This window comes from Eubalaena glacialis, chromosome X, assembly GCF_028564815.1.
Source record: "Eubalaena glacialis isolate mEubGla1 chromosome X, mEubGla1.1.hap2.+ XY, whole genome shotgun sequence".
Lineage (NCBI taxonomy): Eukaryota > Metazoa > Chordata > Mammalia > Artiodactyla > Balaenidae > Eubalaena > Eubalaena glacialis.
The window spans coordinates 18,711,719-18,783,807 of record NC_083736.1 but is presented as its reverse complement, the minus strand read 5'-3'; the positions used below and the strand labels follow the sequence as shown (position 1 = coordinate 18,783,807).

Below are 72,089 nucleotides of genomic sequence, written 5' to 3'. Positions count from 1 at the left end.
TCCAGTTACTCTACATTCTTGAAAGAAGTTGTTGTTGTCACTTTTTTTGTTGTTTTCTGTTTGTGCTCTCTGTGTTTTTTTTTCCTGTCTTCCTATGAGTTACTTGAACATTGTTTAGAATTCCATTTTGAATGGAATTATTTGTGTTTTTGTGGTTAATTTGTATTTATTTGATTTATTGTTTCTGAGTGTATCTCTCTGAATAACTTTTTAAATGGTTGCTCTAATGACTATATTACATGTATATAACTTATCACACTCTATTAGTTTCAGTGTTTTACCAGACTGAGTGAAGTGTAGAAATCTCACTTCCCTTTATGTTCCTTTATCCTCTCCCATTGATAATATAATCGTGTTAAATATTTCCTATACATACACTGAGAACTCCAGGCAGTATTATAATTTTTGCTTCAACTGTAAAACGTAATTTAGAAAACTCAAGAAGAAAAGGAAGGTGTATTGTATTTATCCATATTTTCATTCTTTCCATTATTCTTCTTTCCTCTCTGATGTTCCAAGATTTCCTTCTTTTATCATTTCCTTTCTGTTTATAGAATGTCCTTTAGCTATTATTTTAGCATAGGTCTGCTAGTGACAGATTCCCTTATTTTTCCTTCATCTGAGAATGTCTTTATTACCTTTTCTATTCTTTTTTTTTTTTTTGGTTGTGTTGGGTCTTTGTTGCTGCGTGCAGGCTTTCTCTAGTTGCGGCGAGCGGGGGCTACTCTTCGTTGCGGTGCGCGGGCTTCTCATTGCGGTGGCTTCTCTTGTTGCGGAGCATGGGCCCCAGGTGTGCGGGCTTCAGTAGTTGTGGCACACGGGCTCAGCAGTTGTGGCTCACGGGCTCTAGAACGCAGGCTCAGTAGCTGTGGCGCACGGGCTTAGGTGCTCTGCGGCATGTGGGATCTTCCCGGACCAGGGCTCAAACCCATGTCCCTTGCATTGGCAGGTGGATTCTTAACCACTGTGCCACCAGGGAAGCCCACCTTTTTTATTCCTGAAGGTTATTTTCACTGGATGTAGAATTCTAGCAGTTTCTTTTTTTTTCTTTAGCACTTGAGAAATTTTGTGCCACTCCCTTCCAGCCTCCCTAGTTTCTTATGAGAAATCTGCTGTCATTCGAATTGTTGTCCACTATAGGTAACGTGTCATTTCTCTCTCACTGCTTTCAAGATTTTTCCTTTGTCTTTTCAGGAGTTTGACTATGATATATCTTCGTGTGAAATTCCTTAGGTTTATCCCATTTGGGGTTTGCTCAGCTTCTTGAATCTGTTTGTGTCTCTTGCCAAATTTGGAAAAGTTTTAGCCATTATTTCTTCAAATACTTTTAAAGCCTGACCCTCTTTCTCCTCTCATTTTGGGACTCTGATGACACAGATGTTAGATTATTTGTTATAGTCCCACAGGTCTCTGAGGTTCTGTTCATTTATTTTCTTCAGTCTACTTTCTCTCTGTTGTTCAGATTGGGTAATTTTTACTGTTCTATCTTTCAGTTCACCAGTTCTCTTGTCCATCCTCTATATTCTGCTGTTGAGCTCATTCATTTAATTTTAAATTTCAGTTATTGTATATTTTCACTTGTAAAATTTCCATTTGATTCCTCGTTATATCTTCTATTACTTTGCTGAAACTTTCTAATTTTTCATTCAAGTGTGTTCATCATTGCCCATGGAAGCATTTTTATGATGGCTGCTTTAAAATACTTGTCAGATGATTCTAACATCTGTGTCATCCCAGTGATGGTGTCTGTTCACTGTCTTTTCTCATTCGAGTTGAGATTTTCCGGTTCTTGGTGTGATGAGTGATTTTTGATTGAAACTTGGACATATTAGGTATTATGTTATGAGATACTGGATCTTACTTAAAGCTTCTGTTTTAGCTGACGTCTTTTGACATCACTCCAGCAGGGAGGAGGGGTGTGTGTGCTGCCTTGTTACTGCTGGGTAGGGGTAGAAATCCAGGTTCTCCATTGGCCTCCATTGACACCTGGGCAGGGAGGGCTCTTCATTACTGCAGGGTTGAGGTGGGAGTTCAGGCTCTTTCCCTACTGGGCCTCTGCCAACTACCCTGGCTGAGAGGAATAGGGGAGCCTCTTTATTGCTCTCCACAAAGCTTCCACTGACAACATGGGTGAGAGGCCTTATTACCACAGGGTGGTGGTGAAAGTCTTGACTCTCTGCTAGACCCCCTCTGACCCCACTCCAGTGGGAAGGAGGGAGGTGCCTCCTTCCTGCCAGGTGGGAATGGAAGTCAAGCTTCCCCATGTGGTCTCCACTGACACCAGGAGCTGGGTGAGCCATCTTTAGCCCGGTTCCTTACTTGGTCTTCTCTGACAACACCCTTCTGGGGCACTTTCAGTGCCTTGTGACAGCCTGGAGAGTGTGGAAGTATGGGTTTCCCATCATTTCTTTTGCTGATGAAGATGGCAGTGGCAGTAGCAGTTTTTCTATGGTGTTTACCTGTTGAAGAATGCATTGTCGAAAACTTTTCTGTCTTTCTAGGCTGTCTCTTTCATGGTCCTTTGGCTAGAGAGGGTGGGCTTTTGGGGGGCTTTTTTTTTGTCTGTGCCCATTGGCATTTCCAGTTTACCAGCTTCTGCAGTACCTGGACTGGGATATTTGAGGCAAAACCAAAAAGCCAAAAAACCAAGAACTCACCACCATGTTTTTCTTCAGGCACTAAAGTCTCTAGCTTGTCTACCTTCTTCTGTCTACATTTCTGAGCCTTTTTTTTTTTTAAGAAATTTATTTATTTGTTTATTTTTGGCTGCACTGGGTCTTCATTGTTACGCACGGACTTTCTCTAGTTGTGGCGAGCTGGGGCTACTCTTCATTGCGGTGCGTGGGCTTCTCATTCCAGTGGTTTCTCTTGTTGAGGAGCATGGGCTCTAGGTGCGCGGGCTTCAGTAGTTGTGGCTTGTGGGCTCTACAGCGCAGGCTCAGTAGTTGTGGTGCACGGGCTTAGTTGCTCCGCGGCATGTGGGATCTTCCCGGACCAGGGCTCAAACCCGTGTCCCCTGCATTGGCAAGTGGATTCTTAACCACTGCACCACTAGGGAAGTCCCCTAAGTCTTCTTATATTTGTTTTATATATAATGTTCAGGGGTTTTTAGCTTTACTTAGAAGGTGGGGTCATGGGGTTCTGGGGTGTTACCTCAGAGGCTTCCATGGTGAGGGGAGGGGGTGGCAGAGGGGGATGTGGAGTGGGAACTCCCTCACCTATGATTTAATAGAGCAGCTTCACTTTCATTGATTTTATATATTTGGGTTCTATCTAAGATCTCAGGGACAAAAGGGTTCTGCTGCTTAAAAGAAGTTAGAAACTACCACCATAAACTATTGAAATGTCTTCAAATTCCAACATTTTGGTTTCCTAATTATGTCTCTCTCACTGTCTTTCACACCTGAAAGAAGTGCAAAAATCTTTTGTCGAAACCACGTGTCTATGTTTTTAACTTGGGCAACATGGTAGCCATAACCATATGCCATGAAAGCAAAGTGTCTAGGAAAGCCCCAGATATCTGCACACCTAACACAGATGTTCCATTTTGCTGTTTCTTTGTTTTTTTTTTAGCTAGTGGGACAGGGAGAAGGAGTCAGCCTCTGGAGTCAAAATGCCTAGATTTGAGTCTTAACTAATTCCTAGCTGTGTGATCTTATATAAGTGATAACTTCTCAGAGCCTCCGTGTCTTCATCTGAAAACAGGGGTAATAAGGTCTAACTTATGCAATAACTTGTTAAATGCTAATAGGCCATACGAAAGACACTCATTTAAAGAGCTGGCCTCTGCAATGCTGTCTGATACAGCGGCCACTAGCCACATGTGGCTATTGAGCATTTAAGTATGACTAGTGCCGTGAAGAATTGAATTTTATTTTATTTGAATTAAAATTTTAAAAATGATACTTGATTCAGTTATTGGAAAACTTTGTAGTATATTTGGAACAATTTAGATGTGAGTATTTGGAACACCTTTGAGTATGGAATAGCTGTAAATGTTATGAAATCTAAACACAGGTCAAGTATTTCTGATGAAAATTTAGTGTCTGAATTGTGATGTGCTCTAAGTGTAAAACACACTGGATTTTGAAGACTTATGAAAAAGAGAATGTAAAACTGTAATAGTTTTTTATATTTACCACATGTTGAAGTGAAAATATTTTATTGGATTAAATGAAATATATTATTAAAATTAATTTCACTCAGTTATTTTTATTTTTTTTCTTATGGCTACTAAGAAATTTAAAATTACTAAGTGGCTTGCATCATATTTCTATTGGTCATTTACATATGAAGTAGGTAAATTAACATCACATGCTTTTAACATTGGTGAGACTGAGTGACTCCTTTAGGTAGTTTTATCTGCTTAAGCTATTAAAATATATTTTTAAAAATAATTGACCATTTATGGAATATGTAGAATTTTTGCCTAAAAGTTAGCTGACTGAGGATATGAGAGCTCTTTTCATTATTGGTGGGAATGCAAACTGAGGTAATCCTTACCAGATGATCATTCATTCATTTATTCAAGAAGTAGTTTTTTGGGCTTCCCTGGTGGCGCAGTGGTTGAGAATCTGCCTGCCAATGCAGGGGACACGGGTTCGAGCCCTGGTCTGGGAAGATCCCACGTGCCGCGGAGCAACTAGGCCCGTCAGCCACAACTACTGAGCCTGCGCGTCTGGAGCCTGTGCTCCGCAACAAGAGAGGCCGCGATAGTGAGAGGCCCGCGCATCGCGATGAAGAGTGGCCCCCGCTTGCCGCAACTAGAGAAAGCCCTCGCACAGAAACGAAGACCCAACACAGCCAAAAATAAATAATAAATAAATAATAAATAAATTTTTTTTAAAAAAGTAGTTTTTAAGCTTCTACTATGTGCCAGATGCTATATTGTGTCTACAGACACAGAGGTAAGCAGATATGAGATACCTGCCCTTGTAGAAGTTACTGGCTATAGGGAACATCTGTGTTAGGTGTGCAAATATCTGGGACTTTACTGAACACTTTGCTTTCATGGCATATGGTTATGGCTACCATGTTGCCCAAAGTAAAAAGATAGACACATGCTCTTGACAAAAAATTTTTATATTTCCTTCAGACTTAAAAGACAGTGAGGGAGATATAGATTGGAAGCCAAATTGTTAGAACTACTCGGGAAGTCAGTCATTTGAAAAATAATTACAAGAATTGTCATTTAGTTATACTTGTGGTTGGTTCTACAAAGTAAAAAATGCCCTTTTAAAAAACCCTTTTAAAATAAACATACCAGGCTTCCCTGGTGGCACAGTGGTTAAGAATCCGCCTGCCAGTGCAGGGAACATGGGTTCGAGCCCTGGTCCGGCAAGATCCCACATGCCGCGGAGCAACTAAGCCCGTGCACCACAACTACTGAGCCTGCGCTCTAGAGCCTGCGAACCACAATTACGGAAGCCCGCATGCCACAGCTACTGAAGCCCGAGTGCCTAGAGCCCATACTCCGCAAGAAGAGAAGCCACTGCAATAAGAAGCCTGCGCGCTGCAACAAAGAGTAGCCCTCGCTCGCCGCAACTAGAGAAAGCCTGCACGCAGCAACAAAGACCCAATGAGCCAAAAATAAATAAATAAATAAATAAATTTTAAAATAAAATAAACATACCATTTGTGTAGAAACTCCCTTCTTAGGAATTTATCCTAGAGAAATAAATAATCATGGTTGTGCCCAAATGTATGTACAAGAATGTTCCCTGAAGTGTTAAAATAGCAAAAATATCTAGAAACAACCCAAATGGTCAACCATTTGAAACTATCTAAATTAACCATTTGATGGAATACTATGCAGCCACGAAAAATCATATTCAGAAAGATACTGAATGACTTTAAAATGTGATCACAAAACAATATGTATACTGTGATTCTGATTAAATAAAACACACAAATGCATAGAAAAGTATAGGAATGAACTTCAGTAACATGTTAATAGTGTTTGTTTCTCTACTGGGGCTATGAATGATTTTTCTTTCTTCTTTGGCCTTTGTGAAATTTCTACATTTCTTCTACAAGGAACATGTATTAGTTTATTATTCAGAAAAAAAGATAAATAACGTGAACTGATTGAATCATGCTGTATATATCATTTCATAGTTGTGTTTAATTGGGACACAAGACATGAAATGGAAAGTGGAAGTGTTAGTCCTATAGGATTTAATAGTTAATTTTAAAAAGTTAAGACATGTTTATTCTATATTCATTGCTAGTTTGAAACAATTAACATAAGGCAAAAAGAAATTTAAGATAAATGAAAAAGATAGGAACCTCAGCAACCTGAGGTTGGAACAGGAAATGACTTTTTCTTCTTGGATTTGTCATCATGAACCAGCTTTCTCTGCACAATTTACTTTCTCAGGAGCCATACTTTGTAAATTCAGATGCTTCATAAATTCACAATAAAGGCTTTTAATCAAAGCTGGGTTTTGTTCTATTTCAGAGATTAAAGGTCCCCTTCAACAAAATGGAGATTACTTGGGGTTGATACAGAAGCTCCAAAATAAGAAGCAGTCTCTGTTTTTTACCACCTGCCCGGTACCACTTGGCTCAACCTGTATTCTTCGGGACCAGGATTTTGGTTCGCCCCCATTTCACGCATTCCTTGGGTTGCTCTTTCGATTGTCCAAGCAAAAGACTTAACAGCCCGTCTAGAATAGAGATTTCACCACAACACGATCTCCTAATGCGACTGCCTGGAGGACTTTGTCTTAAGCAATGATGCTGCTTCCTTCCCTCAGATAAAAATACTTGTATTTAATCAATGACTTAAAGGAGTTGGTAACAGTTAAAGAGTGCCAGTGGGGGAAAGAGTGCCAAAGGAATCAGGGAGAGAGAACTTACAGTGAGGACCAAACCAAACCAGTGTGCCTATCTGCTGTATTATGAGGATGATAAACATTTCTAATTGCATGTCACGTGCCGTGGGGTAGAGAGATAACTATGGTCCACTGACTGAATAGTTGACATGATTTTGAGGACATGTCTAGTGAGTGGGGACAGGGATCAGTGAGGGAAGGTCATGAGGTCCTAGGCAAACAATAACACACCAATAACAATAACAACTATATTAACTGAATACCTCCTTTGAGCCAGACACTGGCTTAGGTATTTTAAATGTTATTTCATTTGCAAATTTATTCTCAAAACCCTTACAAGGTGGGTATTATTTTTCTCACTTTACCAATGAAGAAAGTGAGGTTCAGAAAGGTTATTAAATAATATTAGTACTACTGTTACTACTGCTACTACTGTGACTGCTGGTTAATTTGCGCAATTGCTATGCCCTAGGCACATGCACTGTATTTCTTTATCTCATTTAATCCTCGCAACAACTTAATGAAGCAGGCACCAGAACACACACCTAGTAACCTGAGATTCATATCCAGGTGTGTTTGACTTCTAAGTCCAACTCTTTTCATTGCACCATATAGTGTTGTTCACCACTGATTGTCTTTAGAATGGTAATCTAATGATACAAGTGAAGAATAACTGAAGAACGGAAGTTAACTTGATTTTTCTTCTAGTTCTAAATTTGCTGTGGATTTCTTTTGGGGGGGGTGCTAATATGTGATATGTGCCACTGATTTTCATCCTCCTCTTCGAGGAGATGAAATTTGGGGGATTTGCATTTGTTGAAATGTTTATTTCTATCCCGTTCATTAAAGTAAGAACACTTGGCTCACTCAGTGGTGATTCCTGGGGCTGAGCCTCAATCTATTCCCATCTTGAGTCTCCCTGCCAACCCAGTCCTCAACAAATATTGACCAGTGTCATTATTTTCCTTAAAAGTTTGTCCAAAGTCAAAGAGGAAATTAATTTCCACCCCAAATCAGGACAATAGAGATCATGAATACATGTCATGTGGTCTATTGGATTTGGCCGCAGTGAGGTAATCGGAATTCCCAGAGCTAGCCATATGTTCTCTCTTAGGCACATTTGTTCTGTTCATTTCTCGTGCAAATCCTGTAGATCAAATGCTTATAAAAATTGTCTTTTTCAAAAACTAGACCACCCTGAGGCCAGCCTCAGCATAGTTATACATTTAAAAGAAAAACCCAGTCTAACCCCAAAGCCTTAAAGAGTAATGCAGATCTAAATGGTATGACCAATGAGGGATTAATATCCAACATATATAAACAGCTCATACAACTCAACATCAAAAAAACAAACGACTCGATTAAAAAATGGGCAGAAGAGCTGAATAGACATTTTTCCAAAGAGGAAATGCAGATGGCCAACAGACGCATGAAAAGATGCTCAATATTGCTAATCATCAGGGAAATGCAAATCAAAACCACAGTGAGATATCACCTCACACCTGTCAGAATGGCCATGATCAAAAAGAACACAAATAAGAAATGTTGACAAGGATGTGGAGAAAAGGGAACCCTCTTACACTGTTGGTGGGAATGTAAATTGGTGCAGCCACTGTGGAAAACAGTATGGAGGTTTCTTAAAAAACTAGAAATAGAACTACCACATGATCTAGCAATTCCACTCCTGGGTATATATCTGAAAAAAACAAAAACACTAACTTGAAAAGATACAACCACCCCAATACTCACAGCAGCATTATTTACAATAGCCAAGATATGAAAGCAACCTAAGTGTCCATCAACAGATGAATGGATAAGAAGATGTGATATATGGAATACTACTCAGCCATAAAAACGAATGAAATTTTGTCATTTGCAACAACGTGGGTGGACTTGGAGTGTATTACGCTAAGCGAAATAAGTCAGGCAGAGAAAGACAAATACTGTATGATATCGCTTATATGCAGAATCTAAAAAAATACAGCAAACTAGTGAATACAACAAAAAAAAGCAGGCTCACAGATGTAGAGAACAAACTAGTGGTTACCAGTGTGTGGTGGGGGAGGGGCAGTATAGGGGTAGGGGAGTGGGAGGTACAAACTATTGGGTGTGAGGTAGGCTCAAGGATGTATTGTACAACAAGGGGAATATAGTCAATATTTTGTAATAACTCTAAGTGGATAGCAACCTTTAAAAATTGTATAAAAAATTAAAAAATTTAAAAATAAATAAATAAGTAAAGTAACCATTAAAAAAAAAAAAGAGTAATGCAGATCTCTATTCGTTACTCAGTTAGCTTTCCTTTTGTTTCTCCCTCCTTTCTCATTCATTTTCAGCCACTCACTCTTGCAAGTATACATTTCTACCTATTCCACTGATCTCAATGATACAAATACCAGAGCAGCACAAAGCAGGAGTTGGAGGTTCAGAAGAGTCAGGAGACAGGTGCTATATATTTATAATTGTTAAGTCCCTGTCACTGTCTTGAACAGTGTCTTTGCCCCTTCAAGGCAGTGGTTCTCAACCCACTGCACATTTGAATCACATGGGGAATTTTTATAAAGCACCAAATGCCTCCCAACCCCACCCATACCAGTTAAATAGGAATTTCTGCCTGGGTCCTGGGTACTGATTGTTTGTCTTTTAATCCCCTCAGGTGATTTAATGTGCAGCCAAAGTTTAAAACCTCTGCTTTAAGGGATCTATGGTTGGATTCTTTTGTTTCATCTCTTCCAGGATTTAACAAGTTTCCTTTTCATCTTTTCTGCCTGTTATTCTTTTATTTTTCATATTCACTTTTTAACCTTTTACTTTTCCATTCTCATTTATTTCTTCACACCTACTTTCTTTCTAATCAACCTATGGGACAAGGATTCAAGTACAAGTTGTTTCTTTGGGAGGTGATCCTAAGAAATTCCAGCTGGGGAGTGGGGAAGTAAGACAGGGCAGGGAAGTCAGCTAATAAAGGATGTGTTATCAAGGGTGCCCCCTCTGGGTCAACTACAGCTTAATCTAGGTGGGAAGGTAAAACACATATCTCAGAGTTATCCCATCCAAGGAGGAAGGAAGCTAGAGTATTTATCTACCAATTCCTGCCGGTCTTTGGTTGAGGAATGCTCCCAGACATTCTTTGCCATTTCTAGCCTGCAAGCAGAGTGGGCTATAGCAACCAGAGCAGGCCCTGAAGTGAAGGAGTATAGGTGCTGACAGTTGGAAGTCTGGCCAGTATACAGCAAAGTTAAGCTTACACCAGACTCTTGCTCTCAACAATAGGTAAACAGATTCAGGTTCAGCAGCTTTACAACTTCTTTAGTGTCTGCATCTACTCTATTCTCCCTCAGCTTTCACCTATTTTTCTCATTATCTTACTTCACACCCATGATACCTCATACTTCCTCTTTCCTCATATTTCCTCTTTCCTGCCTGGCACTCTCCTTTGACGTTTAAGGCTGTGATCTTCTCCCTCCTGGGCAAATCTGCATACACACAGTGGTTGGGGTTACTGTAAAGAATGAGGGAATGGGCATGATCCACACTGCTGCCAAACCTAAACACTGATGTGTTTCCAAAGCACATATTTAATCACATCATTTTATCAACTCTTTGTCCTCAAGATCTAGCCTTTCTTCCCTTCATGCCTTTACCAGATTTTGCATCTGGCTAACTCATCCTTCGAAACCTAGCTCAAATATCACTTCCTCTGTAAAGCCACCTTGAAAAGCCAAAGTAATCTCCCCTTCCTCAGTGTTGTCATAATGTTGTGTGTAAACCTCAGTGACAGTATAGTGCTCATCACAAAACATCCTAAGTATTTATTTATATGATAGTTTCCTCACACAGAATATGAATTTTAGGAAGACAGAAGTTACTTCTCTTTGTAATCCTTTCCCGAGTGTTCCACAAAAGTATGTGTTCCAAAAATGTTTGGAGGATTATACCAAATTCATGTTGAGTTGAAGTTGGTTTTGGAATATGGACATTGTTTTACAGGTGTGCTCACAAACTAATCAGAGAAGCTTTAATCAGAAATGAGATTTGGTAATTGTCCTGATACTGGAAGAGTGACAACAAAAGTTAGGAAGGGACTTAAATTTGAGGAAATACAATTACATATAGCCAACCTACACCCTGGAGGACAAACAATGAGAACATTCATTATGTTAGAATCATTGTCACAGTGAACTCTTATTTGTATGATTAACATAGACTATTAATCAAAGGTACATGAGTCATAACAGCTTTCCACAGCACAACAAGGTAGTGGTGCTGGAGAGAGGTATTGGGAAGTCTTTGACTGAAAGAATGGTGTAAAAGGAACACCCTAGAAAAGAATTTGAGTCAGATTCTCCATTGAAATAAAGCTATTTTCATTTCAGTCCTGTCCTATAATTTTGCCTCTGGAATTCGACCTTCTTTATTTTATCATCAGCTCATTAGTAATTTAGTGTAATACTTTTCTTCCCCAAGATGTTATTTTATTTATCTTGGGATTTTTTTCAACATTAAAATTTTTTTTTCTGTTTATTAATTTTGTATCCTGCAACCTTACCAAATTCATTGATGAGCTTTAGTAGTTTTCTGGTAGCATCTTTAGGATTTTCTATGTATAGTATCATGTCATCTGCAAACAGTGACAGTTTTACTTCTTCTTTTCCAATTTGGGTTCCTTTTATTTCTTTCTCTTCTTTGATTGCCACGGCTAGGACTTCCAAAATTATGTTGAATAAAAGTGGCGAGAGTGGACATCCTTGTCTTGTTCCTGATCTTAGAGGAAATGCTTTCAGCTCTTCACCACTGAGTATGATGTTAGCTGTGGGTTTATCATATATGGCCTTTATTATGTTGAAGTAGGCTCCCTCTGTGCCCACTTTCTGGAGAGTTTTTATCATAAATGGGTGTTGAATTTTGTCAAAAGCTTTTTCTGTATCTATCGAGATGATCATATGGTTTTTATTCTTCAATTTGTTAATGTGGTGTATCACATTGATTGATTTGCAGATATTGAAAAATCCTGCATCCCTGGGATAAATCCCACTTGATCATGGTGTATGATCCTTCAAAATTAACACACAGAAACCTCTTGCATTTCTATACACTAACAATGAAAGATCAGAAACTGAAATTAAAGAAACAATCCCATTTACCATCGCATCAAAAAGAATAAAATACCTAGGAATAAACCTACCTAAGGAAGCAAAAGACCTGTTGTCTGAAAACTATAAGATGCTGATGAAAGAAATCAAAGATGAAACAAACAAATGGAAAGATATACCGTGTTCTTGGATTGGAAGAATCAATACTGTCAAAACTACCTAAGGCAATCTACAGATTGAGTGCAATCCCTATCAAATTACCAATGGCATTTTTCACAGAACTAGAACAAAAATTTTTTAAATTTGTATGGAAACACAAAAGACCCCGAATAGCAAAAGCAATCTTGAGAAAGAAAAACGGAGCCGGCGGAATCAGGGTCCCCGACTTCAAACTACACTATGAAGCTACAGTAATCAAAACAGTATGCTACTGGCACAAAAACATAAAGATAGATCAATGGAACAAGATAGAAAGCCCAGAAATAAACCCACACACCTATGGTCAATTAATCTACAACAAAGGAGGCAAGAATATACAATGGAGGAAAGACAGTCTCTTCAATAAATGGTGCTGGGAAAACTGGACAGCTACAGGTAAAAGAATGAAATTAGAACATTTTCTAGTACCATACACAAAAATAAACTCAAAATGAATTAAAGACCTAAATGTAAGACTGGATATTATAAAACTCTTAAGAGGAAAACATAGGCAGAACACTCTTTGACATAAATCACAGCAATATATTTTAGGATCCACCTCCTAGAGTAATGAAAATAAAAACAAAAATAAACAAATGGACCTAATTAAACTTAAAAGCTTTCGCACAGCAAAGGAAGCCATAAACAAAACGAAAAGACAACCCACAGAATGGGAGAAACTATTAATCTCCAAGGGATTAATCTCCAAAATATACAAACAGCTCATGCAGCTCAATATCAAAAAAACAAACAACCTAATCAAAAACTGGGCAGAAGATCTGAATAGACATTTCTCCAGAGAAGACATACAGATGGGCAAAAAGCTCATGAAACAACATCGCTAATTATTAGAGAAATGTAAGTCAAAACTACAATGAGGCATCACCTCACACTGGTCAGACTGGCCATCATCAAAAAGTCTACAAACAATACATGCTGGAGAGGGTGTGGAGAAAAGGAAACTCTCCTACAGTGTTGGTGGGAATGTAAATTGGTACAACCACTATGGAGAACAGTATGGAGGTTCCTTAAAAAACTAAAAATAGAACTACCATATGATCCAGCAATCCCACTCCTGGGCATATATCCAGAGAAAATCATAATCTGAAAAAATACATGCACCCCAATGTTCATTGCAGCACTATTTAGAATAGCCAAGACATGGAAGCAACCTAATGTCCATTGACAGTGGAATGGATAAAGAAGATGTGGTACATACATACAATGGAATATTAATCAGCCATAAAAAAGAATGAAATAATGCCATTTGCAGCAACATGGATAAACCTAGAGATTATTTTACTAAGTGAAGTAAGTCAAACAGAGAAAGACAAATACCATATGATATCACTTATATGTGGAATCTAAAAAGATGATACAAACGAACTTATTTACAAAACAGAAACAGACTCACAGACATAGAAAACAAACTTATGGTTACCAAAGGGGAAAGGTGGGGGGGTGGAGGGATAAATTAGGAGTTTGGGATTAACATATACACACTGCTATATATAAAATAGATAATCAACAAGGACCCACTGTAGAGCACAGGGAACTCTACTCAATATTCTGTAATAACCTATATGGGAAAAGAACATGAAAAAAAAATGGATATATGTACATGTATAACTGAATCACTTTGCTGTATACCTGAAACTAACACAACATTGTAAATCAACTATACCCCAATATAAAATAAAAATTAAATTAAAAAAAGTTTTTCAACATTCTTGATTCAGGAGGTGGAAGTTGGAGGGGTGGAGGTGGGTGTTCTGAGAGGGAAAGCATTGTGTTGTCAAATGGTTTGGAGGTGGACTAAGTAAAATTTCAGGATGCCCTGGTAGAGACACAATTTATGAGTTAGGAAACCTTTTTGTATAAGGAATGGGTAAGATTATCTCTGTCTTTCTTCTAATTGAATTTATTAGCTACCTTAACCGTCTCCACTTTAGATTAAATAAATTCCTTTACTATTTATTTACTTTTAATTTTGACAAAATTTTAGAGATATAGAAAAGTACAGAGACCAATATAATAAATACCTTTGTACCCATAAGCCATAATTGCTAATGATTAACATCTTATCAAATTTATTTTTTTACACAGAAGTAAGCATTATAGATAAACTTGAAATCTCTTTCCCTGTTTTTTTCTTCCCCTTTCTACAGGCAGTTATTTTCATACATTTTATATGCATCTTCTCATCCAATTTTTGGATTAATATATTTAGGTTTACTTTTCAAATTTTTAATTAATTTTGTTTTCTGAAAATTCTATGTCTCTAAGCTGGAGTGTCTTCTTCCAAGCTTCTCTACTTGGAAAACTCCTACTCATCCTTTAGGACCCAATTCAAAAAAATCATTATCTTTTTGAAGTTTCACCTTAATCCCTTAAACAGATTAATGGTGAGTTCCTCATTACTTCTACAGCTTTCAGTTCCTTCCTCTATTGTACCACCAGTCTGGTTAGGCTTATCTGTCTTCCTCACTATGAGGCCCTCAGGGATCAGAACAGGTCTTATTTATTGTTGCATCTCCAGGTCGAGTTCACTGCCCATTAGAGAACGGTCTCAGTAAATATTTGTTGAACAAATAAATTGAAGTTTAGAACATTTGAGCAGGTAAGGATGGAATAAAAAATGCTTTTGCTAGAGGAAGAGACCTTATGGAGTGGGAAGAAAGAACTTGATGTATTAGATGGTCTTCAAGGATTGGGACTCATTTGACTAGCGTTTCATTTGAGAATTAAACATGTTTACACAAAAATCAAAGAAGAAAACTAACCCAAGTTTGGTGAAATTTACATTACCAGTTTGAAATTTACTGTGCCTATTTCCTCCATGATAAAAATGGAATTTTTAAGCTGTTTCATCTAAGGGAGATATGTAAAAACATGGAGAATGGAGAAATTATGAATATTCATGAGGGAGTATTACTATATTAATAGAAAAATGAGTCAGGCCCAAATTTTGTTCAATCTAGGTCATTATTGCCTGCTGACATAAAATATGAGCTCTAAAGACAACTGCCATTAAAATTTTTATGAAAGCACATTATCCTTCAAAATATTTTAATTAAAAGTACTCAGGAAAACACTTAGAGCAAATTCAAAAGTTTTTTCCTCCTTTTTTATTCTGGTGGGGTGGTCAGGAAGAAAGCAGGTCAGAAACAACTCGAGGTGAAGGACAACACATCTCACATCAGCCTCAGAAGTGTCAATTGCAATTAACATCTCACAAACCACACAGTTCACACTGTGTTGGCAAGTGATTTTTTACAGCTGAACTTTCACATTCCAAATTTGTAGGGAGTTTAGGTGTTCCTGAAATGTTCCCGAAGATGCTTTATTTTTACTTTTCAAGGAGATTCTGGGCATCTGTCTAATGTCTGGCCCTGTTCCCAAAGACTGTGAGATGACCTTGGACCCTGAAATAGGCAGGAGCCACTGGGGCTTCCTGGGAGTCAAGTCATGGCATTCGACTTCATGGAATGTGGCACAAACGTGTCATTTTTGTTGTGTGTGTATGTGTGTTTGTATGAGCTATTTAACAATTTGTAAGAGTGACATGATAACTATCTTCTAAATTCTATCTTCACCAGGGCTGCTTCTTATCCTGGAGTTCATTCAGGGAGCTTAAGGACTTCCATCTTTCTTTTCACTATCCTCTAACTGAAATTTAGTAACTATTTCAATTATGAATATAGGCAATGAACCACAGTGATATGAGGCATTGATCTGTAACTTTACCGCCAATGGAACAGATATTTCCCAAGGACATTATCATTGTTGCAATTGTTAAAATATTGTTTACGCTCATCACTTGGGAATTATGATAGTTAACAGAACTACCTCTAGACTTTAGTTTTTAATGCACTAATAAGCAAACACATATATTATTATTTCAGATTGATTTTAAATATTTTGATACCTGTATTTCAATATAATCGACTAGCTTTATAGTACAATGTATTTTATTTTATGCATTAAAAACATTGTGAGAAGGTACCCATAGGCTTTACTAGATGCAAAAGGGTCCATGGCACAAATTTATGAATGCTTGGTCTACAGAAGGATTTAGCTTCCTCAAATAAAACACTGTGCATGCAACTGTGGTATAGACACCAGTGTTTTTGAAACTTTGTAAAGTCATTGAGCCCCGTCTTCAAACAATAGCTCATGTGGGAGGCCAATATATACAGAAGGTCAAAGCATGGCTGCCCTGTTTGAGGGAACCTTAGCCGAAAGCCCCATCTTCGTGGTCTGTCATTTTGAAGTTAACCCTGGGCAATGTCAGAAAATGGAAGTCCATGAAGGACTGTGGCTGTAGCCTCAGATGGAGTCAGAAAGAGCAACAGAGAACAGAAGTTGGAGAGAAAAAGAAAGCAGACTAACAAAAGATAGGGGGAAAGACCGGAAGAAAAATTATTACGCCAGTGGATAGAAGGATATCTTTGATACAGCAGAGACAGCTAGCCCTCCTTTCAGTTTTGATATTAGTTGTAGAGTAGTTTTATTATGAGAAGGCTGTTTGCTTTTAGAGTCAAAGGGAAATGCACGAAAGTTTGGTCTTGCTGCATGAGAGCAGACTTAGAAAAAATGGGGAATTCTCTCAGACCCACACTGGAAGTTCAGGGGAGGATTCTTGGTGGAAATAACATCTGAAAAGAAACTTGTTGTAGGACAACCTCTTTAAGCCTCGTGGGTGCTGTTGGTGCCCCTCCCAGATCTTCTCTACTAGTCAGTGCACTAGTCCCCCAGCTGCTGTGAGTGTTGGGGACCCCTTCTCCAAGGAGTTGCCCTTGGCCCAACAGTAGCCTCTCCCACCCCCAACCTCCTAGAAAAGAAATGGGGGTGACAATGCTGATGCCTTATTGGCATGGTGCCATTTGTACTCCAGAGCTCTCCACTGCATCAGGCTAAAGCTTGTCTCCAGCTGAGACCACATCTACCCCTTCCTATCCTGCTTCTCTCATGCCCCTTCTCCCCAGAACACTCCCACGAAAACCACATGAACAAGAATCCCTGTCTCAGGCTCTGTATCTAGGGAACCCATACTAGGATTCCTCATCTCTCTCTCTCTCTTTCTTAACTCCTAAGGTTGGTTTTATTGAAGACAGGATCATAAAACAGAGACATCATGACATAGAACCTAAGTATCACTGGCTTCACAATTTTGCCTTGCATTTGGGACAGGGATTAATCTCTTTTTATATAATCAGTACCTTGGCCTAAAAGCTTGTCAGTTGCCTTGAAAAGCAACAAGTCTCTCCTACTTATGTCATATATTTCCTTGGTATCTGATCTTATTAATGTGAAGTACATCCAGAATCTTTCCTCATGAATTCTCCATCTTTAAAAGCAAATAACTCCTACATCTCAATTGTAGCAAGAATTTTAAAAGGTGGTGGACCTGTTAGAAAATATGATAATTAAGTGCTTCTAAGAGCATTAAAAATCAATTTCCTCAACTCTTGACCTCCAATGTCTTTAAATGACTACAGGTTTTATGTCTTTTTAAAAAATATTGCCTTCCACTTCCCACATGCAGAAGGAGAAAAGTAAAATATAAATGTGTATGTGCCGGAATGTTGAGAGGCTGTATCAAAGAGGGGTTAGTGTGTAGACTGTGGAGTCAGGCTGCCTAAGTGTCACTCCTGCTCCACCAATTATTAGTTCTGTGACCTTGGGCAATTAATTTCTTGATGTCTCAGTTTCTACATTTATAAAATGGGGAGCATACTAGTACTACCTACCTTATAAGATTGTGCAGTGGAATAACTGATGTCACTAAAGCACTTACCACATTCAATATAGAAAACATTAGCTATGTTTTAGTCATATTATATGTACATTCTTTCCCACTTATGACTCATGGATTTGAACATAGTCAAAGTCTCCAAATCATTTTATCTCACAAAGTTGACTATTATACTTTTGTTAGGATTCTTTTATTACCTTAATTTTATGTTTTAAGAGAGAATTTGAATAATTCACATTTGAGTTTTTTTTTTGGTTTAGTGGAACAAAACTCTTCAAGATAGAGATTTGGTAGGTCCTTGTATATTAACTGTTCATCAAGAGAAAAATAATGAAACAAATTGAGATCGTATATTAGAGGTAACTGTGCATATCCTGATTTAGAAAAAAATTCAGTGAGTATTCTGGTTATTTGTATTTTGAAACTACATCTTTTTTTTAAGGTATTATGTTTATTTTAATCCAATGAGGGGTAAAGAAAGAATGTATGCATTGTTTTTTTTATTACTTTAGTTTGGAAACCAGAAGTGAAAAACTGATAAAGCTGAGGAATAGCTGCTTTAGTAGAGAAAGGAAAAGTGAACTGAATGTTACTGTAAAGAGGAACAATAATCTATATACAGTTGACTGGAGTTTTCTCCAGAGTGGTCTACAGAAGGAATGAACCTGGGGGAATACCTGTGATCTAGAGCGGTGCTGTTACAGATGTATAGATGCTGACTGAGAGTTTGATGGGGACGCTACTGTATTGGTTTTCTAGGGCTGCCATAATGAAGTACCACAAATTGGATGGCTTAAACAACAGAAATTTATTGTCTCACAGTTCTGGAGTCTAGAAGTCTCCAGATCACGATGTGGTCAGGGTTGGTTCTTTCTGAGGGCTGTGAGGGAGAATTTTTTCCATGCCTTTTCTCTAGCTTCTGGTGGTTTGCTGGCAAACTTTGGCTTTCCTTGGCTTGTAGATATATTACCAGGATCTCTGCCTTCAACTTCAGATGGCATTTTCCCTGCATGCGTGTCTGTGCCCAAATTTCCCCTTTTTATAAGAATGCCAGTCATACTGGATTAGAGGCCCACCCAACTCCAGTATGACCTCATCTTAACTGATTACATCTACAACGAGCCTCTTACCAAATGAGGTCACATTCTGAGGTACTGGGGGTTAGTACTTCGACATATGAATTTTGGGGGAGACACAACTCAATCCATAACATTTAATGGGAAAAGTGCCAATTATGGTTTTAAAGCTTGGCTGTGCTCCAGAAGTAGATTGCTAGTGGGTAAACTCTTCTCTTCAGATAAAGTGTGGACATAAAATATATATTAAAAAACAGAAAGAAAAAGAATGATAAAACAAAAAAACAAACAAAAATATGTTCAGAATTAGCAAGAATCTTTTTAGCACTTTTCTCTAGCTAAGCAGGATTCTTCCTTTCTTTGGCCTGAAGATATTCCTCTTACCTACTTTCCAAAATCTTCTCATGTTAATGCATATGTTTCACTCTAAGCCCTTTCTTGGCCTAGGCTGCTTCTTCACTTCTATTTTGGGACAACATCAGCCTTCACAACAGGTGACCTAACACTTCCAAAACCACTCAATAGATGGTGACTAGAAGAAACTATTAGAAGAGAAGTCAAGGACTAGGGGAGTGATGTGCCCAAATGGCAATAATGAAGAAGACTGTGAATATTAAGTATGACTATCTTTCAGGTTTTCAAAGCTGACATTTGCCTAGTTCTTATTTCCTCAGAGCCTCAGAAGTGGTTTCCTAAGGTCTAGTTCAAATAAACCAAAGGCTTTTTTTCCCTAAAACCTAATTCAAATGCTAAAAGATAGCAAACCTGTTGGTCTTAGGTGGAATGATGATTTTTAGAGTATATATGAAGTAATTCTCGGCAGGGAAGAGGAAAGTTCATGCTACCATCTTGGTTAGGCCACATGGTTATCGCTGAAGGTTTCTGATGATCACAAATGCCTATGTAGGATTAATCCAAGCCAACTAATACCTTAGTTCCTCAAAGGGTTTTTCACTGCTGGATATTTATTATATTCAAAGATTAAATGGTAACTGAAACCAACCTTGGGTCTGATGCAGCTGTCCCAGAGTTATATTTCAGTGTTTGTGTGGGCTACATTCATAATACACTTTGTAAGAGCTTAATATAAATTCTTAGAACTCAGATAATACCTCTATGTCTATTAAAAGAAGTTAGAACTTTGGGATTTAAGGTGATGTTGCTTGGCAATAATAAAACAGAATAAAGCAAGGCACCTTAACATAAAGCAATTATTTCTTCTACAAAACAGACTGTCACAATTTAAGGAAAGAAAGCTTTCATTTTTAAAAGACTAGAAAGAAGCAAGTTACCACATTGCAGAGTACATTTTTTCATGAATAAAAGCAAAATTTTATTTCTAATAATTCAGTAAAATAGAAAATAATAAATAATAATTATAATTTGGGTTAATCATGCTATATAATATATAATTGTGTTTATATATTAATATAATATAATTATATTATATTGAGAATATACCATAATGCTTTTCACATGATTTTAAAGAACATTTTGAATGAGGGTAGTCATTTTTACACATGAAAACAGTTAGGGACTTCCCTAGTGGTGCAGTGGTTAAGAATCCGCCTGCCAGTGCAGGGGACATGGGTTCAAGCCCTGATCTGGGAAGATCCCACATGCTGCAGAGCAACTCAGCCCGTGCGCCACAACTGAGCCTGTGCTCTAGAGCCTGTGAGCCACAACTACGGAGCCCTCGTGCCACAACTACTGAAGCCCACGCGCCTAGAGCCTGTGCTCCACAACAAGAGAAGCCTCCACAATGAGAAGCCCGCGCACCGCAACAAACAGTAGCCCCTGCTCCCCGCAACTAGAGAAAGCCCGCCTGTAGCAACGAAGACCCAATGCAGCCAAAAAAAAAAAAAGAAAGAAAGAAAACTGTTATTCCTCAGCAAGGAAAAGAAAGAAGATTCAGGAGAATTGAGTGACTCAGGGAATATTGGAATAACATTATATATCAGGAGTTGGCACACTTTTGCTGTAAAGGGCAGGTAGCAAATATTTTAGGCTTTGGGGGCCGTGCCGTTTCCATTACAACTACTCCAGTCTACCTTTGTGGGTGGAAAGCAGCCACAGACAATATGTAATGAACAGGCGTGGCTGTGGTCCAATAAAACTTTATTTACAAAAACAGGCAGCAGGTCATTGTTTGCCAACCCCGTCTATACATCATTAGGGAGACCATCATGATCAAGTAATAAATAGTGAAAATCATATAGAATGCAGTGCTTTATAACCTTTCAAATAATTCTATATACATTTTTTTCATTTGGATCACTCCAGATTTCAACTCTTTTCCTACCCCTGAGGGGGAAAGCTCCAGTGAACATTGTATGAAAGCCTCTATCAGCTGTGAGTTCCTTGAAGACATGTTTCATGTCTTATTCTCCAGCGCCTGGCAGTGTATACTGAATTGACTTAGTGCATTTCCTGTGACCTCAATGTACATACTCTGTTTCCCTGCCTACTTCACTTTCCCTGTCTCAATGCATTTCACCTTTCCAACAGCTGTTCCCTTGACCCTTGTACACATTTGGAATCTTCCATATTTAAGCTGAGTATTTATACATGTTCCTAAGGACATTTCAGTTGACCCAAAGCATTAGGGTGGAGTCAAAGGCTTTTCCTCCTCGTATCTAACCCACCTGTGTGGATGAACCTAATTGAGCATCCATCACTACACACATAGAAAGGAAACAAGAACTATTCATTCGGGCACAGTGGACAGAGAAGGAAAAGATAGAATCCCTTATTCTGCTATTCCCTTGACCTTGAAAGCAAGGCAGGATGCTTTCTTGGTCTGGCCATGCCCTTGAGATGCAAGAGGCTGGACAGGATAAGATGTTAGTGATCATTTTTGGACCAGATTGTGACTGCTGCTGGCCCCCACTTTGAGTCATTTATTCCTAAGCAGGACATATTTGAGCTCGCTAAATTGGATCTCAAAAGCATCATCTAAAAGAGAAGATATGTTCTGCAGCAGTTTCTCTAGGTACCTCCCTAGGCCTTTCTATTTTTTGCCTTCGTAGTAAATTGAAAAACATGGCCACACTATTTTGCAGCTTCTTCCATCAAGAGGTAGTTTTAGGGCTAAGAATTTTCCTCTGACTGTGCACTGTTTTCACTGTGGTTAATTTATAAAGGGGTTATAATTGTAATTTTGATTTTTTTCTTTGGCCCTCGAGTCATTCAGAAGAGTATTTTATTTTTATTTTTATTTTTTTGGCCATGCCACACGGCTTGCAGGATCTTATTTCCCCAACCAGGGATTGAACCCAGGCCCCTCAGCAGTGAAAGCACGGAGTCCTAACCACTGGACTGCCAAGGAATACCCTAGAAGAGTATTTTAGTATTTATTTTCCTAACATTTCTATTTCTTTCTTTGTGTTGTTAATTTCTAGTTTTTTAGCATTCAGGTCAGAGATTGTGGAATATGCAATTTCTAAATTTGGAGATTTAAGGTTTTGTCTCATAGTGCCTTAAGCCCTTCTGTAAATATTTTGTGGCAGTAAGAAATGAATGTTGAATTAAAAATTTATGTGTATGTGTGTATATATATGCATATACATGTAATATATTATACATATATATCATGTATTATATATTATACATATATAATCATGTATGTGTGTACATCTATTCAATTGAGTTTAAAAACTGTAAAATTACAATATTTTATATCCATATTTAACTAGATGGTTTTCCAAATTCTTAAGAGGTGTTCTGTCAAAACTTTTTTTTTGTATTTATAATAGTCTCTGCTCTCTATATTTTGACGAAAAGTTGTCAGTACTTAGAGATTCATGACTGATATATTTGGTGGCTTGTATTTGTATTAAAAAATACTCCTAATTTATTAGAAATATTAAAAAAATTCTTATATATACTAAATGAATGAAATAAAAACTGAAATTACACACTATTAAGAAATTATTAACAATAAAAATAACATATATTCAGATGAAAACTGATCCTGGTCTCACTTGAAGTTTATGACCTACTACATTTCCAGAGCAATTCCCTCTCCCTCTCTGAGAGGGCTAGTTTAAGCCTCAAAACTCCAAAACTTCTTCCTCACATTTTACTCTCAGCTGCCAAACATGCTTCTTCTTCTTTTTTTTTAAAGATTTCTTTATTATTTATTTATTTTTGGCTGCGTCGGGTCTTAGTTGCGGTGCGTCGGGTCTTAGTTGCGGCACGTGGGATCTTCGTTGCGGCATGCGGGATCTTTCGTTGCAGCGCAAGGCCTTCTCTCTAGTTGTGGTGCATGGGTTTTCTCTTCTCTAGTTGTGGCGCGAGGGCTCTGTAGTTTGCGGCACATAGGCTCTCTCGTTGAGGTGTGCCGGCTCAGTAGTTGTGGCACGCGGGCTTAGTTGCCCTGTGGCATGTGGGATCTTAGTCCCCTGACCAGGGATCGAACCCACGTCCCCTGCATTGGAAGGTGGATTCTTTACCACTGGACCACCAGGGAAGTCCCCAGCCATGCTTCTTATTTCACTGAAAAATTATTCTCGATCAGAAGAGCACGTCCAGGGGCTTCCCTGGTGGCGCAGTGGTTGAGAATCTGCCTGCTAATGCAGGGGACACAGGTTCGAGCCCTGGTCTGGGAAGATCCCACATGCCGTGGAGCAACTAGGCCCATGAGCCACAACTACTGAGCCTGCGCGTCTGGAGCCTGTGCTCCGCAACAAAAGAGGCCACGATAGTGAGAGGCCCGCGCACCGCGATGAAGAGTGGCCCCCGCTTGCCGCAACTAGAGAAAGCCCTCGCACAGAAACGAAGTGGGTCTTCACAGCCAAAATTAATTAATTAATTAATTTAAAAAAAAATCTAAATGTTGAAAACATCAAGATTTGTAAAAAAAAGAAAAATACAGGTCCTTTAAAAAAAAAAAAAAGAAGAGCACGTCCTTACCCTCCCCCTGGCAAGTGGACCAACCTCCTCACCTCTGCATCCACAGGCCTTCTCCCCCTCCTGTCACACCCATCAGCTGCCCTTGCTCCTACGCTGTCTCCGTATATCGGATCCCCACCACTTGCGGCTGCTCTGGGCTTCATGCCCCTGTGACAAGTGTCCCTTCTCTTTCTGTTACCAAGTCCAAGCTCGCTCTGCTCGCCACACGACAGGCCAATAAATCGGGAGACGAGGTGCTGAGGCAAGGAATATGACTTTATTCGGAAAGCCGGCAGACCGAGAAGATGGCGGACTAGGGTCCCGGGAAAAACCATCTTATTGGGGGTCTGGACGCCAGTTTCTTTTATAGAACAGAGAGGGGGAGGAGGTGAGGAAGTAAAGTAAAAAGGCCATTTATCTTGCAAAATAGGAGGGGGTGTGTTAATTTCTTTTTTTCTGCAGCCATTCACAGGTGGGCAGGGTCAGACTGTCTCCCTGTGAGCGGAACAAAGGCACTTTAGTTTAACATTCAGGCAGAGGGGCAGGGTTCCCTGAGGCAGGCCATTACGTATGATTATAATAACAAAAGAAACGAAAAGCAAAGGTTAAAGTCAAAGAAAGAGATCCAGCGTGGAGTCCATTTAGCTCTTCCCTGTTACCTTTCCTGCCTCATCTATGTTTCCCCCTCTGTGGGATCATTCCAGCTTCAGGCCTGATATATGTTGTATTATCTTTCGTCTTAAAAATAAGACTCCTTCCTGTGACCACTTCCAGCCACTGTCCTCATTTTTCTGCCACCTGAAAAGTTAGCTACCCTTTCCATCTTGCCTTCCTCATGCCCCATGTTGTCTTTGAGCCCAGTTCAAGCAAGTGTTTGCTGCCAACTGCTCTGCTCTCAAGGTCACCACATTGCCAAAACCAACGATTAACTCTGTTGTTTTCTCAGCAGTATTTGACCTCCTGCCTTCTGGAAACACTTCTTTCACTTGGGTTCTTTTTTTTTTTTTTCTCTAATTAATTAATTAAAATTTTAAATTTTTGGCTGCGTTGGGTCTTCGTTGCTGCGCGCGGGCTTTCTCTAGTTGTGGCGAGTGGGGGCTGCTCTTCGTTGCGGTGCTCAGGCCTCTCATTGCGGTGGCTTCTCTTGTTGCGGAGCACGGGCTCTAGGCTCCCGGGCTTCAGTGGTTGTGGCTCGTGGGCTCAGTAGTTGTGGCTCGCGGGCTCTAGAGCGCAGGCTCAGTAGTTGTGGCGCACGGGCTTAGTTGCTCCGCGGCATGTGGGATCTTCCCGGACCAGGGCTCAAACCCGTGTCCCCTGCATTGGCAGGCGGATTCTTAACCACTGCGCCACCAGGGAAGTCCTCACTTGGGTTCTTGTATGCATTTATCACTCTCTTTTTTAAAAAGTTGTGGTAAAACACACATGGCAAAATTTACCATCTTAACCATTTATAAACGTACAGTTCAGTGCCATTAAGTACATTCTCATTGTTGTGCTACCATCACCACCATCTGTCCACAGAACTCTTTTCATCTTGCAAAAGGGAAACTCTGTACCTATGAAACACTGACCGCCCCCCCACCCCCCAGTCCTGAGTTTCTCCTTGACTTCTAAATGTTGTTGTGCTCCAGGGCTCAGCCCTTTGACCCCATCTCTGCTCTAGTTACACTCCTTCTCTAGGAGACCTCATCTAAACCCCGGTGTTAAATACCATCTCCACAATGGTGACCCCCAAATTGGGATCACAGCTGGACTTCTTCCTTGAATTCTGAATTCATTTGCACATCCAACTTCTTCAACTTCTTTGGTATCTCCATTTAGAGATCTAATAGGCGTCACAAAGTTAACATTATCCAAACCAAACTTTGTTTCCTACCCCCAAACCGGCTTCTCGCACAGGGCCCCACCCCAGCATTCCCTACCTCACCATTCACTGACTGCTTAGGCCTAAAGCTGGGGGTTCTTCCCAGAATATAAGATCCAAGAGGGCAGAGATTCCTGTGTTTTGTCTGCTCAGGTGCCTCCAGCACCTAGAACTATTCCTGGCACATGGAATGTTCTCTAAGGCTCTACATGATCTAACTGTGGCTATGTCTTTCCTTCCATCCTCCGACTTGCTGCTCTAAAGCCATTTGGTTCAGCACGCATGCATGCACCCACCTTAGAAATGTTACAATTATTACTCTTCCACCGGGTTCTGAGGTGATTTTAAGAATATGAATTTAAGAGAAATTTCCTAAGGGGATTCAGGAATATCCAAATTAGTCTTTTACTAGTCATTCTCTCCTCAACCCCACCGTGTATGTGGTCCTCGAGGGAAATAGATGCATAGAGGCGGCAAACCAGGCTCGATAACTTCCCGGGGCTGTGGCTCCCAACCACACTGCCAATCCATAGACATGATGGAAAATTCCTTTTCTTCGGCCAGGTTCCCCTGTTTGAAAAACCAGTCTTCTCCTTTTCAAAGCCCAAACTTAAGTTTAGTCTTGGCCCTGCTGAGTGAGGAAGGCCTCACCTTCCCACCTGTGCAGGAGGAAATGGGGTGAGAGAGACTCAGCAAATGAGCATGTTTGTCTCAGGGATGAGAGCTGCCGCCCCATACTTTTTAGTGCAGGGACCAGGGGCCCTGGGGTGGGCTGCCCCGGTGGAGAGAGAACATAAGGAGGGAGACCAAGAAATTGGAAGGAGGAGTCACAGGGTGGGAGAAGGGGAGACAGAGACAGACACATACCAAGACATACAGAGATGAAGAGTGAGAAGGAGATAGGTGCAGACAGACAGAGACAATGACAAAGAGACCTTGGGAGAGCAGGTCAGAGACAGCAACGTGGCAGAGCACAGAGCCTGGGGAGAAAGGTAGCCATGCAGCTTCTGTTCTTTTTCCTGGATTACTTGCTCTTGGAGCCCCGAACCTCCATGTAAGAAGCCAACTACCCTGAGGCTACCGTCCTGGAGAGGCCACATGTGGGCATTCTGGTTGACAGTCCCAACTGAGCCAGCCTTCCAGCCATCCCTGCCAAAGGGCCTCAGACATGGGAGTGAAGCAGCCATCTTGGAAGTGGGTCCTCCAGCACCAGCTGGTGCAACTTCCGGAATGAGGGCAATAATTCCATGAGTAAGTCAAATAATCCTAGGTTATATGTCAGTAACAAGCCCCAGTTTCTTAGCTTTACATAGTAAATGTTTATTTCTCACTCATGTCAGAGTCTGATGTGAGTCTAGTGATCCTTTTTCACCTTGTAGCTATGACATCTAGGACCAGTGGCTTCTAAGGTTGCTACAGACAGAGAAGAAAGAACTGGATTGCACAGGATGTTTTTAAGGGCCAGGCCTGGAATGCCTTACAGCAGTGCTTCTCAAACTGAGGACCAGGTTTTTGTTGTTGTTGTTGTTGTTGTTGTTTTTTGGCCATGCCACGAGGCATGTAGGGTCTTAGTTCCCCAACCAGGGATTGAGCCCATGCCCCCTGCAGTGGAAGCGTGGAGTCTTAACCACTGGACCGCCAGGGAAGTCTGAGGACCAGGTTTTTTAAGAAGTTTAATCCATCACAGACCAATACTTTTGTTAAAATGCAACAAAAATGAATTACTAGAACAAGGAAATGCTGCTTGGATGCAGAGGCAATGTCAAACTGCTGTAAAAGTCCCTAATTGCTTACTTTTTTTTTTTTTTTTTGGCTGTGTTGGGTCTTCGTTGCTGCGCGGGCTTTCTCTAGTTGTGGTGAGCTGGGGCTACTCTTTGTTGCGGTGCGCAGGCTTCTTATTGCGGTGGCTTCTCTTGTTATGGAGCACGGGCTCTAGGTGTGCGGGATTCAATAGTTGTGGCGCACAGGCTTAGTTGCTCCGCGACATGTGGGATCTTCCCGGACCAGGGCTCGAACCCGTGTCCCCTGCATTGGCAAGTGGATTCTTAACCACTGCGCCACCAGGGAAGTCCCCTAATTGCTTACTTTTAAATTTCTGTATTAGCTCATTGCAAACTGGTAACATACAGTTTGCAAATGGGCACTGGTGCATGGACCACACTATGAGTAGCACTGGCTTACAGTAACTGGGGCCCACATCCTATTGGCCAGAACTCAGCCAGGTGACCCCAAATGCAACTGTGAGTGAGCCTGGAAAATATAGCGTCCTGTGTGCCATAAAGAGGAGACAATGGCTGAACTTACAGCATTGCCTCTGTGACCTGCTTTAAGTTAGGGTTTTATTCTTTCTTTCCCTCTAGGAGGATCCAAATGTTTACAAATTTATTGTCTCATTTATGTTTATAGTTCTCACTTAAAAACAAAAACTTTGCAGGGCAGGAGGGAAAGGAGACAGGAAATTGCCCTGTATAGTATGTGGTGCCATTGTGATTCTCCCTGGTTTTACAGATCCTGACCTTGGGTAAAATTCTAGTTGGGTAAAAATTTCATTCAGATGGTTGCAGTGATGTTTCTGTAACATTCCAGATCTCTGCTGCATGTGCAGATGGCTACTGCTTTTGCTTCAGACCCTAGAGGAGGACCGTCCCCCATCTACCATGTGTCACCAAAGGGACTAGAGTTACCTCATTTTTGGAAAAAAGCCAGCTTACAGAGGTTTCATATGACAGTGCAGGAAAATGTAACTCTAAATACTTTTGTAAGCTGCCAAAACCCTGCAAAAATAGTCCCTTTCCACACTCATTAGAAAATGACTAATAAGAAACAGAAGTGCTCAACATTGCAATCATATAACTTTGTAAGATCGTTCCAAATAAATTAGGCTTTTTAGAAACAAGATGCTAATGTATTGGCAATGTCCATCAACAGAGGAACGGATAAAGAAGATGTGGTACATATATACAATGGAATATTACTCAGCCATAAAAAGGAATGAAATTGGGTCATTTGTAGAGCTGTGGATGGACCTAGAGACTGTCATACAGAGTGAAGTCAGAAAGAGAAAAACAAATATCGTATATTAACCCATATATGTGGAATCTGAAAAAATTGGTATAGACGATCTTATTTACAAAGCAGAAATACAGACACAGACGTAGAGAACAAACGTATGGATACCAAGGGGGGAGTGGGGGGATGGGATGAATTGGGAGATTGGAATTGACATATATACACTATTGATTCTATGTATAAAATAGATAACTAATGAGAACCTACTGTATAGCTCAGGGAACTCCACTCAATGCTCTGTGGTGACCTAAATGGGAAGGAAATCCAAAAACAAGGGGATATATGTATATGTATAGGTGATCCACTTTGCTGTACAGTAGAAACTAACACAATATTGTAAAGCAACTATATTCCAGTAACAATTAAAAAAAAAAAGAAACAAGATGCCAATGTGTTGGCAATATTTCAGAGCAACTTTGCTGACGTCTATGTGCCATAAGGGACTGCTGTGTTGGGGCAGACAATAACCAAGCTCAGCCCAAATCCCTTCAGGTCCCACTTCCCAGTTTGTTGCCTGCTCCTGGCTTCAGTGGGCATTTGCTTCCAACACCTTAGCTCTGTTTTGGAGGCCTGCCCTAGGGCTTCTGTAGCCTGCCTTTCCAGTTGGTAAAGAAAGCCAGAGTCCCTGGGAAGTTGTTAGCCTGGGCAGTCCTTCTCCAATGACGGACAGGTGCAGGAATATGACAGCCCCACTCCTCTGCCTGGGTTAGGGCAAACCTTTATGGCATAACTTATACTCCAGAGCCCCCCTGCAGGATCAGACAGAAGATGCCTTCTGTGGGACTTGAGATCGCTCCTCTGTTCCCCAGTTTTCCTGGAAACACTTTCTTAATAAATCACTTGTAGCCAAATCCTGATTTCAAGATCTGCTTCTGGGGGAACCCAACCGAAGATATGTGTTCTTTAGAACCAACACCCCCGCAAAGCAGTCACCATGTTGATGGAACAGCTATCTTTGAGGCGGCGAGGTTTCCAACCTCAACTGGACCCTGCACAGTGCTGGGCAGTACTCCCAGCTCTTTGTTCACTACACCTGGTTTCCTCTTCAAGACCCTTAGAAAGTTGAGGCCAGCCGTCAGGTGGCCTCTGTTCTCCCCATTCCGCCTCCTCCAACCCCACAGACCCTCTTACAAACTTTTCGGCCTCAGCCTTCCACCTCAGCTCCTCCTCAGTGGGAAAAACATTTGTTCCTACCTCAATCCCTTCTATGGACCTTGCTTGTCAATGACCTCCTCTTGACCTTTATCAACTTCTGCACCTTGGCTTCTAAACATGTTTAAATATTATTCAGACTGAAATAAGATATAGCCAAAAAACTTCTCTCCATATTGGAAATCTCCAAACCCAGGCACTATCCTTTTTCTCTACTCTTCATCAAGGGTCTAGAAGAGATAGGTCCACTTGCTGCCTCAACCCTTCATGGTACAACCTGCAGTGACCTGGTTTTTGAAGCAGCCCCTCAATCCATTGAAACTCTTCTCTCTGAGTCAACAGTGGCTTTTAATTCTTCATGCCCCATCTTAAGACTTCGCTATGTGCCAGGCCCTGTGTCGAGTGCTTTAGTTGTGGATCTCATTATTGTCACTGCTACCTTTGCTCCTTGCCCAGGGACCACGTTCCTTCATGCCTCATGATCCAAGTCTGAAACTTAAGAGACACCCTGCATTCCTCTTCTCCATCGTCCTGCATCCAATCCCTTGGCAAGGACACATTTGACTCTATTACCAAAATACACTTTGAACCTCTCTTCTTGTCTTTATCTCCATTGCCAACACCTTTGTGCAGGTCAACATCATCTCTAACCTTTTAAACATTCTACGCTCTTCCTTGCTTATTCTATTACAGTCCATTCTCCACATGGCAGTGATAGTGAGCTCATCAAAGCTCAAACCAGGCAACTCTACTGCTTAAAACCTTCCAAGGAGTCCCACTACACTGAGAAGAAAACCAGCACCTCTTGCCAAAATGGCCTACAAAGGCCCAGCCAGCCTCTGCCTCCTTCTCACCTCATGTCATGCCACTCTTCTCCATGTTTAGGCTGCATTGTTTTTCTGCGAGTTCTGAGAACATACTTTCCCATCTCAGGGCCTTTGCACATGCAGTTTCCTCTGACTAAAGTGTTCTTTTCTCACTCTATCAATCTCAGTTCTTCTTGCAGAGATGCGTCTCCTGCCACTCCCCCTCTGCCCCAGTTTCTCCTCAGTCTTTGTTTTTGTTTTTTTGAGTTCTAACCACTGGACCGTCAGGGAATTCCCATCGTTTGTTTTCATATTACTTTTTATTTATTTATTTATTTATTTATTTATCATTAGTTTTGGCTGCGTTGGGTCTTCGTTGCTGCGTGCGGGCTTTCCCTAGTTGCAGCGAGCGGGGGCTACTCTTTGTTGCGGTGCGCGGGCTTCTCATTGCGGTGGTTCCTCTTGTTGCGGAGCAGGGGCTCTAGGTGTGTGGGCTTCAGTAGCTGTGGCGTACAGGCTCAGTAGTTGTGGTCTGTGGGCTCTAGAGCACAGGCTCAGTAGTTGTGGCACACGGGCTTAGTTGCTCCTCGGCATGTGGGATCTTCCCGGACCAGGGCTTGAACCCGTGTCCCCTGCATTGGCAGGCGGATTCTTAACCACTGCGCCACTAGGGAAGTCCCTGTTTTCATATTACTTAACAGGATTTATCTTGTTTATTTGTTTACTCAGCTTTGTCTGCTACCCACTCCCTGTTGTAAGCTCTGAAGGCAGGAACATATGCTTATTCACTGTTTTCTCCCCAGGGATGGTGGGGATAGGACAGTGCTGGCATTTAGTAGAAGCGCAGGACATTGAGCACAAACATTCCTTCTCTGTGAAGCCCTCAGCATTGTGGGAGAGTTAGGGGCACCTTCTTCTGAGTTCCTGTAACAGTTTGTCTATAGCACATAAGTCCAATAACCATGCGGTTATTTACTTGTTTGTCTCCTTGACCAGGTCATGGTGAACAGGCTTCTGGAACACAGAGCTATATCTTACTCATTTTTAAACCCTCTGCGTCTAGCGCTATGCCTGGATCATAGTAGGCACTTGATACAATGATGGCACGTGATGAATGAATGTATGAATAAATGAGTGAAATAGTATTCTCATGGGAAAGGATGACTTAGCTAAAAGCTGGGAGTAACTGAGAGGTGGAGGCCGGCAATTTTTCTGAGGTCAGAGGAGCAGATACTGTGCTTCTGGAGATGGAAGTCTGAATTCACTTCTGAGGCTAGATAGCCCCTTTATTGGGGCAAGGAAAATACTTTGGGTAAAAAAAGCTCTTGAGCTGTACAAAGGTGAAACAGAGGTCTCTTTTTGAAATGAGAAGTTTGTAGACAAGGAGATGCTAAACTCTTCTGCGTAATTATATAAAAGACTTTTTCCTATGGGTAGAGTCATAACTCTGCACATTACTTCTTCTTAGAAAAACAATTTTTCCTCTCTGTGGGTACTCGTGGAAGAAAGCTAAGTTCCAAGGAAGGAGACAGAAGCATGGCCACTGCATCATGGCATACGACAGGGGCTAAGGAGAGAAGTGGCTTGGCTCACACAATCAGGTAAGGAAGGAAGTCATCACATAGTATGTACCTCAGGGGACCAGCCTTGTCACCTGCTCTCCTGCATGAAAAACAAGCATTGATTTGTTCATAGTTATGGGGTCAAAAATTTAAATTTAACACAGAAGTGAACGCTATGGGAAAATAAAGTGTTTTCAAAGGTCATAGCTAGTTTCTTTTTCATAATTCTTTTTTCCTAGCTAATCATTCTTCATTTGCTAATATTTTCTTCTCTCTGTCAGCCTACACAGTTTTTTTGTTGTTTTTTGTTTGTTTGTTTGTTTTGTGGGGAGAGGTTACCTGTTTACACATAATGGTACAAATAGTTATCTGTTAATTCATTTAAAAGTGTTCATATTATGATTTATTTTCCTCTTTGCCCAAACTGTAGGTGGGCCCAGGATAGAGAAGAACTGAGCAAAGAGGAAACTGAAAGAAGCCTGTAATTTGGGGTACATGATAGGAGTCTTACCCACGAGGGCATTGAGGGGCTGGGCAATGGTATGAGCAGCTTGGCTCTCTCTGTTGGCTTGTATGTAGAGGAACAAGGGGAAACCCATGGAATTTGGACCCTGAAGACTTAGATTCGGGTTTTGACTTGGACACTTGTTAGGCACGTGAGTTTACCTTTTTCAGGATGATTTGTCATTTATAAAATGGAGATAAATAAAAACAACATCTCCTTCACAAAGTGGTAAGGATTAAATGAGATTCTGTGTGTGAAAGCACATTTTCCACTCTAAAACTCTGTATGTATGTGTGTATCTTGTCTACATAACTACCATTCTCTTTTGTCTTCATTGCTAAGAGCATCCTGATTTTATATGAGATATTTGAGCTTAGCTAATCATTTCTACTCCATTCACCTTCCACCACTTATTTATTTTCTTAGCCTCCTTTGCAGCCATGAGACCCAGTTCCAGCCAACGAGATGTAAGGGGAGGTCTGCTGGGGCTTTGAGAGAGTTTCCTCCCTGACAAGAGGAAAGCCCCTTTTCCCACCATCACTGCCATTCTGTATTGTTTGGATGTTAGTGAAAGATCCTGATTCTTGGAGCTGTGGCAGCCATTTTGAGAACATGAGGTAAGAAGCGTGAGGATGAAAAGCTGACTTGTTGAGAGTGGCAGAGTAGAAGAACTGGAAATTGCCTGGGTCTTTTTGACTTCATAAAATTTCTGAACCAATCTGGAACTACCTCACTTCAGGTTTTTAGGTTTGTGAGATGGTTAAATGACTTTATTGATTGAGCCACTGCTAGTCAGGTATTCTGTTACTTGCAACTAAATGCATCCTACCTGATACCATGTGCATAGTGCTTATGTGGGAGCGTGCATGTGAGTGTGCTTCCTTGAGGACTTTGGTGTAACAGGTGAGAACACTAAATATGGCAGTCAAAAAGCTGGGATAACTGGCTCTGAATTAACACTCTGAGCCTCGACTTACTGATCTATACAATGGGAATAATACCACTTAACCCACAGTGTAGTTGGGAGGGCTAAATGAAATAATAACTACAAATGAAAATGCTTTGCAACTCCACAAGGGCTATATAGACCTAAGGTGTTCTTAGATATCCTCCTGCTGTTTGACTGTCGTGGAGGAGGGATGAAGGCACGCAGGTAGAAATGACTTAAGTGAATTTGGTTTTTGCCAACAACCCCCAATGCTGCCCCTCTTTCATGATCTTCACTGAAATATTCCCAAAGGTCTCAAGCTGTCCCCTCAATGCCCAGTACTGTCTAGTTCTCCATTTCTCATACTTAAAGATGCTTTCTTATTCCTTCTTCTCCCATTTCAGTTTCCCCAATAAGACATGGACTCATCTTGTGCCCGTCACCTCGGGCCCAGTTAATTGTTGCCCACCAATGAAGTTATGTGTTGGTGTGTGCCCAGGGCTTCCTCTGTTATACGAGGCCTTAAACTGATGGGGTGACAACAGTAGATCACGGAAAAGCACTTGGCTTCTTAGTGCTTTTTGGGGACCTCAGTTGGGAGGGCTGTTCAGGTCACAACTATTCCCCTCTCTGGGAAGGACCTCCTCCATAGGTGTGCACCCCAATGGCCTCCTGTATGCTAGGTGACCTGGCCAGGAGTTTGGTGATTAACTCAGGATGGGGCAATCAGAACCCTGGGATTTTAAAAACTGGAGTGGGAGAAATAGATTTGGCACTCTCTAGTGAGGTCTGAGTTCTTGGTTCTGGTTATTTCTGAGGCCCACCTGCACCCCATGCCTTTCCTGCCACAATATGAAGCTTTCCCAGTGAACCCCCTTGTCTTGGTTTGGGTTACATCAAATCCAGACACGGAGACAAGGACTTGGTCTTGTCTGTTTGGTGGTGTATTTGGGTGATGATCCCGGAGAACGTAAGTGAGGGAGTGGGGAAGTGAGAGAGGGAAAGGAAAAAACCAATAAGGGTGTAATAACGAGCAAGTCGTTTCCTGCTGTGGGCAACTGAGGCTCAGTCCTGCTGGGGACCTCTGGAAACTGGACCATATCTCACAGTCATTCCACCAGAGGATGGGGAGGTGGGGCGTTTATCACCGACCTCCATCCCCACCGGCTGAGATTTGTCCCTAGGGGTGTCTGCTCCCTGGCACTTCTGGGTCATGCCTGCAGCACACCCAGGCAACTTGCCTTGGAGATGGAGAGAGCCCCAATGCGGAGAAGCAGAGAGATTCAGGTTTTTGAGGGGTGAAGCTGACAGTGTCCTGAGGACTGTCTATAGCTGCAGAACTCAGGTGGGCAGAGCAATACTGAGAAAGACATCAACAGTGTCTGCCACACCTCCTCAGGGCTTAAACTAGTTCACTTTGCGTTTCTGTCACTTATGACTACAGAAGTCCCGATTATGAAGCTCACCTCAGTTCTTCCCACAGAGGCAGCTACGTCCATGTTGGGCCAGCCTTGGGTACAAGGCATTGCCGCCAGGCGCACTTTCCCTGACATATGCCACACCAGTAGCTACTGAGGGGTCAGTGGGGGCAAAAGGACTGTGGCAAAATGTATGGGCTGGCTGCAGGGCCAGGGGTCAAAAATGGCTCATTGTTGTCTGGTGAAGGGCTCTGAACACAGAGAAGCAGCCAAACATCTGGGGAAATATTAAGGTGCCTACCCTAATCTCTTCCCCAGTGTGTAAAGAACTCACTTTTGGTGCCATATGATCTCAAAGTACAATGTCGAAACTGAATTTTGAAGACACAATTCTTTTAAACAGCACATGAACAGAACTTAATGGTGAGCCCCAAACTGAGATGATGCACAATTATCTGCTGACCTCCTAAGTTACTGGAAAGTTGTTTTTCTCTTTACTGACCTGAAATCAAGTGTTTGGAATGCATTCAGTTGCAGGGAACTCACATCTGACTTTAAGGGCTCATACAGATCGGAGCTTCTTGGCCTCACATAACGAGAGGACTGGTTGCTGGTGATGGTCAGCAGCTGACCGTGCTGTCAGGGACTCAGTCATCCCTCACTTTCATCCACTGGATGAATTATAAGTGAGCCCACTCTGCTTAGTCCTACTGAAGGGGAGTTCTACGCAAAGGTAGTTTTAGAGGCTATAGAAGTAAAAAAAAAAAAAAAAAAAATTAAAAGTAGTGTTAAAAATAATGAGCATGTGCTTTAGGATTTGGCAGTGTTCTCTTTAAAAAGTGTTTTGCCTCATACCTGGTCCTGGCCCTGGTCATACTTAAGACAGATATTTTCTCTTTCGTTTTGTTCTGTTGCCTCATGTGCTGTAGGGCCAAAGTCATTGCCACGAGTAGGGGCGGTATAGAGCAGAGAGAGCAAGGACTCTGGGCCCTGGAACCACACGAGTCAGTTGATCTGTGACCATTTTTGACCGATGAAAAGGATGATATCTGGTAGTTCATCATAATCTGACTGAGTGTTGATTATGAAGTAACTTTCTCAGCTCCTCAGTGACCAAGCGAGGACTCAAACACTGTCTGTGGTGCCATGCCGCCTCTCTCCAATTTTCATTGAACACTTCGGGTCTTCTCACCTCTGGGTAATAAAGCTAAAGATAGAAACTTTTCCTACTTTTCAAACTTTCCTGTGCCCCCTCAGAAGTTGTGAGAAAACACAACCAGCATCTTCTGGAAGATTAGGAAGGCAGTAAGATTCCGGAGCCACCTTCCGGCTGACATTTGAGCCCTGCTTTCAGCACGGTCAAGCCTTTTGGAGGCAGCGTATGGCTTGTATCAAACTCTATATTTAGGAAGAACAACTGTGAGCTATGACAGGAATTCTCTTTAACACTTATCCTTAAACCGAGTTCCCCTCCAGCCCCGAGCCAGGAGCAGCTCTCAATACCGGGTGAGGCAGGGAGCACTTGAGCTATTTCAGCCGCATGAAAAGCATCGGAACTGAGATCGCAGCTCAGAGGACACCGGGCGTCCCTTCCACTCACTGAGGAGCTTTGTATTCTTGCACCTGGCTGCCTGGAACTTTCCTCAGGCAGGAAGCAAGTACATAAAGCAGGTAAGCAGGAGGGCCCAGCTCAGGCAACTGGGCTTTCTGAAGGAAATTTCCTTGCTACCTAACTTGAAGTAGCTACTTATAACTTTGTAGGCTTGTAACCAGTGGGTGTAGCTTCCTTGTAAATTCACTGTTCATTGGTGATGTTGCTGCTTCTGTGTTATAAATTGTTGCGGGGGTGGGGAGGTTGAAAGAATATTGAACTAAAAGTAGTTTTCATTGATAGGGACATTAAGAAAATTTCCACGGTCCAGATATGATGACTGTGACCCTGAACATGAGATCATTTTGATTCTTATGGCCAGGATTACAGTCAGTCAGCTGCAGACTGATTCGGGCTGTAAGCCTAGAAATAATCAGGAGAATTTGGGGCAGAGAAAAGCTATAATGCTAGCTCTTTGGTTTACCTAAATGCAAATTATTGCCAGAGTTGTTAACACAGTACAAGTTTAAAACGCTTTTCTCCTCTCCCTAAGCACCAGGCTTGGCCTCAGTGATAAAGTTCTATCAAACTATAGATCCATTAATACTCCAGACCCATCTTTTTGAAAGCCCCACTTCGATCGCAGTGTTCCCCGTACCCAGCAGAGTAGAGGGCAGCAGCCCTGTCTCTCCCTATGTGGGCACCAGATTCTGATACGTGGCAATGCTGAGTGTCTCTTCCCTCTCGGCATATCTCAGGCAGAGTTGAATAAAGACTTAGTTCGGACAGCTGAACATCTTTCTACACCCTTCTTGGGAATTATTTTTAGCAGCAGACAGAAGATAATTCCCTGTGAGACTGAGCTGTAGCCACTTAATTGACCTTTAAAAAGAACAAACGAAGCCCCCTCTCTCCATATATTGATTTATTTTCCTCTGAATCCCTGCTTATTAAATTAGCGATATTAATGTTGACAAATTTTTAGTAAGTGAAAGAGTCTTACTTAGAAGTCAGATATTAGATGCTGTCCAATCAAATACCAGCAGAGGTATATAGTACATGACTCAGCATACGGACCATTAAAGATCCCCACTGACTTGCAGAACTGCCAGGAAAACTCAACTGTGCTAAGCCGGCAAGCATTTCCATTGTAGTATAGGCTTTGTAAAAGTCAGTATATGCCTGGTAAAACTTTCCATGTTTTCAAATTGTAGCCAGAACCAGGAGACACAGTAATAGAGTGCTTTAAAGAGTACCTCTTTGGATGAAAAGCTGTGGCCCCGGTGTGAGTGGAGTTGTGCATCTAAGGCATAGCTTTCTTTTCTGGTCCTGGGATGAGGCATGCAGATACAGAAGGAAGGTGCATTCTACACCCTGCATCCCTAATGGAGGTGAACGCAGGGCCAGGGAAAGAGCCAGGGAACACTGTCTATTTTTATTCATCAGTCTGCTTTGCCCTGATTTCTCTGAGAATAATGAGGACAGCAGGAACGGCTGCAGAAATGATTTACACAAACGTTACCTAGCCTGTTTGCAAGGAATGAGAGCTGGGATCTGACCAACTTTCTAGAGGTGTCTGTCTCGCAGATTGATGTATATGTTAAGAAGGAATTTGTATGCAAATAAGATTATACCAATGCTATACAAGGCCCAAGGAATATCCATCCGCTAGGCTGAGAGGTCCACAAAATACAAAGCAATCCAGGACTTTAGCGAAAAAACAAAATCAGCCTAATTAAAAAAAAAAATCAGCCTAATTAAAAAAAAAATCAATGCGGTATAAATAACACAATCATTCATTGCCTGATTTTTTTCCACATTTCAACTTGCTATTGTAATAACATAAAGAAATTCCTAATCCCCACATTTCAAATTGACATACAATAAATTTTTTAAAGTTCCCAAGTGATATTAGTTAAACTTTAATTGTACACATACAGAGAATGCTATATGATGAGATATTTAAAGTCCTGTGAGAATTATTGCTTTGCATGTCTTCTAATAGCTTTTGAGGAATAGAAACATTAAAAATTAAACTGCCAAGCTTTTCCTTTTGAAATTGAGCTGTGTGTCCTAGATCCCAAAATTAAAAATCCTTCATTGACTTTTTGACACTGCAGGAAAGACAGCAACCTATCTGAAACATATCATAGAGCAAAAATGCATTCCTAATTGTTCAACTTGTTATTGCTTTTTAATTTTTTAACCATATTTAAAAAAATAAATTTATTTATTTTTTTATAAATTTATTTATTTTTGGCTGCGTTGGGTCTTTGTTGCTGCGCTCGGTCTTTCACTAGTTGCAGCGAGCGGGGGCTACTCTTCGTTGCGGTGCGCAGGCTTCTCTTGTTGCCGAGCACGGGCTCCAGGTGCCTGGGCTTCAGTAGTTGTGGCACGTGGGCTCAGTAGTTGTGGCTCGCGGGCTCTAGCGTGCAGGCTCAGTAGCTGTGGCGCACGGGCTTAGTTGCTCCGCGGCGCGTGGGATCTTCCCGGACCAGGGCTCGAACCCGTGTCCCCTGCGTTGGCAGGCGGATTCTCAACCACTGCGCCGGGCTTCCCTGGTGGCGCAGTGGTTGAGAATCCGCCTGCCAACGCAGGGCACACGGGTTCGAGCCCTGGTCCGGGAAGACCCCACGCGCCGCGGAGCAGCTGGGCCCGTGAGCCACAATTACTGAGCCTGCGCGTCTGGAGCCTGTGCTCAGCAACAAGAGGGGCCGCGATAGTGAGAGGCCCGCGCACCGCGATGAAGAGTGGCCCCTGCTTGCCACAACTAGAGAAAGCCCTCGCACAGAAACGAAGACCCAACACAGCCATAAATAAATAAAAATAAAAACAAATACTTAACCACTGCGCCACCAGGGAAGTCCCTAATTTTTTAACCATATTGAAAATAATTCTACCTAGACCCTTATGCATGGAGGCTGTATCTGTATATTACCAAAACATTCAGGTGAAACTTTAAAAAAAAAAATCCCATTGTTTTCATGTATGTGACTCCAAGGACTATATAGTTGAGTATACTAATTACAGAGATTTAAAAAAGTTATGTAATTGTTTAACTTCATATAGTAGAGCCTAAGACTTTGAAGACCTCAGGAAAAAAAAAAAAAGGAAGTTTTTCAGAGTCCTCAGTTCATAAATTTTATCTCTAAAGTGTGTGGGGCATCACTACAGCAGTTTTTACTCTGTACTTAGAGTTGTAGACCAGTATAGAACTAAAAAGTCTCCAGCTAAGGGCAATGGCAATAAAACAATACATATTTGCACCATGCTTTACAGTTCGCAAGGCATTTTCAGGAACCTTATGTCATTTTGATTCGTACCACAACCTGTGAAGCAGGTGAAACTTAAGGAAGAGGAAATGGGCCTAGAGATGTTGACTGACGTAGTCCAGAGGACACCGGATGTGCGGCAAATGCCAACACGGCGCTCTGTGCTCATTGACTCACCAGTGAGCCCACGCACTTACACCAGTCAACTGAGGAAACTCTAGTCAACCCAGTTTATCGTTTGGGTTTAAAAAGCAGCGTGTTTTTAATTCACTGAATTTCAAACTTTTTCACTCCGTCCTGTCGACACTTAATAGACCAAGCTATAACATCACTTGTACAGAGCTGGGCTGTTCCCTGCTCCCCGAGCCCCAGTAAACCTCGGCCACTAGTCCCTGGGCTCTAAGTCAGGTCTCACAAACTGAAAGAAAGCAAAGGTCCTTTGGGAAGGAAGCACTGCTACCTCTTAGGGATCTGACATGGTCACATAAGTCCTATTTGCCTTCTGAGACTGATTCGTTAAAAGAAAAGAAGACAGAGGTGAGGCTTGCCTGCCAGCTGCCTGGTTTACAGAGCCCAGGCTCTGGACGCACAGAGCAGGGAGACGCGGCCCATGTCCCCCAGGTCTCTGTGCAGAACAGACACGTGCACAGCGAGCAGGGAGCATCGCAGTAGTAAGAACGCGGTACGGGCCATTTCTCTTTGGGTGTTTGATGGAGGCGAGGCGGTCCCGATGGACTGATGTGCAGCCCTGGCAACAACTCGGTTCAGATCAAAAGTTCAGTTTCAAGCAGAAAGCTTCTGAGGCCCCAAACAAAGGTGTTTTATTCCCACAACCTCTTTGTTTTGCTGTTCTTGGCAGGGGGGCAAGAGGGCAGGGAAGGAGATGATAGCGCCTTTCAAGTTTCTGATTGCCTATCATGAGCATCAGGGGCGAGGCATCTCAGCATTTCTCCTTCTGAATGATTTATCCAGCGCTCTAGTGTTCCCTCTCCCTGAGGCATTAGGAAGGAGAGTCTCTAAGTAACCGGAAACTGAGACTGAAAGAATATACGGCCAGTGAAAGGGGTGACTGCCCAGTTGAATCATGAGTTAAATTCAAATTTATCACGATTGAGAATCTGAATGCCGCCACCTCTAACAGTTTCTTACCTGTTTTTTTAGGGATAAGACCTTGTCGATATGTCGAAACAGCCAGTTTCCAATGTCAGAGCCATCCAGGTAAGTAGACATATTTGTGTTTTAACATCAGCAACTTCCAGTCTGTTTGCTTAATAAATCAGACTTTATGTGACTGTTCACCCCAACTGATGATTCACCTCAAAAAGAAAAGAAAGACTCGTGTAAGGTACAATTAAGGAAGGATATAAGGCTGGTAATGTACAACTGAGAAGGGAGAAGCTATTTTTTTAAGAGAGTCAAAGTTTATAAATGAGAATTAAATGGTCTTCTACAAAAATGCAGTGTGTATGTTTTTTGATATGCTTTTTGATGTGTAAGTTTTTGATATGCTCATCGATCGGAATTTAAAAATTCAATTTCCATTTTTATATCCAATTGAGTTTGTTGACTCATCTGTTTAGAATACATCTTTCTTTAAATAACATCCTTTTCTTGTCAAGTGTTCTTTCCAAGGCTTGGGTATTTATCTTTTAAGGTCCGTATGCTATTATGTCTCCTCATGCCCTCTCAACAAACAAATTCTTTGGTTGTTTCATCTGACTTAAGTGTTACCCACAATAAGGGGAGGGGGAAGCAGGCATTTTGGAACACAAATACAATTACGGAGAAAATTTTAGTATTTGTTTTGACTCAATACTAAATTTGTTATTTCTCTTAAGAGCTTGGTGTTTAGCTCTCAAGTGGCTCCCATACTGAGACGGTGGGCACAATGCTTTATTGTAAAATTCCATCTTTCCTTTCCATCAAGATGGAGCCATCTGTACTTTCTCTAAAGGAACTTTAAAACTTTTTTTCCCTGGGCTTTCCTGAATACTGCACAGCATATGGTAGTTTCTGAATACTTGCGGTCTGATGCACCATCATACATACACCTACTCATAAGCAATTGACTGTATTTTGAAGGGACATGCATGTGGTCAGATTGTGGGGTGAGGAATCCTAGCACACACCGGTGGTGGAAGTGGGTGGAGGGACGTATCTTTACCCGTCATGACTAATGCATAGCCTTAAATGGATGGGGTTCTTAAGTGGTAAGATATATAACAACCTCTGGAAACCTGTTACAGAACAAACCACCAAGGAAGGGCCTATTGGCAAGGATTCAACTCTGCATTGCCATGTTTGGCCCTCTGGTGTCCACCTAGTGAGTTTCTGATGTACGTACCCTGACATTGGTAGAATTCATTTTGCCTCCCAGGCCTGTGAGCATCCTTGAGCCTTTGAACCTTCTCTTTTACCCAGTGTGTACAGCTGTTAGTGGCATGGGCTGTGAAGCCAGATTAGTGGAGTTTGAATCCTTAATCCATTTTGTACTGGTGTGGGATCACGGGAAAACTACTTTACCTACTTTACTTCTCTGCCTCTGTTTCCACATCTGTAAAATGGGGACAGTACTCACCTCCTAGGGCTACACGTATAAGATGCTTAAAACAGCACAGTAAGCCCTCATTAAGGGTCACATTGTTACTATAATACTTATCATTCTGGAATGCTCTGTGTTAAAGTGACAAAAAATAATACCATTTAATCACTGCATTTGAAGCTCTCAGAGTGCTAAACATAAAATTTCCTTTTTATTTTGCAGGACACAAAAACATAGTCTCTCAGGCTGCCTTTTATTCTCTTCCTTTTATAGCTGAAAGTGTGTTGATTTTTCCTCCTTAGTGCTTCCTGGCCTCCCTCAAATCTACACTGAAAATTCACCCGTATTTTATCTATTAATTTTGACCTTGATATATTTTTAGGTCTGTAATATTTAAAAAGCTGCTATTGACTGTTCTCAATAGCTGTTATTATACTGCATCTAAAAAAAAAATCCATCTACTCTACCAACAAAGGCAGTGCTTCCTTATGGATGTGGTATTGCCTCTCTCAATATATTTTATGCCAGACAGAAAGCCTAATTTAATGCACCTTCAAATGAAATACTATTTCTTGTGGCTGAATAGGATCTGCACTATCTGATATTTTCCTATCATTTCTGCATTAAATGTAGGGTCTATTAAATAAAATATGAAAATGGTTACTCTATACAAAATGCTTTGTAGTAGGAACATTACCTAGGCTATGGTCTTGTGTGGAACAAATAGAAACCCCAGCTGATGAAGGAGTGCCCTTGTTGTATAAATACTAAAGATCTTAAATGTTCCATTCAACACACTCTAGTCACTTCTTTTTATTAGGATGTCATTTCACATTCAGTTCAACTGTCACATTCTGGGTGCATACTTTGTTCCAGGCACCATACTAAGTGTTGGCTATGCAAAGATGAACTGAAACCTGATCCTTGAGTTTGAGGAGCTCATGGTCTCCAGGACTCACTAGCTATGCGACTTTGGGCAAGTTGTTTTATCCTCTTTGTGCCTCAGTTTCCTCATCTGTCAAGTGGGGAATTAATAACATGTGAGCTCATAGGGTTGCTGCGAGGGTTAAATGAATCAATACTTGTAAGTGCTCAGGCCAGTTCCTGGCTCATTGTAATTGCTCAATAAATATTAGCCATTATCATCAATCATCATCATCGTAATCATGTGGTTCAACAGTTCCCAAAGTGCGTCTCCCGGAATAGCAGTTGTATGGGATGTTGTTAGTTAAAGGGTTCCATGCTAAAGTGTTTGGGAACACAACATTAAGCAAAGTTGAATAGGATCTTTACTGCAGGATTTCTCAGAGTCCATAACTTGCTAATGGCTTCATATATTTCCAAGAAGGCGGTGATGTATACAATGTTTTCTAAACATATTGGACCTTTTAAATGAGTATCTTGTAGGATAGTATTTTGCAGTGCAAACTTCTAGAAGTAATGACTTAGATCTCTATTTTGTCTGGATTGAGCAAATTTAAGCCTCTGTCAACCATATTTCTAACAGTCAGGCATAGGTAGTTGAATTACTGCACCTATGTACACCAGACAACATGGGGCCAAATGGTTATAAATCTCTACCTGGCCATTCACTAACTCTGTGACCTTAGTTCACCCTTAGTTTACCCTTCTGTAAAATGAGGACAATCATACTACTTAACAGGATTGTTATAATGAATACACAAAATAATGTATGGCAAGTGCCTACTTTATAGCACACAAAGTCCTTAAGAGATGGCTCTTCTAATTATCCAAGTAATGCATGGAATGGCCTTGTTTTCTCTTCAGCTGCTTCCATCTCCTCCCTGCCCCAGAATAAGCGGGAGGCCAGAATCAGACCCACCCTCAGAGGAGATGGACAGTTGTCTTTCACATCCACACTGAAGAAGAGATGGCCTTTGAATTGTAAGGGGATTCTATCTAAGTCTGCATTACTTTTCAGTTGTATTAGTGAAATCTCATTTATTCCAGGGACATAAAAATATCCTGAAGGAGTCAGCTGATTCTTCCATAGTCTGGAGAGGGCCTTTGTCTCCTAAGCAGCTGATAAGGCTCTAGATCAGACGTTGGCCCACCTTTTCTGTAAAGGACCAGATAGTAATCAATACTTTAAGATTTACAGATCGCTGGGCCTCTGCTGCACTATTCAGCTCTACTGTTACAGCACAAAAGCAGCCATAGGCAATACATACATGAATGGGTGTGGCTGTGTGCCAATGAAAGTTTATTCACAAAAACAGGTGGCAGGTTGGATGTGGCCCATGGGCCGTAGTTTGCTGACCCCAGTTCTGTGCTCTGTAGGCTGCTTGTTAAACCCCACTGTTGATGGGAATGGAGTTGCAACCAAGGTAACATCAGCACACTAGGCACAGTGGGTCTGATCCCTTCAGATGAAAGAATTTGACATGACAGGTGGTGGGGAAAGCTAGAGCTGCCGGGAAATCTAATCCCAGCAGCGATCTGTTTGGTAAGTCTAATGAGACCAAGTGACACTGACCGCTGGCAGCACCTGCCTGTCCTTCCCCTTCTTCCTGAACACACCCCCTTTGGCAACTGCCATGGGCCTCCCCAGGGCCTCAGCCCACCCAGAGCCTATGTCCTCTGAGTCGTCACTGGCCCTTTCTCTTCACCATTGATCAAAGTAAGCTGAGTATTATTTGTCCTTTCCCGTGAGATGAGAGTTTCATGGTTGAACGGAAAAGAGTCCTGTGCCCTAGTCATAGCTCTGCTCCGTGACTTCACCCCCCGGTCCTCATGAGCTGCAAAGGGCAGGGGGCGGGGATGTTGCATTAAATGACCTGTAAGCCTCTGTTCAGCTTCTAATAGTCCATGAACTTCTTGAGAATAACTTCTAAGGTTTTATTATTAGGACGATAATAATAGTCAGTTTCTTCAGGGTTTACTATGTACTTGGCATAGTGCAACGGGATTTCCATGGATTATAATGAAAGGTTTGGAGAAGCTAAAAAACTCACCCAGGATCACACAGCCTGTGAGTAGGAGAGTCAGGAACTGAACCCGAGTTGCCTGATCCCAAAGCCCATGTTTGGAACCATTTTGCAACAGTGACTAGTCTCATTACTTACCATCTCCACCCCGGCACCGAGAGTGAAGATGGAGGAGTGGGTGCAGAGCACCTAAAGTGTAATCATAACTACCGAGGCTACTTGAAGGACAATTACCATTTTATGGATGCTGGGTCCTCCCTTTTAAAGCCCTCAACTGACATTCAGAAAGGGGGTCAGCATTTCAGCAGAAGCAGCTAATAGCTTACACTGATTAAAGTCATCTTAAACGTAAGTCGGCTAGGAGTGAAAAGTAAAAAGTAAAGTGACTCAGTAACAAACATGGTCTTGAAATACAAATGACCATGGCCACTGAATCCCACCTCTCTGCTTAATTGACTTAATCAAGCTGCTCATGAAACTAAAACTAACTCCTTTATCATACATTTTAGAGGAATGATTATATGAGCCTTGCATCATTAGTTAGCGTGTGGCTTCCTACCATGGGAAGTTTCCATTGTCACCCAATCCACGCGTAGAACAGAATATCTTGATGCCCTGAGTTTTAGTACTTCTTTCCCTTCCCCACCCGTTACCATTGCTCTTCCACTCTCCATTGCTCAGGGCATAAGGGCTCCGTGGAAGAAGAAAACAGCCCGACAAAAATATTTACAGACAGTTGTTAGGGACTCTAATTCCATCTAGGATTTCCAGTTTAAAAAAGATTTCAGGTATATGACAATCCTTGGTACAAAGGAACAGACTATCACCACCCATGGTTGGTCAGTTAATCAAATACATTTATTAAAGCTAATAATAATAATGATGATACATACCTTCCTTTACTATTGCATTTAAATGCGAAAGATAAAATATGAACTTTCATTTGTCACATGTTTTTCCTTTGACCTTGGATCTACTGTTTCTTTCTTAGGTAAACCACTATAACACGTTGTTTATGATTTCCACTGCTGGTTTCTTTGAAGTGTAGCCAGAACTTGAAATGTAGCAGTTTGACTCTAGAGCTACCTCCAGCTGGTGATCTTTGCTGCTCTGCCAGGGCTCCATATTGGTGACGTATACTGACTAAGGGATGTCATTTTTTGAGGCTGACATTCACAAGTACTTCAGAAATATAACCTGCCTTCAACCGATTGTAGACATTCTCTTAATAGCTGTACGGTACATTATTGAAATCTACTTTCCCCTGGATGACAAGACTACAGTTGAGTCACTCAGGAAATTATTGAAGAGAACAAAAAGTGTTGAGAACAGAGGGGGAAAAAAAAAACAAACAACCTTTCACTATGAAACATCATGGGTGAAAAACAGTGGCTGAGTGGGAGTTTCTCAAAATTGTATTGAGTGGGAAAGTTCTGTGTGTTCTGAATCGATTTCATATTTCAAGAATCCCTAAAGACAAAGAAGTTATGCATTCTAGAGATACAGAGCTTTATTTTAAAATGGGTGGGATATATTTTAGTTGGTGTGTGTATGTGTGTATGTGTGTGTGTGTGTGTGTGTGTTTGTGTGTCTGTCTGTCTGTCTTCCTAATTTAGGCTAATATATCAAATAAGAAATCTTTTAAAATTAGCTATTGGGAAAACACCCCTCTTTCTGAGAGTCTTCTGTGAAGATGCTAGAAATCTCAAAATGCCACATCCTGCTCCATTCAGAGAAGGACCAGGACTGTAAGAATAGGAAAGCACAGAAAGAAATACTGTAAAATGCAACCCTATAGGGGTTCCTCTTCGAGCGGCTGGGAGAAAGGCATGGGGGAGGCTAGAGATTCTGGCAGGAGCTGCTGGAGACCTTGGAAAACTAAAGATAGAACCCGTGGGGAGTCATCTGAAACAAATATGCAATGGGAGGAAACTCCAAAAGCCTGAGCTCTAAAAGGAGAGACGGAGTGGGGACGAAAAGGGAGGGGGAGATAAGAGAACAAGGTCTCTGGAAAGCAAAGTGGAGTGGGATTGTCAGTACCCAGTGGCTAGCAGCTACAGAATCCAGCCCACTGGGGAAAGATGCCATTGCACTGTAAGTCACACAGGAGTGGCTGTGGAGGGAATACTGTTTCCAGAATTCTCGGGCTCAAAGCCTGGAGCTAAGCAAGAGAACAATACAAATAATTAAGGGACTCGTGGAATTAACTTACAGGGAATTCTTTCTGCTTTTCTTCACCTGGTGAGATCAAGTGCAGTATTCATTTCACATCAGATAGGTCTATTATCAGGGAACTGTATCCTGTTCTGGCAAAAGATGATCTAGTAGATTTTTTCCATTCCAACTTTGAGGATGTAACAAAGTATGTATAGCTTGGGAAAGTGATGCACTGGATCTGCTACGTCAGGGGCATATTTAGAAATATCTAAGATGAATAAATCTCAAGGAGGGAAAAAAAGCAAGGGAAGGTGTTACAAAAGGAAAAAACAAAAGCCTGCTTCCTTTACACTTACACAGAATCTATATAGAGAAGGAAGTCCAACCTTATATCAACTCCAGGTCATTGATTTCTGTTTGTTTATTCTTTCATAAGAACGTAGGTCATATTCCAAACCCATTTTGAGTAGCGAATACCATGTTCAATTTGCAGATGGAAAAATCGAGTCATTGAGAAAGTATTTTGTTTGTGTTCAAACAGCAAGTCAGTGAAAGAGACAAGAATATGACACCAATCCTCTGGCCGATGGAACAAAAACAGAGAGCTATAGGTCTACACATTTCTATGAAATTCAAGTTATAAGGAATTTTTCTTATGGTTCTAATTTAGTCTATAATTTGTCACTCAAATATCACCGCCCTACAATTATATTAATGAATCGTCTCTAATCAGTTACAAAGCAATCCTCTGACACTCCCTTAAGGTGTACATTAATGACTGGATACTTGACACGTTCACAGGCTGCTCTGGATCCTGTCAATATTTGCTGTCAAAAAAACCATTTAGGTTCCGGGTTTCTTGAGTCATGCCTTAAAGATGAAAAAGCATCAGGCCAGTGAGTTAATGGCTCATTTTTCAAATGTGGCTTTTTTTGATGCCTATTCTAGAATTATCCATTTGGCGTGCCCCTTTTCCAAGGCCATTCTCAAGGTGTAAGTTTGTGTGGCCTTGAGCAAATCACCTAACCTCTTTGAGGCTCAGTTTCTTTATGAGTAAAATGAAGATGATAGTCTGCACCTCAGAAGTTTGTTGTGAGGATGAAGGTGTTAGGACAACCTAGCTGAATCTTGGGGTTTTAGGGTGGATAAGGGTGGTTTGTGGTGAACGTGGGGAGGGGTAGTTACTGTTCCACAACCTCACCACCAGGTTAAGATGAAAGTTAGTCCCAACCCAACTCTGCCACTTTGTTAAACACGCATTTGTTAGCAAACAAGCGGAAACCATCCATACAGTCTGTCTGTGAGCCTGATGAAGCCTCAGCTCTTGTCCCTTTAAATGCTCTGAGTGACTGCCAGTTTGCATAAAATGTTCATGGGAGGCAGGTGGGGATTCTGTTGCCCCTAGTTGGCAGCAGCCAGCTAGAAATCCTCATTATTAATGACTGGAGACAGGCCCATTTAGGGACCACTCCTCTGAGCTCTGTCTCTAAAGATGCAAGCTATAGGCATCAGATTCTTACACTCTGTTCAGCAGGGTGGGAATTGTCTCCAAAATATTTTAACCACTCTACATATCTTAACCTCCTCCAACTTCATCAAGAGAAGCCATTTCTAATAGTCATTCCATTATTTCACTGATTTTTTGCCATTTATGCAAACATTAAAGCCTCGGTTATTGGTGGAGATAAACCTAACAGAAAACACTTGGAGCAGCAATCTGGGGAATGTGGTCTTAGTGATATTTTACCACCTAACCACCCCAGGAGGATGAACTCCCAATGAGAGCAACAGTGTTCCCTACAGTTGTAGTTTAAACCAACCTGTGTGTATAAAATATCACACTGTCTATGCTAAAGAAGTTTAAAGTAAATTACAGACATCTTAACAGTGGGCAGAGTGAACATCTTAAATGCACATCAATACTCATTCACTTAGGGGTGATCTCTTTCAATGGTTGTCAGATTTGGGCCCCCAAGTTCCTTGGAACTGCACATGGTCCAGGGTTTGGGGGAAGCAGATGGGGTGTGGGCTCCCTACAACCTTAGCCAGAGCAGCTCCACCTAGTTTGCATTTTAGATATTCTCACAATACTTTACTTAAAAGAAGGGTTCCATGGCCAAGAAGGGTTCCATTAGTGAAGCCTAACATTCACATTAAACAAGTGCGGAAGACAAGACCCAGAGCAGTTGTCACTCTTTCAAGTACAGAGAATCTATAGCCACTCCTAGCATTGGGCTCTTTTCACTACCATAGCCACCCAGGTACCATGGAGAGGCTACATGCATTGCTAAAATCAACCTCTGAGCAAGAAAAGGTGGTATTTCCATAGCATGTGCTTTACTGAATACATCATCCTGGATGATTTTTACATGTTCCATTACTGAAAACTACAACCCACCATAGAGCATACACACTTGATTAAATGGGTTAGTTTAACAATCTTATCTTTCAGAAACAATACATTAACTTGAACTTCCCATTAGGAAGATGCCCTCTGTAGATGCTTAATAAATGGGTCAGGGTAGTGGTGATCTAATTAAACTTTTAGCCAGTTAACTGTCTTCCAAATAGTTCCTATATCAACTTTTCCCCTCTTTCATCCAAACTGTAGTAATGGAAATAGTTATTGGTTCAATATACATCATCTTCGGTGAGTCTTACTTACATTGTTTTGATCTTATTTCAGGACCCTAATGATATTTCACCCTATCTAAGACACTGTCAATTGTAAAATACCAGTATTTTATGTCCTAAGAAACAAAACAACTGTGCCCATTAAAAATTTAAGATAACACACCATTGTAAAGCAATTATACTTCAATAAAGACGTTTAAAAAAAAAAATTTAAGATACCATTGACTGTAAGACACACTCTGATTTCAGAGATATTAAAAGAGGTGCATCTTGGACTTCATGAAGTATGCTACCATATTTGCCACCACAGAAGACATGTTTTCCCCCTTGTCTTATACCTCCTCCTCCCCCCACTCTAGGCCACCTGATATTTCCATTAAACAGAGGAATAGCATAGAAGGCTCAGCCTTAGTTTTTCCAAAATGCTTCCCTCTAAAATTGTGCTGCACTTATATTTTAGCATATATGATACGTACTGACCCCAAATACTTCTTGGCTTGCTGGCCCTAGGAATGGTGATGTACCTCTCTTGATACCCACCACAAACACTTTGGATCTGTTTCCTTTCTGTGGGATCATCATTATTCTAGTAGGGAAGAAAGTTTTAAAGCCCTATGTGGAAAAAGTCACTTCCTGTTCTACGGAGCAGAACGCAGATCCACCATGTTGCATGAACACGGACACTGGATACTTCCTGTGTCTTGAGTTAAACATTCCCCTGGCAACAGAGCTCATATCAGGCAGTTCCAAATACCACACTTCCCAATGATTTTGTTTGGTGTGGTACCAAAATTGGCCAAACTGAGTCATAAGGTAACAAAATATTTTGCTCCCTTTGCTCAGGCATCATTTTCATTCATAACATCAGAGCACAATTTCAACTTTTCAAGCCCACATATCCAACTACTCATAAGGCAACACTTTATCTCAAGTGGAAAAAAATACATTCTGCCTTAAAAAAAAGTTTTAATGCTTGTTTTATGTGAGTGATACTCCTGGGTGAAGATGTTTTTGGTCTGCATTAAACATTCTTGCCTTTTGATAACAGATGAAGTATGGACAAAATTCAAATTTACATATTCTCTTTCCCAAGTTTGAATTACTATGTCGGTATTTTCCTTACATAATTTAATGTCTACCATATTTCATGTTTTCTAGAAGGTATTTTATGTTTACTGTGGGTAGAAATTGGTATTGCATCTTAATAAAGGACAAAAATCTATGAACTGTGATACCAATGAACTTGACTTTCCAGCACTCTCCTTATGCACTGACCCACACAGTGGTGTGTCGGGGAGGAAGTAAAAGAGTGTCAAATTACAGAGACCTAAGGAAGTGCTAGAATAGCCGTAGGACATTATGGGAAGGAGGAGGTGGTTTAGGAGGCGTGATTGCCCCCCTACCGTGGTAAATATGAAGGAAGCTGAAGGAGGGCTAAGATGTGGGATGGTTTCTGCAAATGCCATTGCCTCCTTTCCTATCATTATGTGTTCTTTCCTCATCCCAGAGAGTGGAAAATATTAGGCACCACAGGAGGGCAACAGCCAGAACAATCTGTCTTCCAATTCTTCCAGCCAATAGGGAACTGTGAAATCACTGCACAGACCTAAGGATGAGTACAAGAAATCTGGAATAAATGGAAGTCAAATTTTCCTTGGCATATTTTTGTACTGTCATTATAGCAATTTTCTTGAGGTAAAAAGCTTTAAAGACGTACTTTTCAGATTTGTTTTGCCTCACAATGATTACCATCTCAGAGTGTCACTGCAATTTCTTACTTTCCTTAAGCTAAATCTTCCCTGTTTTCTCTTTTAGGCAAATATCAATATCCCAATGGGAGCCTTTCGGCCAGGAGCTGGGCAACCCCCCAGAAGAAAAGAATGTACTCCGGAAACGGAGGAGGTGAGGAAAACTGAGCTGGCAGAGCTCAGCACCATCTTTCTCCTCCAACACCCTGACTAGAGGAGGGCAGAGGCAAGGCGAGGGCCAGCTTTCCAGGACAAGGAGGGCACAAATGGATGTGGGTCAAGGAGTCATCATGCAGTACATACATTTCTTTGGTTGTCTTGCTCAATCAGCCACGAAACACACTGACCCTCACTTCCCTCCAGCCGAATCTAAGTGCCTGGCCCAGGTACTTGAAGATGCTGAGTTTAGCATCTAGTTTATTGATTGACTGCGTGTGTCTTCTTGTGTGTGTGTGTGTGTGTGTGTGTGTGTGTGTGTGTTTAGGGGGAGGGGGAACCTCTCAGATGCTCTTGGTTCAGCAACAGTCAGTAGCTTGCTAAGTTTTCACTCTGAAGCTTTTATTCAATCTAGCTGGATGTATGTAGTACAGCTTCTGATGAGTGATGAACCCCAGTGGGAACGCAGGTAATAAGCACATGAAATTACTTGTGGATTCAAACAAAAAGCCCCAATCTCTGGGTATTTCCTTTGAAAAGAGGAACTTGCAAAGGAGTCTATCAATTTCTGTATTTTTCCCTCCCTTTAATTCTTTTCCTTTCCTCCAAATTCAAATACCCAGTCTTCTAAAATGGGGGCTACAATTCATCATGGGTGCAATAAACATAGTTCCCTGCCCAAATGTTTATATTTTTTCCTCAATTCTGACTTTTCTGATGAAACCTGGAAGGTCTGATTCTAAAAAAAAAGTTAAGGTCTTGGAGCAATAAAGCCACAGGGCATTGCAAACTGTATTTTATCTTTTTTAAAAGGTGAAAAGGCTTTTTAAACTTTTGTAGGTGACCTTTTTGGTATTTGCTAATAAAACTGGTTGTCCTGCATCTAACCTTTTTCTCTCATAAATAATTCCTCATGTGGTCCTAAGTTAGTGGTTCCAGCCTCCTATAAATAGAAAGATAATTTTTGAAAGGAGGAGATAGAGTATTTGAGTGACATTGCCAAGTTCTGGAGTTTCAGTCACTAAGTCACCCTTGATGAATAACAAATTTTCAACATACAAGCTGAAAAGACCTGGCCCTACTCGGCTCTGATGGTACATAATTTCAAGTTCTGCTGCTGCTAACTTGGCCACCCAGTTAGCTCATGATCATGAGCTCTCCCTCTGGGACTTTGGTCAAGTATCTGAGTCTCTGCCTGCAAAATACGATTCCGTCCATTCCTCAGAGGGTTGCTGTGAGGAAAGAGTCAGGTATTCAATAAATGACTGTTCATCGATTGATCGAATTATCCAATTTTTATGAAGGACTCCTGGGCCTATTATTTCACATGTTGTAAGAAAAAAGCACAGGGAGGTAGAAGGGAGGGCAGAAAGGCATTCTTTCTACATCTCCATTCATCTGTAATTAGGCTTTCTTCCTGTGCTTCGTGGTAAGCTGTGTGTCACTGTATCTGGCAATCAGTTGGAAGGTAGCTTGACTCTCTTTTCACACTAAATTGACTGATGTGACTGTTGTTTTGGAGGCTTGCATCCATCTTCCTCTGTGGTAGAGATGGCCCTCGCTTCTTCTCTACAACTGGTACTTTCCTCCACACAAGTGTCCCAGTTAGGAGCTTGGGAAAGCACTCTGCTTGTACTCTTGCCTTGTCCCCAGCATGATGGTTCCAGCACATTCTAAAATAACTAAGAACTGATACAGCCTGGGTTTTGAAAACTTACTTTATGACCAACCACATAAACAAATGGCCAACCAACATTCTTCTCAGGATGGAGGGAGAGAGGTATCCACAGAGATCCAGAGACCCCAGGAGTGTTTCTTGAATTGAGCTACACCTTTCTTGTGGGGCTCACGGGTCGGGAGGGTGGCGAGGGGTGGTATTCCCTTATTGTGAGAGCAGAAAGGGACTCTCAGGACTTGTGGGGTCTTACGGAGGGGTGGGATCTAATGACTCAAGTTCTGGGCTGGACCTTGGAGTAAGTTTCTCATGGAAACAATATTGCAAGGGGAGCAGTTAGGCAGCTTGGTTTGGCTACGAGGCCCCAGCCACCTTTGGTTGCATAATTTGAATGGGAAAATGGAATCTGAATTCAAATAACCTGTAGAGCCCCGCTTTTCTATTACTATCCAGTTTAAAAACTCGGAATTGCTTACTTTCTTAGATTTGGGATTCATTGCTTAGCTTAGCATTAAGATAATCACTGTCTAAAGTCGAGGGCATAACAAACCACTCCTGAACAGAACAGGCCACCTCTATCACAGCCAGGAGCTCCCCCATCTCAAACCCGCTACCATCTCAGACGTGAAGAAGATGGACCCCAGCAGGAAGCCAGGATGGGCCATCTGACGAGGCCTGTGAGCACTGGCTGAGTCTCCCGCCCACCTACGGTCTCTGTAAGCCCTTGCTCTGCATAAGACAAGGCAGCTGCTTGATTAAAGTGATTTGAAGTGTATTGACAAGCCCCTGCTCTGCCTCCCAAATCTCTCAATTTCATCATTACTAAGCCACAAAACAGCACATTGGGATTTTCTGTTAATTATTTCCCTCTCCACCTGATCCCTTCACATGATGCAAACACACTATTTAATTCTAGTCTTGCTACTTCCTAGCTGTGAGGCCGTGGGCAAGTTTCTTACCGCCCCCCCCCACCTTGTGCCTCAGTTTCCTCAACTGTAAAATAGGGATAATAATGGTAGCAGATTGAGAATTTTTAAATTAACTAATTAATTAGTTAATTATTTCTTGGCTGTGTTGGGTCTTCGTTGTTGCGCACAGGCTTTCTCTAGTTGCGGTGAGCGGGGGTTACTCTTCGTTGCGGTGCGCGGGCTTCTCATTGCGGTGGTTTCTCTTGTTGCGGAGCACGGGCTCTAGGTATGCAGGCTTCAGTAGTTGTGGCACGTGGGCTCAGTAGTTGTGGCTCACGGGCTCTAGAGCGCAGGCTCAGTAGTTGTGGCACACAGGCTTAGTTGCTCCACGGCATGTGGGATCTTCCCGGGGCAGGGATCAAACCCGCGTCCCCTGCATTGGCAGGCGGATTCTTAACCACTGCACCACCAGGGAAGTCCCACGGATTGAGAATGGATGTGAGGATTAAATGAGTTAGTAGGTGTAACTTAGAAGAGCTAGCAGTGTGTTTGCTGTTATTATTACGTCTCCAGTGTATGAGCATAACAAGCACATCAGGCTGTTGTGTCGTACAGAAGAGAGTTTAGGGGAAAACTAAATAGGGCATCTGGTAGTAAAGAGGGAGATGAAGGTGAGACAGCTGGGAAATGGTTCACCATTTTGCCAAATTTTACAAATACTCTGTCACCCCCCAAGGGGGGCATTTCCCTTTGACAATAGCCATTTCTGAAACTGGGAATGGCGCGGGGCTGATAAGCCTTCTCTCAAGCTTTCTTTATCTAAAACCAAAGAATGTCTTCCATATCCCTTCTCAATTCAAATATCTACTTACAAAAGAAAAGAGAGCGTACTTAGCCAAATGGGGCCATCTGGACCCTGCCTGTTCATGCCTTAACGTATTATAATTCTTATGATAACAAATTCATAGAAAAAAAATGGAATCTGATTCGCATTATTTTTTAAAAGATGAGAGAAGATTCAGTTAAGAATATGCACCACCACTAACCCCCTCCTGAGTCAATATCTTAAAACCTACTTCTTAAATATACCCACTTATAATTTTCCATTATATGTGACCTTACCAAATCAAGTGTTAAAAGTTTTACCTTGATAAATAAAAAACACAGTGCATTGAGGTTTTAATAAATTTAAAGGAAAAGTGCCTAATATTAAGTATTTTCATCCTTTAACTGTGTATGCTTGCACAGTAAATCTTTGCACACAGACACATAACTGCACACGCTGGTTTTCTGTGTTAATTGTGCCAGTATAGCACATTTTGATATTAGAAAGATAGTGATTATGACTCACCCAAGAACTTAACAGAAGGAATTGGAAACATTTTTCTCCTTCATACTTCTTTATTAAGATCTACCCACCTAACAACCATGGGAACATTTATAAGTGAGGAAACATTTTTCATTTCACCACTACATATATATATATATATATATATATATATATATATATATATATATATATATATATATATATATATATTTTTTTTTTTTTTTTTTAAAAGAGCACTTTATAGCCTTGTTTAAAATTTCTTTCCAAAAGCCCAACAAAGAACATTTTGGAATACCATGTCCTCCAAGTGGATGTTTAACAGTTTTAACTATTGCTTCTAAATCTGCATTTATAAATGATGAATGTGCGTGCATGATGAAAGGAAGCTGAGCCTATGGCTCTGTACATTGACCCAGGGAAACAACATTTTCCAGGTATTTACAACAAATATTTACAACAGGTACAGTCTACATCGAACTACTCTATCATTTCGTGTGGGTGACATGTTAGCTATTTCATCAGCACTGGGTCAGATTCAAAGAAAATGACTATAGGAAAAACCATGAGCCCCTCAAATAAGCAATTTAAAAACGTTTCTGTAAAGGACACATCTACCAAATAATTTGTTAAAGTTTGGGAAGCTTGAACATTTTCTTCCCTTTCCCTTTAGGGTTTAGACAATTTGAGAACTAGATGTAGGAGCCAGATGGGGGCTAAAGCACGGCATTGGCTTTAATACCCAAGTTACAGGGCTGCCTAGTTAGGCCGGCAACACATATGGGCACAGGGCTTGCACCTGAGAAAAACGTGCAGTTTCTTATTCTTTTTCCCGGAACTGTATTGGTTCACTCAGTTGCTGGCCCAGCAGGTGGAGCTCTGCCAGTCTCATAGGGGGCCTGTTAATTTGGGTCCTCCAAGAAGCAGATCCAAAGATGGGATTCGATGGGCAAAACATTTATTGGGGAAAACACTTGTAAGGAAAAATGAGAGGGTCCTCAAACCGTGATGCAGGTGAAGGAGAGTGGGACAGAGGGTTGGGCGGAAGCATCTTAGACAACAGTGCTGTTCTAAGGAAAATTCTCAGCCCAAGTCCCTCTCAGAGGAGTCCCAGGTCTCCCAGGAACAGGCCCGCCTTAGGATCCTATGACACTCAGTCACTGGCCACAAGCAGCCGTGGGAAATGTGACCTCAGCGTGGTGATGGGCGGGTTTCAGGGTGAAGCAGCTGGGCCTGTCATTCAATTATCCTCCCTGCAGGAGACTGATCTGAGAGGCGTGCTCCTGTGGCTGCCACAGGGATCAAATGTTCCTCCAACACCTTCGTTCCAGGGCCCTGGGGAATATGCCCCCCACTGCTAGAAAATAGGAGGAATGAGCTAACCAGCAACTGTCTGTAGTAATGAATTGGAGTTCTAGGAGCCACACACAGCAACGGATCTTACTGTTTTACAGCCACTGTTAATATGTGTGCTTGGTGTATGTACATAGAGGCATAGATTTGTCACTATGGCACACTCTCAGGCTTAATCAGCTAAACAACCATCAACAAGTGTGCCTGTGCACTTCTGTACCAGGCATTGGAGGAGCCACAGAAAAAAGTATAGGATGTGGTCCTGCCCTAAAGCCACAACAACAGAAAAACATAAAACGATAGGAAACGTAAAATACTTTCCAAAGCAGGAGGGGAGAGCTGGGCCTCCTCCGCCACTCCATCCTATCCCACTCATATTCAAAGAGGTTTTGCTTATGTCAGTTTCAGTTTGTTTCTGCTTCCCAGAAATGTCATTGGAATAAAGGCTGGCAGCCACTGCACCCCAAACAAAAGAACGGAAAACTCCTGGACCAAGTCATTGTTAGAGGTAGCTGTGCACTAACAGTCTACAAACCTCTGCCTTTCAGGCGTCTTACGATATTATGATACCAAATTAAATTTGATCTTGTAAGATGCTTCTCTTGGAAACACAACACAAATCCTTTTAACTAGTGGTAATTTTTACTAGCTATCAGACACTGAACAGTACTCTTGTGTTTTCTAAGTGATGCGGAAATTACTTGTTTTCTTCTTCCAACTTTATTCCTCTATAAGCTTCAGGAGATCTCTTGAAACTCTGAGGGTATTCCAACAGCACAAGAAAAAGTCACTCTGCTAGAATTCCTCTCTGACATTATTTTTGCTTTAATTGTTTTCTGCTTCATGTCTATGACCTAGAGAAACCAAATGTCTTTTTCGGTGAGCTAAATCTTTCTCCTTTTTTTCTCTTCAGGGTGCTCTTCCCACTTTGGATGAGGAGAAGAAGCCAATTCCAGGAGCTAAGAAACTTCCAGGACCTGCGGTCAACCTATCTGAGATCCAGAATATTAAAAGTGAACTGAAGTATGTCCCCAAAGCTGAACAGTAGTTGGAAGAAAAAAGGTGAGTGAAAAACTATTTTCTTTGTCTCAAAAAGACCACTATAAAAATGGTTTATGGAAGCCTTGCACCGAAGGAGTCTGGAATTCCAGAAGTGTTTACTAAGGATCAGGACCTTCAAGTTAGACCAGTATTTCTGGCGCAAAGTTTTTCTGGTATGTAAAGCCAAGTTTTTAAGCCTATCTTATTCCCAAACCAGTCAGAGGGCCATTGAGGATGTTTGCCTGCCATCCCCTTGCTGGTTACCTCTTGGTTGGGGAAGGGTGGGGTTGGGAGAGGAAAGATGCTTGGGAGGGGGGCCTTGAGGAGCTTTTGATGTTCGGGCGCAGGGAGCCCTCCATCATTCCATGCCTCAGTTTCCCTACCCAGATGCCCCAAAGAGCGATGAGCTACTTCTGAGCTGGAGGATCAGAGGGGCAAGGAGCTGAGGAGGCTTGGTGGTAACCCAGGTGTATGTAAGGCAGACCAAGAGGACCTGGTAATGACTCTGTAAGTAGAGGAGGGAAAGGTAGGCTCAAAATTGTACCTGCCACCCAAAGAGGCACTGCAAGCAGGGCGTGTGACTCTATTTTCATTGGCTCTATTCAGTAATGATCCCCTGCTGAGGGCTCAGCCCCACCCTTCACTGCAGACCTGATGCCTGCAGACTGGTGTGGGACTTCTGTCAGCAGTGGGCTTGTGGAATTGGCCCAAGTCATGGCTCTTTCTCCTATGAGACACTGGGAGCTTTATCCAACATTACTGAAGGCCACCACGCACAGTTTATTCCATTTCTTAAGCAGAAGTTTAAGTCTAGAGGAGAGGAATCTATATTGGCAACATAAAACAGGTATTTATCTGGCTGATTGTCCATTCATTTGTTCATTCATCCAGTCATTCGTTTATTAAACCAATATTTATTGAGTATCTGCTATGTACTGAACACTAGATACATATACTGATCACTTATCATGTGACAGATATGGTGTGAGGAGCATTCTATCTATTGTTTGTTAAGTTTCATGATACACTCCCTGTGGGTATTAGGGTGACACCTTCTGACCACGTAGATGGCAAAGGCAAGCACAGCAATGGGGCCCTACAGTGTCTTCTGTAAACATAACGAAGAACAGACGTTCTGTGAGACAATCCCACACGTGATGGCAAAGTTACTGGAGTCACGCTTATGCTGACTTACTAGGACATGTGCAAGTAAGTTCTGCCAAAAAGATTTCTTCATAGTGTAGGAGCCAGTTTGAGTTAAAAGAACAGAACAGTATCTAGTGTTTTCAGCACAGTTACATGAAAGAACAAAGGAGTAAGAAAAAAACACAGTGGATTCTATGACCACAGAGTGAATCCCAGGAACCTGGATGGGGACAGAGTGACGTGAGCAGGAACTGACCTGAAGCATGGCCACACACACTTGGCATTAATTATCACAGAATGAAGCAAACTGATGACTATCATTATACTCAGTCCTGCTTGTGTTGCCAAGCTGATATGAAATATTCTAATATGGTTGGGACAAAGCTACAGAACTTTGTGAGAAAGCCCGCAGAAGTGAAATGAACTTTTGGGAATATTTATTATCATCACCCAACCAAGGCTGTTCAGTTAGACATGTGAATTTTTTTAAAAATTAATTTATTTTTGGCTGTGTTGGGTCTTCGTTGCTGCGTGCGGGCTTTCTCCAGTTGTGGCGAGAGGGGGCTGCTCTTCGTTGCGGCAAGCAGGCTTCTCATTGCCGTGGCTTCTCTTGTTGTGGAGCATGGGGCTCTAGGCGTGCGGGCTTCAACAGTTCTGGCGCGAGGGCTCAGTAGTTGTGGCTCGCGGGCTCTAGAGCGCAGGCTCAGTAGTTGTGGCACACAGGCTTAGTTGCTCCACAGCATGTGGGATCTTCCTGGAGCAGGGATCGAACCCATGTCCCCTGCATTGGCAGGCAGATTGTTAACCACTGAGCCACCAGGGAAGTCCTGACACATGAATTTTTAATGCAAATTAAAAAAAAAAATATCAATAGTAGCTCAATAGTTAGTCCCTCCTTTCCCCCCTCTATAAGTTTTATTTATGAAGCAGCTTTTTTTTTTTAAAACTTTTTGGGTTATTTATTTATTTTTATTTATGGCTGTGTTGGGTCTTCATTTCTGTGCAAGGGCTTTCTCTAGTTGCGGCAAGTGGGGGCCACTCTTCATCGCAGTGCGCGGGCCTCTCTTGTTGCGGAGCACAGGCTCCAGACGCGCAGGCTCAGTAATTGTGGCTCACGGGCCTAGTTGCTCCGCGGCATGTGGGATCTTCCCAGACCAGGGCTCAAACCCGTGTCCCCTGCACTGGCAGGCAGATTCTCAACCACTGCGCCACCAGGGAAGCCCTAATGCAAATTTTAAAGGGTTTTGCTTTTATGAAATCCTTGTCAACCTAAATTTAACCCCAGTTCCAGTTTCAGAAGAATTTGGTTTTGAAGATCCAAAGGAATGCTGTTTTAAAATTAGTTCAGAGAGGGGATGGACTTCCCTGGCGGTCCAATGTTTAAGACTCCACGCTTCCACTGCAGGGGGTGCGGGTTTGATCCCTGGTCGGGGAACTAAGATACCACATGCCGCACAGAGTGGCCAAAAAAATAAAAAAATAAAATAAAATTAGTTCAGAGAGAATCTTGCGGTGTTATTCAGCAGCGAGGCTGATGCTGTAGCCTTGGATCTATGGTTACAGTAATGGGGAACAATACCAACTCCATAAAATAGCAAAAAGGTACTAGAGTAACCAGAATACATTTTTTATTACTTCATTTTCTCACAGAAGACTTTAATGATTCTTCTCTCCTGAACAAATTCTAATAATGCAAAACCACTCGGAGAGGCCTATTTGTCCTTATTCTACAGGAATGTGAAAACCTAAGTTGTCCAGGTAATTGATCTGAATTCCCGATGAGGACAGTCATTGTTTTGACCCAAGGAGTGATCTTTATTTCTTGTAGGAGAGGTAGTGAGCTGGTTTGTTTTTGACTCATCAATTCTTCTCCTGCAAATCTGTCAGATTTTGAGACTTCCGTGGTCATGGTTTATGGTCACAGAAGGAGAACATTTCTTAACGTTGATTGATTCAGCAGAATCATAAACAGTAAATACCCTGGACCAGCCATCATTTAGCCCCTCACTGGCTGGATTTGATTTTCTCCTTTTTGGACCACCACTTCATCACCTGCCCTCACCATGTATTGTTCAATGATTTAATCAAACAGGTCATTGTTTGAAGACTGAGTGAATAAGTCCATAGTACCAAACTATGAAAACCACAAGACTTAAGGCTCAAAGTCTAGGATATAACTATTACAATACTTTAGACATAAGACAGAGCAGCACCTCCTTCTAGCTAAGATCAGCACTTCCTTTTAAGTGGGGTTTCAGAGTCTTTCCATGCCCTGTGTCATGGCTAGAATTGTTCATGAAAATGGATAAAAAACACTACAGGATTAGAATACTCCCTAACACCATACACAAAAATAAACTCAAAATGGATTCAAGACCTAAATGTAAGACCGGACACTATAAAACTCTTAGAGGAAAACATAGGAAGAACACTCTTTGACATAAATCACAGCAAGATCTTTTTTGATCCACCTCCTAGAGTAATGGAAATAAAAACAAAAATAAACAAATGGGACCTAATGAAACTTCAAAGCTTTTGCACAGCAAAGGAAACCATAAACAAGACGAAAAGACAACCCTCAGAATGGGAGAAAATATTTGCAAACGAATCAACGGACAAAGGATTAATCTCCAAAATATATAAACAGCTCATTCAGCTCAATATTAAAGAAACAAACAACCCAATCCAAAAATGGGCAGAAGACCTAAATAGACATTTCTCCAAAGAAGACATACAGATGACCAAGAAGCACATGGAAAGATGCTCAACATCACTTATTATTAGAGAAATGCAAATCAAAACTACAATGAGGTATCACCTCACACCAGTTAGAATAGGCATCATCAGAAAATCTACAAACAACAAATGCTGCAGAGGGTGTGGAGAAAAGGGAACCCTCTTGCACTGTTGGTGGGAATGTAAACTGATACAGCCGCTATGGAGAACAATATGGAGGTTCCTTAAAAAACTAAAAATAGAATTACCATATGATCCAGCAATCCCACTACTGGGCATATACCCAGAGAAAACCGTAATTCAAAAAGACACATGCACCCGAATGTTCACTGCAGCACTATTTACAATAGCCAGGTCATGGAAACAACCTAAATGCCCATCGACAGACGAATGGATAAAGAAGATGTGGTACATATATACAATGGAATATTACTCAGCCATAAAAAGGAACGAAATTGAGTCATTTGTTGAGACGTGGATGGATCTAGAGACTGTCATACAGAGTGAAGTAAGTCAGAAAGAGAAAAACAAATATTGTATATTAACGCATGTATGTGGAACCTAGAAAAATGGTACAGATGAACTGGTTTGCAGGGCAGAAGTTGAGACACAGATGTAGAGAACAAATGTATGGACACCAAGGGGGGAAAACCGCGGTGGGGTGGGGATGGTGGTGTGCTGAATTGGGCGATTGGGATTGACATGTATACACTGATGTGTATAAAATTGATGACTGATTAAAAAAAAAAAAGGAAAAAACAAAAAAACCAAAAAAACCAAAAAACAATATTATTATAGTTGTACACATGTAAGTCAACCCAATAGACCATCAATAAGAGTTCAGAAGAAAGAAATGCTTTAAGAATTGGTATGACATTCTTAACATAGAGTAAAATATTTTACCATTGTATGGTAAAATACCATACAATGCAGATATGTACATTAAAAAGTCTTGAAAAATATACCAAAAAAAAAAAACCACTATAGAACAAGAATCAGAAAGGCCAATGACTAGCCAGTTAGAGATCAGTAATCACGGCTTATGGCAAAGGAGTTAGGGCCTGGACCTCATCAGGAACCAGAGCCAAGCAACACAGAGGCAGCACATACCAAGTCAAGACCAAGAGACACGGGAGAATCCCAAATGGGGTCCTAATCCACGCTGGAACAGGCTGGGGCAGGGAAAGGTAGGTGTTCAGCCCCGTACCTCTCAGGATTTTCCTGGCTGTGGTTTAAGGTGGCCAAATGGTGATTCAAGCAAGCCCAGGAGCCAGATGAAGAGACAGGACCAGCAGCAATGTCTGAAAACCAAGAACCCTCCCACACTCGCATGCCTGCTTGTTTGCTGCGTGATCAGGAATCCCCCACCCCATGTCCGTCGTCAAAAGCCACTGTCAGCTTGTTTGCTTGTAGCTGCAGGAGATGCCACCTCAGACTTCACAGACAGGGGTCTGGGGAACCTGGAGGACTGCTAAGGGCGGGTGTCCAACAGATTCTGTGTCCACTCTCAACGCCCAGATCAGACCACAGGTGCCCAGTAACGAACCTTTGTAACTAGCTTCTGTACCGTAGGCATTTTCTTCATTCCGTGCTGTAAGATATATAGATGTCAGACTTGGTCCCTGCTCTCAGGATACTTAGGTCTTGATGGAAAGATAAAAATAAAATACTTCAAAAGATAGGTAACAATTCAAGAACCAGATAGCAGCTCAGTGATTCAAGATACCCCATGGTTGTTTATGACCCACTAACAAGTAGGCAGTAGAGCAAAGCAAGGTTATGACTTACGAGAGGGGGAACTCACAATGATTTGGCATCAGGGACAATTTCGAGGAGGTGGTGGGAATGGAATGGTTTAAACAGAGGCTCAGAGATAACCTCTGGATGTAGGGAATGTCCAGAGCATCATTATTGGGCCAGCCTGCTGAGACCAAACAGTTCCTCTAGGGCAATACTTCTTAGACTTTTGGGGCAGAGCAAAACAAGATTCCACAACCTGCCTACATCATCTCTTCTCTTTTTCTAGCAGTAAAAGAACTCAGTGATTACAAAGAATTAGAGAGGAAAAAAATAAGTATCAAAGTAGCAGCAATGCAGCAGTTATGAGAAGAATGATTAACAAAGATAAACCCTAAGAAGAATTCTACAATTACGTTAATGAACACAAAGATAGCAGCAATTGAAAGCCCTGGGAGTGATGAAGCACTAGAAAGAAATTGTCCTTCTGAAGTGGCAGGAATTACTCCTCTCTGTGTTGTACATTGCAGCATGGCCATGTGTTGTGCGACAGCCAGACTTGATGATTATGTACTAAACCAGGGTTTTAGAAAAATGCAAAATTGTAGTGATTCTTAATAACTCACTTAGTAGCTTTTGGCCATGTATATAACTGAAAGTCTATGGAATGAATCTCCATTTTGTTGTAAGAACTGAGGAAAGCACTTGCATTTTGGAATCAGGAAGTCTTTCGAAGTCACCCAGTGGGCATTGGACCATACTTTGAGAAACATTGCTATAGTGCAATAAGTGAGAGTGAAATGGAATGATCTGTAACTCCTGTACACCCTTACACTGCCCCATGGTCTCAAGTTAGTCTCTCTCCCATACCCCACATTGGCCAACCAGCCTTGATTCTAGATTTTGCAGTTTGGAAAAGAACCATTATAATGCCCTGTTGGGGGAGGCATGCCTTCTCCATCCAGCACTTTGCCCCAACTCTGGCATCTTCTGTTTATGCTGTCACAATCCTTACCAAAGTGATGTATTCATTTGCTTTTTAAATCTTCTTCATGATGCCAGCATATAGCTTCTTAAAGGCTAGGGCACATCTGATACATCTTGAGCACACATGCCTTATTACTGGTGCCCTGACCACAGCAAGCCTGGTGTCCCCTAGAAATGTGTTCTTGTAGACTTTCCAAGTCCTTGCATTCTCAGGGAGATTACTACTTAAAAGCAAGACTAGCTTTTCTGTCAAGGACTGAAGGTAACATTGTTGACCGTGATCAGTAAAGGGCTCAGAAATTTGACTTTAATTCATTGATTATAACTTTATTCCTCTGGGAAACTGAATAATTAGGGAAAATGTCAAGGTTGGCTCATTTTCCTCAAAAGGGGAGAAAAATATGTAAATCCAGAAGAAAATCATTTAATTTTCAAGAATTCTTTGGATTTATTTTTCAAAGAACGTCTATGTCCAGATAAGACATATTTACCAACCAGTCATCGAGAAAGATGCCATCTCTGATCGAGGAGAACATAAGGTGTTCATTACTCTTAAATGTTAAGCATTACGCATCACGATTGTTCTTGCTGATTCAAAGGCTAATTTTGACAGTGTTAGCAGAAGGGATTGATGTACTCAGACCCTTGATGAAGTGTGTTCAGCACCTAACAACAGACCCCCAAAATACATGAAACAAAAACTAACAGAATTGGAGGGAGAAATAGACAATTGAACAATAATAGCAGGCAACTTCAATACTCCACTTTCAATAATGGACAGAGCAACTAGACAGAAGATCAACAAGGAAATTGTCTCAGTCTCTCTGGGCCAGTATAAAAGAATACCATAGACTGGGTGGTTTATAAACAACAGAAATTCATTTCTCACAGTTCTAGAGGGTGGGAAGTCCAAGATCAAGGCACCAGCAGATTTGGTGTCTGGTGAGAACTTGCTTCCTGGTTCATAGATGGCCATCTTCTCCCTGTGTTCTCACACAGCAGAAGGGGCAAGGGAGCTCTCTGGGGTTTCTTTTATAAGGCACTAATTCCATTCACGAGGGCTGCACCATCATGACCTTTTCACCTCCCAAAGACCCCACCTCCTAATACCATCACACTGTGGATTAAGTTTCAACATATGAATTTGGGGTGGGGGGACACAGACATTCAGTCTATAGCAGAAATAGAAGACTTGAATAACACTATAAACCAACTAGATATAACTGACATCAGCGGAACACTCCACCCAACATGAGAGTACACATTCTTCTCAAGTGCACATATGGCACATTGTCCAGGACTTGTTTCATGTTAGGCCATAAAACAAGTCTCAATAAATTTAAAAGGATTGAAATCATGGCAAGTATGTTCTCAGACTACAGTAGAATGAAATTAGAAGTCAAGAACAGAAAGAAGTTTGGGAAATTCACATGTGGAACTTAAACAACACTCGTAAATAACCAATCAGTCAAAGAAGAAATCACAAGGGAAATTAGAAAATACTTTGAGACAAATGAAAATGAAAATACAAGATACCAAACTGTGGCATGCAGCAAAAGCAGTGCTTGGAGGGAAATTAATCGTTGTAAATGCCTATAGTAAAAAAGAACAAAGATCTCAAATCAATAACCAACCAATCAAATCAATAACCAACCAATCAAATCAATATTAGCAGCTCCGTATTTGGGAACCAGGCCCTTTGTCATCTTAGAGTAAGCTTAACCCATAGCTACATAAATGGCAAATGATTAAACTGATGCATGAATGGAAATATCAGCCCTTTTAAATGGTAAAATGTAATAAGCTAAAACAATCTATTTATATAAACACTGTAACAACATAATAGAAGCTGGGAAATAAAAAGTAATCACCTGTAAGATCACCATTTATCATAATACTCAAGTTGATATCTTCCCTTCCAGTTTTCCCCTTGGGTTTACATATGGAATGCAATACAACTAAGTTGCTAACAATATGGGGCTTTAGGTCATGAAGACTTGGTCTCATTACCTTCTACCTTTGCAACTTTGAGCTCTATGTCTCTATTTCCTCGTTTCATAAAAAGCAGAAAATGGTGTCTCCCTCATAGGGTTTAGGATTAGGGAGATGTGAAGGATTAGGGAGAGGTATTTTAAAAAGTACATCTAGGCATAGCACCTGGTACAGAATAACTACACATAAATGGGAACTGGTTCTCCTTTTACTTTTTTCCTACAGAGCATCATTCATAGCACATGTATGGTTTTGAATCTTGCTTTTTCCACTTCACATTTTCTCATAAGAATATTTTTCCAGTTTTATTGAGAAATAATTGACATACATCACTGCTTAAGTTTAAGGCATACAGTTGGATGGTTTGATTTACATATACTGTGAAATGATTATAGAAGTAGGTTCAGCTAACATTCATCATCTCATACAGATACAATAAAAAGAAAAGAAACAAGAGGAGAAAAAAGAAAAACATTTTTCTCCTTGTGATGAGAACTCTTAGGATCTACTCTCTTAACAACTTTCCTGTATACCACACAGCAGTGTTAGCTATAGCCACTGTGTTGTGTTGTATGTTACATCCCTAGTACTTCTTTGTCTCGTAACTGGAAGTTTGTACCTTTTGACCACCTTCCTCCAATTCCCCCTCCCCCGCTCTGCCTCTGGTAACCATATATCTGATCTCCTTTTCTGTGACTGTGTGTGTGCATTTTAGATTCTACATATAAGTGAGATCGTATAATATTTGTCTTTCTCTATCATAAGAATTTTTTATGCTGCTTTGTAGCTTTCAGAATTAAGATGATTTATTTTTCATAGTCTTTGACTTATCATGATTTCATAACCTTTTCCCTCTGCCAGAAGACGGAGGACTGATTTATTGTTTTACACAGAACTAAAGTTACCCAACAACTTCTCCAAATGTCTTCTCTGTGGTTTGCTGGAAATTTTTTGTCCTCAGTTTTGGAATGTTCCCTGCTTTGACCCAATTACAGAAGCTCCATTCATTTTGTTTGAAGGAAATGGTTTTATGCTGAGATTTTTCACTCTCTAGTGAAGCCACATTTCTTTTGATACGTGATGCTCTTTTTTTTTTCCTGCTCCCCACTTGGTTAGGATAAAGATGAGTTTTGCAGTGGTTCTGAACTGCATCAAGGTTTTATTCATTTGTTAACCTGCCTGGCAAAGCTACTGTTCTAGGCCCTGGTTACAGCCTGTGTGGGTGTAGAGTACTCTTGAGGGCGAACGTGAGGAGCCTTTGAGCTGATCGTGGCAGTTGCTTTAAGAGCCTCTCTACAGCAAACACACAGAAGCTACCTGGATGGTTTCTATTAAAACAGAGATCTGGAGGGCCTAGTGTGTGAATTCTCAGTAGGGATGTGGAATTGGTGAGAACAGATCTGAGCCCAGAGAAGCACATCTGCTCCGGCCAGCTCTCTAGAAGGCAGAGGTGACTCAGGACCAAATTTTGTAGAACCTTGTACTCTGGCAGGTAGATTTCCACGGGCTAAAGGGCAGTTACCACTGGCACTTGCCCTGCTCCCAATGCAATGGAACTCATTACCCTAACCCAGTGGTTCTGGGGGCAGAGGGCCATGTCTAGATACAGTTTGAGTTGTCACAACTTGAGGGAGGTATGGGCTGCCACTGTCACCTAGTGGGGAGATGTCAGGGATGCTGGTCAACGTCCCACGATGCCCAGGACAGCCCCCACCCCCCACAACAAAGAATTATCCGGTCCTAAATGTTAGTTGTGCTGAGACTAAGTAACCCTGATTGATCAACTTGAAAAGTTGATGTCAGGACCAACTTGCAAACGTTCCTTTCCAAGCAATCAATGCACTGCATTTTACAGAAATCAAAACATTAATAAAAAGAGAATAGTAATTAACTGCCCAATATTTATAATCTCTTCACATTAATCAGAGACTTAGGAATCAACCACTCTTAAATATGATTCTCTTGTCAATTGGTAAACTAAATATATTTATGGTATATGGTCCATATTAGGCCTTAAACACAACTATTTTTGGTAGGTTATTTTTTCACCGCAAATGTATCAGAAAGCAGTAGGTTATCTCAGCAGCTCCATCAAGTCTTTTATTTATTTTTTAATTATTTATTTATTTATTTATTTATTTATGGCTGCGTTGGGTCTTCGTTGCTGTGGGCGGGCTTTCTCTAGTTGCGGTGAGTGGAGGCTACTCTTCGTTGCGGTGCACGGGCTTCTCATTGCGGTGGCTTCTCTTTGCTGCGGAGCATGGGGTCTAGGCACGCGGGCTTCAGTAGTTGTGGCACACGGGCTCAGTAGTTGTGGCTCGCGGGCTCTAGAGCGCAGGATCAGTAGTTGTGGCGCACTGGCTTAGCTGCTCCGCAGCTTGTGGGATCTTCCCGGACCAGGGCTCGAACCCGTGTCCCCTGCATTGGCAGGCGGATTCTTAACCACTGCGCCACCAGGGAAGTCTCTCATCAAGTCTTTTAAAATATGAATGTTAAACATTAAGTATTAGTAATCAGCAGCACTAACATCAATGTCATCATTTTTATTGTCATCGTTAGCATTTATTATATGTTCGTGATATACCTGACACTGTGTCTTGCACTTCACATACATTATTTCATTTATTCCTCATGCTGACTGCATGGAGTATATACTGTGATGCCCATTTCATTTATGGGGAAAAAGAAGGCTGAGAGAGTTTGTGTAACTTGACCAAAGTCATCCAGCTTGTAAGTCACGGAGGTGAGATGCCAACTGTCATCTGTTGCACTCCACAGCCAGTCCTTTTAATCACTAGCACCCACTGCATTCTTTAAAAATGTTATTTAACTGTAGTCTTCTGGGCTTTTCCAATATTTCACTGCGTTAGGTTACAGTAAAAACAAACAAAGGCTTAAAGAGGCTGCAGAAACTGTCACCTCCACAAAGAGGTGACACCACAACTCTGACATGTTGGTTTATTTACTCGTTCCTTTGTTTGCTCATTCATTTATCCAATTCATGCATGCATTCAGTCAGTCATTCAACAAGTATTTAGTGAGCATAAAGCATGCACCAGGCGCCGAGGTTGTCAGCTTTGGGGATTCAAATACACATCAGGGAGTCTAGCCGGGGCCAGGTGAATGGGCAGAATATTGCCTGGAAGCACAAATAATTTGCTCTCTTTAAGGGTCTTGGACAAACAGAAGGGTTCATTAATGTCTGTAAATATCAGAGAAAGCATGAGAGAGACACTGAGAGAAAGGCCAAGGCGGCGAAGGAAAGGAAGGAAAGGAGGAGAAGAGGAAGGAGAGGGGGTGGAACAGCAGCAGTGGTGGCCGCGCCTGGGATGCCGCGGCCCTGGCCCAGTGCTGACAAAACTGCAGCAGAGGAAGGCCAGGCCTCTGCAGAGCCCTCCTTTGCTCCTGGACTGAGCGAGGGCTTGGCAGGCGTCTCTGTGTCATCAAGAGGCAGCCGTCTCCTACCCATGAAGCCTTTTCTTTCATTCCTTCTCACGCTGTGTGCAGCCCACGTAGAAAACTGGGGAAGTGAATTCCAGGCTGTCTAATCAGGCTTGGCTGCATCGTGACAACGCTGTTCGTTTTAACTCCCCCCCGCACGTTGTGGCATTTGAGAAGGAGAAAGAGTCAGGAGGGGGAAATCGAGACTTGCACATTTAACTTGTACTCCCTCGCCACGGCTCCCTGCCCGGGAACTGATCATTCCACACCCTCCGGTTTAGGGCTTTACGCAGATGGCGAGGTGGTGGCTGCTTTAATCCCAGGCAGGGACAGTCAACTGGCTTCTCACCGAGGGACAATTTCTTTTAAGCAGCGGACAGACTGGAGTCGTTTTCGACCAGGCAGGTGGCACAAAGACTGCTCAGAACCATTCATCTTGACTGCTGGAAAAACAGCAGAAAGCAAGCCTGTCTTACCACCCAGAAGTCACTGGATGCCTTCTAGAAAGGACAGTGGCACTTCCTTCCGTGACGTGTCACACGCGCAGCCGAATCCTTAACACGTCATACACATTTTTCTGTCTAGCTCTTGCCTGACGCCCAATTTTAGATACAAATGATAGGAACCATGGGTGCTCTTTAGTTCCAGAGGCAGCAGTTCCTGAAAACTTACCAAACGGGGTTATTAAATTCTGAGTGTTCAAACATCCATTTATTCAGACTCAATTAATTTTCATTTCCTAATCATTTTGTACTTGGGCTACCTGGAATTTACTTTGGCCGAATTAACCTTTTTCTCCATAAAACAAGTTAACAGCATAAACTGGGTTTGAACAGGAAGGGTTAAAGTACTGGAATGAATTCACTCCTTTAGTAAGTGAACATCTGGGCACCTGCTCCATGCCAGGCACTATCACACTAACGGTAGGCGATACAAGACAATGTCCCCCGAGGGACTCCCAGTCTAGTTGGGTGTGAATGTGAGAGGGGACTTTAGCACATAACAGCTGCAGCAGGAAGGAAGAAACAAGTCATGGCCTTTGAATACAAGTGACAGAGATTCTAGACAGGATGTTGGAAAACAAATATTCTACTGAAAGAAGGTTGAAGAGCACACACTTTAGAGGTGATGCAGGCGTAGGTTCATGCCCTGGTTTTGTTATTCGCTCAGTCTGTGATTTGGCTTAGCACTCTGTTTCTTTTTCTGAAAAATGAGAGAAATGCCTACCTCACGGGGGCAATTTCGCTCCACGTCCTAAGGAACGTTGAGCAATGTTTGGAGACATTTTTGGTTGTCACAACGCAGGGTGGGTACTATTGGCATCTAGTGGGTAGAGGCCAGGGATGCCACCAAACATCCCACAACGTGCAGGACAGCCCCCCACAAGAAATGTCAGGACTGTCGAGGGTGAGAAACACCGAGTTAACATACATGGTGTGTACAAAGTCTCCAGTGCAGTGGGTGCTATTATTATTACTAACGATAGCATGTTACCAACTTAATTTAAGACACTGAGCACTGGACGTGCTGGATGTAGTGG

At 41.6% G+C, this 72,089-nt stretch overlaps 1 protein-coding gene across 1 annotated transcript; it reads left to right on the top strand.

Annotated features, from left to right (window-relative positions):
- Positions 1–41,200: 41,200 nt before the first annotated feature.
- SMPX (small muscle protein X-linked) lies at positions 41,201–58,517 on the top strand. Its single transcript, XM_061178102.1, has 3 exons — positions 41,201–41,239; positions 52,118–52,204; positions 58,383–58,517. The coding sequence occupies exons 1-3, from the start codon at positions 41,201–41,203 to the stop codon at positions 58,515–58,517; spliced, it is 261 nt and encodes an 86-aa protein (XP_061034085.1).
- Positions 58,518–72,089: the final 13,572 nt, after the last annotated feature.

Excerpts from the sequence above, each read along its gene's own strand:
- SMPX (XM_061178102.1), top strand. The coding sequence starts at position 41,201 with ATGTCGAAACAGCCAGTTTCCAATGTCAGAGCCATCCAG. Across the intron at positions 41,240-52,117 it reads CCAATGTCAGAGCCATCCAG|GCAAATATCAATATCCCAAT; the intron begins GTAAGTAGACAT and ends TTTCTCTTTTAG. Across the intron at positions 52,205-58,382 it reads GTACTCCGGAAACGGAGGAG|GGTGCTCTTCCCACTTTGGA; the intron begins GTGAGGAAAACT and ends TTTTCTCTTCAG.